Source organism: Anas platyrhynchos, chromosome 14 (genome assembly GCF_047663525.1).
Source record: "Anas platyrhynchos isolate ZD024472 breed Pekin duck chromosome 14, IASCAAS_PekinDuck_T2T, whole genome shotgun sequence".
Lineage (NCBI taxonomy): Eukaryota > Metazoa > Chordata > Aves > Anseriformes > Anatidae > Anas > Anas platyrhynchos.
The window spans coordinates 1,014,919-1,087,007 of record NC_092600.1 but is presented as its reverse complement, the minus strand read 5'-3'; the positions used below and the strand labels follow the sequence as shown (position 1 = coordinate 1,087,007).

At 45.4% G+C, this 72,089-nt stretch overlaps 2 long non-coding RNA genes across 4 annotated transcripts; both read right to left on the bottom strand.

The window, feature by feature from the left end:
- Positions 1-26,403: 26,403 nt before the first annotated feature.
- LOC110353236 (uncharacterized) lies at positions 26,404-51,869 on the bottom strand. Of its 2 annotated transcripts, none has more exons than XR_002403492.4 (4): positions 51,772-51,869; positions 51,145-51,285; positions 34,464-34,645; positions 26,404-30,560 (listed from the first exon to the last, which is right to left on the bottom strand). It is a non-coding gene; the product is annotated as an uncharacterized lncRNA (long non-coding RNA). The 2 variants fall into 2 exon arrangements; XR_002403491.4 differs by having other exon boundaries at positions 51,145-51,207; positions 51,772-51,866.
- A 937-nt stretch (positions 51,870-52,806) lies between these two features.
- Positions 52,807-71,153, bottom strand: LOC106017995 (uncharacterized). 2 transcript variants are annotated; one of them, XR_011803415.1, is made up of 6 exons: positions 70,934-71,153; positions 68,269-70,017; positions 67,962-68,099; positions 67,016-67,109; positions 62,401-62,585; positions 52,807-53,837 (listed from the first exon to the last, which is right to left on the bottom strand). It is a non-coding gene; the product is annotated as an uncharacterized lncRNA (long non-coding RNA). The 2 variants fall into 2 exon arrangements; XR_005269444.2 differs by having other exon boundaries at positions 62,401-62,564.
- Between the last annotated feature and the right edge of the window lie 936 nt (positions 71,154-72,089).

The following is a 72,089-nucleotide window of genomic DNA, read 5'->3' as shown; positions in this document are numbered from 1 at the left end:
ATTAATCTTTGGCACATTAGGAAGTCACTGAACGGAACTGGGTTAGAGAGAAATAATTGCCTTCCCATCAAAATGAATACAGATGTATGATTAAGAAGACATGGTATTTATATAATATTCTCGTATCATATAAATAGAGTTGCTGTGTAGAGACAGAGCCTGTGAATCACTCATTTGGTTTATGAGACTGAATAAGCTTTGGCTCTATCAGTATCATCATCACTAAAGAAACGGCTGACACTGAGAGAAACTATTCATCATGAATTCATTTAACAGCATTATTCTTTTCAATTTAGACATAAACCAAATTGTGTTTTTTCAAATTAAATCCAAAAATAACTAGTTCTAGGTTAAGCGTGAGATAACAACAGATGCCCTCCTAACACTGGTGTTCTGAGCAATGTCTTACATTCCTTATAAGACTTCATCTGTGTCTGAAGTCAGCAGGACTCTGAATCAGGCACAATTAGTAGTTTGAACAACCATGTTATTTCTAAAGCGTTCCGCTTTTCACATAAGCCCATCTCCAGGGCGATACTACACAAAACGCCACCTTTCAGGATCCAAACGTTTTACCAGCCACTGTGCAGGCAGATCTCACGCTGTAAGAAACAGGAAAAAAAAAAAAGGCAAAAGCTGCACACACTCGCCTAGAGGTGTATTTACTTCTTGGCTTTATAAATAACCACACTGGGATTTGAGTCCAAATAACTCTCCCCCAGAATTATCTTCCATAAATTCTCAGATGTGAAAGCCCACAGGAGGGTAAGATCTGAAATACATTTCATTTACTCATTCAGCATAAAGGCAGGAGCTGCAGATGTGGGAGAAGTTCTGCTCAGCTCTCAGCTTGCCTGCCCTGAGCCCCCCACCCAGGGCTGGTCCCCAGGGACCACCCCAGAGCCTTGGCTCTCTGCACCTGCAGACCATGAAGGGGAACAGAACACAACCAAAGGCCATTCCATAGATGTACCACAGCTAGTGTCACCCAAACCAGCCCCACCAGAGTGAAAACAGCCTTTTCTGAATGAAACAGGATCCCTCCCCCTCACGTTAGCCCCTGCTGATGCCATGGGAGCTGGGGGCCAAGGGCCAGCTGTGGCCGCGGAGCACAGCCCGCCTTGCATCGAGCACTGGAAGCTGCTGAGCGTGCTGGGGATGGCTGTGAGGAGGCTCCCCCAGATTCGTGCTGTGGCTCTGGCTCCTAACCCAGGTGCTCTCGTGGCTCCCCCGCCCAGGCTGCAGGAGCCTCCTGCTGCGGGTGCTGCCGCTCCCTGGACGGCGTCCTCGTATCGAGTGGAAAGTGAATGGGGTCCTAAATATCAACCAATTTGCCTACAGCCAGCGATTATTGTACGAACTGCCCGCCGTGTTGAGCTCTGTATTGCTAATGGTCTGCAGCATTAGCTCCTATTGCAGCATCCTCTGCTTTCAGCCTAAAACATTTTGAGCTTTGGCTGCTGTCCTGCAGCTTGCTGCACGGCGAGGATGCAACACGCCTTACTAAATGGTCACAGGTTTGTTGCAATAGTTTACTGGTAGTTTGAGAAAAGATCAAGTATGCTAAAATATTTGAATGGGAAACTTTCATCATAACAGGAAACACAACTGCAAACTGACCTCTGAATTTCTCTAATTTAGACTTCCTTGAGTGATCTGTTGTTTCCACTTTGACCACTGTCCTATTTTGGCTACAAAGTTTGACAAGCCTGCACAGCGATGTTGTCATTGCAGCGGTTGCTGCGTGGAGCACTGCTTCATGGCTGGAACCGCACAGGGCGAGGGACGCGACGCTTCCCAGTCACGTCCAATTACTGTGCAGGGCCACCCGGCAGCCAAAGGGCTTCGTATTCCCTCTCCGCTTTCGTGCTGGCAGGAAAATCCATTTTACTCAATTAGCATCGACCAGAGCTGTTTCACCACTGCCCTCGCTCCTGTTCTCCCCGCGAGGAGCCAGGGGAGGGTCAGGCGCCAGGGGCTGCAGGAAGGTGCCCGCCTGATTCGGCTCCGGGCAGGGAAAGCCCTGGGCATACAGCTAAATCTCAGGGTGTTCTCGAATGATTTTCTTAATTAGGCCTTGGAATTTTGTTGAACTGATTTCTGGCTGCCTGGGATTGTTATTCATTACAAAAAATATATCTCTAAATCTCCAGTGACTTACAGTACAGTTTTATTGACTTAATATTTTTGTATACATTGCCTGACTCCAATAAGGCTGCAGAGGGAATTACAAGTCAGGCCAGAACATATTTCCAGTTAAGACAAGCATAAGGACTTTTAAAAATATATAAATTCAATATTAAATGCATCATTTAAAAAGGGACTGCAATAATTAGCTGAGAGGGGCGAAGCTGCAGAACAATAGCGGGTAAAGAATTCCATATCCCACTATTGTTGGAAAGGCCTAAAGAAATGAATGCTTGTGTTCCGCTAGAACCCGAGTTATTATTTTAAAGAACATCCAGAAATAATTAAACAAACATTCACATACAAGCAGACTTAAATACGATTACGCATACCTATGCGGTCGCTGGAGATTACCAGCTGGTGCTGGCACGGCTCTGCACGAGCCCCCTCTCGACGTGAGGGGCTCGGCTGGGGGCACCGCTCAGCCCCAGGGGCTGTGACCCCCCAGGGCTGTGCCCCCCCCCCAGGGCTGTGCCGATCGAGAGCTCCCAGTCCCGCACAGCCCAGGGCGGCGGTGCTGAGGCTGGAGGGCTTCCCTTGCTGCGAGAGCCCAGCGCTTAGAAGTCATCCCGACATCACTTTCAACAACTGGAAAGATGAGCTTGAAAATAACAACCAGTTTTAGACTACCAAAAATAAGCCTGAGCATACTGAAAATAAGGTTACAAAAAGGTGAAGCAAAGCAAAGCGCGTTATCAACAGCTGCCTGAAACTTCTGCCCTACCCTTGGCATCTGCTCAGCAGCCCAGGGGACATGGGCTGAGGGAAAATGCTGGCAGCACTTCCCTGCCAGAGCCTTGCTGCAGGGAAAACACTGAATCTGCGGGCCTGACTCACACAGCACTGTCAGATCTGCAGGATGGTGCCTGAGGGCACAAACCACAAACACCCACCTCGGCTGGGGGCTTTGTGCTCCCGGAGGGCCCCTAGCCCCCTGCCCCAGCCGCTCACAGACACGGCCTCCAAGCTCTTCACGAGTTACTTGAGGTGCACGAGCAGCACAGGGGAAGCAGAGGTGCTCTTCTCATCACGTTACCTTCAGTACTTGCAATACTCCTGAAGGAGCTATGGGCATGCCACACGAATCACACAACGATATATTCACCAAATACAGACGTGAAAGGCCCCTGTTGTGCACAGCAGCCATTTCATGTGAGGACATTCACTTATTTTTAAGTAATTGAGGGGTTTCTCCAAATTAACACTGACAATTGATAGGGGATAGCTATCAGAAGCAGGAGGCACCTGACCCCACAAGCCTTTTCCAAGCCAGAAGCCTGTACTGGCAGCAGAGGGGCATCCAGCCCGTGCTGCCCAGCACACTGTGGGGCTGCTTTTAGCTGCCACGGACCCTGCAGGCCCCAGTGCCTGCCGGCAGGTCCATTTGCTGAGTACCAGTACCAGGCAGACACAGCTCAGGTGTTCCTGTCCCTGGGAGCACCCCGCAGATCTCACCGCTTTCCGGCCGATGCTCTGAGGCATTCTTTTAACATGGATTTTACTTGTTCCTAAATTAATCTTTGTGTTGCCTTACACTGAGAAAATGTCAGTCAGCTGGAGGAACTGCTTGCTCGAATTGGGGAAGACAGCTTTGTAAGGCAGAACTTAAGAGAACGAGAACGCTACCCCGAGCCCAGAGGACGTTGCAGTATCTAGGTGCAAAATCTCGGTTCAGAGCCTTTAGTAGCAGAGAAGGGGAAAAGTCCTCCTGAGTTCAGAAAGAATCCACCTAATTAGTGAACATGTTTTTGTCCAGACAAAACCAGAAATTCATTTCTTGATGACTAGATTGGAAGACCCCAAAACACAAAAAGTACTTTTTCAATAAGAAAAACAACCACAGTATTTTTTTCCTCACTTTAAAAGAAGTTGATAGAAATGTATCGACTGGCCTCATTTCTAAAGCTCGCAACCAGCCAACACGGAATAAATGCGCTATCATCCAAAGTTTCTCACACATGGCACGTCACGTCCTATTTTTCCTCCACGGAGGCTTGAACAGATCAGTACCAGCGAACACTTCCCCAGCGCAGGCACCCGAAGAGCGAGTGAAGGAGTTAAGCCGTGGGGCAGGCAGCTTGCGCAATGGTTTCTGACAGCGCAGGGAAGCCGAGCGCGTTGAGCAATGCCCGCTCTGCCCACTGGCCGACTGCGGGGGCTACATCCACCCAGGCAGCCGAGGAAACGAATGTCAGCTTGCTCCCAGAGGAGCGAGCATCGCCAGGACTGGGCAGAAGCAACAGGGCAGGGGTTTAGGGTGCCGAGTGCCACCCCGCCTCCGCGAGCACGGGGAGCTCGCAGCACCCAGGGTCCTTCATGGCACAGTGCCGAGGGGGACTCGTGGCTTCGGGTTGGCACCAAGCATCAGCTCCCTCACAGCTTCACCAGGGCAAACTTGTCTCTTCAGGCAGCTTTTTGGAACAAATGTAAGTCAGCACAGCTGGTTAGTGCTTGGTACTTGTTTCGGGGTCTCTGCCAAGCAGCTGTAGCATTCATCACTTGCTGCTCTAGGAGCAGCTTTACCAGACCGCAAAAATTATAGCTTGACTTGAGCAGTTTGCAAAGCCCTGCCTAACTAGCTGTCCTCAGCGCTCGCTCGCATTGCTGCTTATTCACGAGACCTGGGAATTTTCTGGATGAATCTCTGCCCCCCTTGGCACCAGCTCTGCGGAGAGCACCCGCAGTGTGCTGTTACCAAATCTGCCACTTGCATTTTTTCCTGTTTTATTTGGTCATTGGAAAAGGCAAGAGAGACATCAGCATGGTTATCTGAGCAGTAGGAACAAACCCCATGCAGCTGAGGAGACTTATCCCCTTTACATCTATTTTTGTTTCTGCCTCCCAGCAGTGAAATGAGTCAGCTTCTCTCCCTTTTAGCATATAAGTTTTAATATATATGTGCACCTATACGTAAAGGAAAGCTCACTAAACACACGTACCTGTGACTGACCCTACCAGGCTTAAAAAGAGAGGGGGGAGGGAACCCATGCAACATCCAGAGGAAGGACACAAGCCGTGGTTTCTGGGATGAGCCCTGGGAGCACGAGGCCCTTGTTGAGGTCTCCTCTGTGGGTGCGTGCAGACGGGCTCGTTGGAGCCCCAGGCTGGCGGCCCCGCCGCGCTCCTTCACGGATGGGTGCAAGCCGCTGGGCAGCCTCAGGTCTCCCTCGGGCTGGGTTCCAGCATTAGACACACAGATCAGCATTAAAAACACAGCATCTTCACTTCACCCCCCTCCGGGAGCGCAGAAGGCAGCTTTTGTTGGCAGGACGGGGCCGTACGGAACAATATAACCTCTGTCTCCACAAGGATTGTCTTCACCTCCTTGGCTGAGCCCCGGGTTCTTTTTTTGAGGGGAGCTGCGCTCGGGCCAGAGCTCAGACACGCACGTTGCACAGCTGCCTCCCTCCCTGCTCGGCAGCTCTGCCGCACACCTCTGGGCCAGGCCATCCCAAATTCTGCCTCTAGGCCTGGATGTGGCCACTGGCAACCAGGGGAACACCAGCAGGCGCTGCCCCGCTGCTCGCAGAGCCCCCTCCTGCACGCTCCTCCTGGCTATCAGGTAGCCACCCTCACTTACATAGCACAAACTCTTCTGGCAAATAACTCTGAGCACAGCATGGCACTTGGGGTGCCCAAATGTTCCTGCAGACAGAGCTACAGCAGCTTACTAGGGGTTGGCCTCCTTCCAGCACTGCCTCTTCGCCCCTCAGCACCACAAGCTCAAGGGCAAGCCCGCAACCCCGAGCTCAGGCTCAGGACCCCCTCCAGCACCAGCTCCGAGCCCAGCTTCAGCAGGGGAAAGGGGACAGGAACTGCCTCTGCCCAGCGGGCAGCATTTTGTCCTCCCCAAGTCCAGCAAAGAAACGGACTGCCATGCTGTCGGTGCTTTCCTGACACTCTGGTATTTGGGATGTGCATGCACATTCATAACTTACAGTTTTCATCCTCCCCCCTCACCCCTCCAGCACTCAGTTGTGTCCAACACACATTAAGACTTTGAAATTTATTTTAGAAGTTTTCCAGAAAATGACATTCTTGTGTTCCAGCCAGGCCTACTCAAATCTAGCAAATACAGTATTTTGATAACATGGTGAGGGCTTAGCGTGGTTGGATGAGTAATAAATTGGCCAAGAAATGAAACTGATTCTGAAACTACCCTTTCAGGAGAAGAGCCTTTTGAAGAAACTCTTCGTGTTCTAAAACTTGAAAGAACGACGTGAATTCCTTACCACTTTTATAGCTTTATACAAGCAGAGAGAAAACTAGTCTTTTAGGGAGGCGAGGATGATCTTCTCCATGGAAGCATGTGCAGAAGAGCACATTCACTGACCTTCCCAAAGAGGGGAGCAGAGGCTTTGCAGCCTGTCAGATGGGGGTGTCTGAGTGCTATCTTGGAAAAAAAAATACTGACGATAATCAGGGAAAAAAAATAAGTTGACAGAAGTAGTTTGTATTTTGCTCAGCAGAGCCTCCACAGTTTCAGCCTGCTGATCCCAGTACCAGATATTTCCCATCAGAGCCCACACCACTCCTGTCCCAGAGCTGCACAGCGAGCCAGCAAACCAGGAGGGTGCAGCAGGAGGTAAGGGGGCCACAGGGAAGATTAGGCTAAAAGCCTTCAGAACTACAAAAACCCATTTAAGCAGCAGAAGAGGGTTACTGAGTAACATTTATTTATTCTTCACTGTGTGAGGAGAAGCATTCTGCAAGAGGTTATCTACCTCAAACTTGGAGGGGGAAATAGCTTCCATTTCTCTGCCCCCTTCAGCGTACACTAAGATCATCAATGGTGCAGATGAACGAGGGGCTCTGAGGCAGGTGTTTGCCCTGAAGGAGGGCTCTGAAGAACTGACAGAGAACTCCCTACAGAGCAGGAATAGCTCCACACAGTGCCCTAAGAACCTGCACCAGGCACTGGCTTCAAGCCCTCTTCCTACCTCAGCTATCTGAGGATATCTGTGACTGGTTAGAAGTTAAATCCCATCGCCTCACAGCCCACAGAAGCCAGGGATGCTCAGCCCCGATGCCTCCGTCTGACTGTGGTGCTGAGCACAGAGGGGAGTGGGACTGAGGCTGGGCGAGAAGGGCTGGGCTGAGCCCTGCTGACCTGGTGCCCACCACACTGCCCGGCCATGGGGTCTGCGAGCCTGCAAAGCCCCACAGTGCTCCGGGCTCCACAGCGCTGAGCACAGAGCAGATGAATTTTTCTGGAAGATGTACAGTATACATGCTTGCGTTTGCCAAAGGATGAGGTCATTTTGGAAGGAATTTTATTTATTCAGGAAATATTTCTGGGAATATTTACATGTCAAGATTACATGTTTAAGTTCTTTGACAAAGCAAACTCTGGGCCACATGCTTATTTTCTAAAGAGATTTGCAAGTATTTCTTCAGGTTTTCCAGCACAAAAAAGGCTTTTACTGTATCACGGTTCTGGTGGCAGACACTGTCTCCTCATTTCAGAGGCAGGATCTCAGCCCTGCATTAAAGGCTCCAGCCCTCAGCTGACCTGGAGGCAGCAATTTCTTTCCAGTGCAAAGAAGAGGAAGTTGCTTCAGGCACTCAGGCTCAGAAAAATGTATGCAACCAGACCCTCTGCATCAGCATGGAGATGTAAATTCAGCCACGCTCCTCCATGGGAGGGGACTCCCAGACCCACCGGGGTCAGCACCTCAGGTCAGAGCCCTGGGAAGCTTTTGTTTTGTGCACGAAACACAGCGAGACTGAAAGACAGCCACAGGAGACAACACAAGCTCACCTTTGCTCAAGGATCATGGACAAGTTTTTGGAAGAAAAAGAAAAATAGTCCATCTAGAGTTATGAAGCATAGGAATGCCACCCTGGCTTAGGGGAACCTGGAGCTATTGCTCAGCAGGCGGCACACAAGGGAAGCATCACCTCGCATCCACCCTGCCCTTCCCAGGCGCCCACTGCTGGCAGCATCCTACAGGGGCATCCCCTTATTTGTGCTAAATAATAAGCAAAAAGTTATTTTAAGCTAAAAATGAAGACAGTGTGAACTGATGATAGTATGAGTCGACTGTCATTTCCCAACAAGCTGTGATACCTACTCCACTCTTTCTCAATTATTAAGAAATTTGAGAGGCTGATGTCTAATTCCCAGAAGTGCAGAGGAACTGTGGCACAGCGCAGTCTTTTAACAGATTCAGTAGTGTTATTCCTGGAGTTCTGTATAATACTTCTGAAGTTATATCCAGATCTAAGTCTCCACACTCCGCCCAAAGGGAAAAAAATTAGGCTAATTAAATACCAGAACAGAATATGACTGCGCAGTATGAGCGAGAGTATTCAGAGAGCTTAGGGCAACACCATCTTATCTGGTTAATCATAAATCACACACATTGGCATGAGAAAAACACACAAACAGATCTTCAGGCTCGGAAGCTTTGGATTCAACCTCCATTCATGGCTCAGCTTCACCAAGTGCAACTCTACCTTTTTATATATATATTTATACAAATCTGCTCAAGGTATTCATGGAAATCTCTCTGTTCTTCTTTGAATAAATAAATAAAAACAATCAAACCAGAAGACAACCCACCAGAAGACTGCCATGTTTTATAAAAACACAAGTTTTTGCTTTGCCAGAATATTGTTACTGAAGTAAGAAATCATTTCCCCTTGAGGAGCTGCAGTTCAGGGAGAACCTTCCACACAAGCTACACACTTGGAGACTGCAATGAGCCTCCTTTCCTTTCCACGAGGCCCTGAGAAGTGAATTTCTCTCTGAACCCTTTTATTCCTCTGCTTCAACCCTGGGCGTCCTGCAGGGTGTAAGAATACCTGTAAGAAGCCCTGCCGAAGGCACGAGGACCATCAGCTCACGAGAACACAAACAGCATCTCCACTGCTTTATTTGACCTAAGCAATGGCCTGAGCAGAAACCTCGGTGCTCCCAGGCCATTTCTGTGCAAGCATCTCACACACAAATACTTCTGGTAGTGCCTCCTATCTGTTAGCTGGGATGCTGCTCCAGGCCTGTGTGCTTCAATGTGAAGAGGTGCAGCTGTCCACTAAGAAACTCAGCTGGCACAGGTGACAGTTGTATTTCCTTCATGTCTTGCAAGCCTGAGAGAGAGAGAGACATTTGGAAAACATACTGTAAAGGCATTTACTCCTAGTATATAGATTTTGTGCATTTTACAGTGAAAACACCAGTTTGTTCTCAACACTCTTGAAATTTTGTTCAGATTAAGCAGCCCGAGGAAAGTTTTCCAAAAGAAGAGACACCTAAACAGGACCCACTGGGTGCTGCCCCCCGTTCCAGCAGTCAGCCAGGGAGCATCAGGCAGCAGGGGAGGAGGAGCAGAGAGATCCTGCCCACACACCCCCAGTGCCCCCCAGCTCTTTCCCTTTATTTAATCAAGTACTGGTCAGGCTCATGGAGCTCTAAGGCTTGAAGGTGATTTTCCCAAACTGGTCAAGACCAAACCAAGTGTACAGCACCTGTTTAGATCCTGCAAAAGCAGGGATGCCTGTCTTAAAATTGTCTTACAAAAACATTTCAGTGTGTTTACTTGGGTGGCTGGTTCTGCTACCCAAGCTGGTAAGTACACAGACATTTACCTCATTTTCCCAACCAGCTGTTTCCTCCAGCTCTTCAAGTCCCTGCCTGCAAGTCCTCCTGCACTTGAACTCTTCCCAGCACCCTTTCCCCCAGTCTCCTCCCTTGCCCCCTGCAGCAGAGCACTACCACACACCGAGCCACCCTGCGCCCACAATCCCTTACTGCCTGAGCTTAATGCCTTATTTTTATCAGCTGACCTTCCAGGCCTTGATTGCCCTCACCTTGATAACCTTCACCTCTACCTTCACAGCTGCATTTCACTTCACTAGGGCTGGCATTGCTCACAGGAGGTCCCGGTGTCTGCCGTGGAGGTGGAGCTTCTGCATGCACTGTCATAGGGAAAAACACTTTCTTACAAGCAAAGCATGTACTTATAATCAGAATTTACTGTCAATGTTCATTAAAACAGCAAAAATGAAATAAAGGAAGTCTATGTGAATATTTCTCTTGAAATAGCCCAGTTGATATGGCTGCAGGATGTCGACACGTGTTGTGGTTCTTCACGCCTCCCTCACGACTTATTGACCAAGAAATAAAACGAGACTACGGAAATAGAATAAGCCAGAATGTTTAAAACCAGTTTGAGATTCTAACTATTGCCTGCGTGCTCATCAGCATTATTTATGGGATACATATGAAGATAAATACAACAATATATTCTTGGAAGAATATAATTCTGATGCTATTGGGGATGCTAAAATATAGGAGCCCTGGGATTAACAGCCTGAACTAATATCACAATTGTCATCACATTAAGAGGATCTCAGGAGACTGGAATATTGATATAACTATGGTGTGAAATCAAAATATTGTCATTTATAAAGGGAAAAAAAATGTTCTTGGCATGCAAACAGCTAGTTATGCATGAGTGTAGCACATACAAACCACAATGTTAGAAAAGCCCCAAGAGATGTGATAATTCTGCAAATATAACTATTCAGTATATTCAAATGAAGAAAAATCCATCTTTATCACACTCCTCAATCAGTTATTTAAATAATTGTAGAGGCCTTTTATCCCATCTATTTTTCCTTTGATGTTCCTTATTTCCTATCACACGTTTGTGGTAATTGAGCCACATGGAAGACCTTAATGTTAGCGAAAATACATCATCTACTTGACTGTGAGGGACAGTAAATGGTGGTCATTTGCTACCACAAACAACTTCATTATAATTGTCCTTCAGCATAGAGTTGAATTGTGAATGTTTAATGTTTAGTTTCTCTTAAAAAAGGAACATTAAGTTTTGCCCACACAATCAAATCCTAAGAAGTCCACAAAACAACATTAGCCAAACTACTTCACCCAAAAGCTCATTTTCACATCATTTCACCACTTCATAATTTGTAGAGAAAAGAACCAACTATGGAAACGAGCGGCTTGTTTTTCTCGGTTTATTCGAAAGCAGACATCTGTCTGTGCTCTTATCAAGCTCTTATCAAACAAGGGCCAAAGCTACTCTACTGCAGCTCACGCCTGTTACTTGGATGGCTCATGCCCCAGGAATCAGGAGGGTAGTGGCAGATTGTCATGCCTTATGTGCACGTTTTAAATACAATTAGCAAGGCATCTGCATCCCAACCAAGATGCTCAGCACAGAGGGCAGTGACCTCTGGTCCCCTGCATATTTAGTGGCCAAAGTCACGTATGTGCACAGGTAGTGCACAGAGGTGCACGTTCAGATGTGATGCTCTCTTTTGTTTATTTTGGAAGATGTGAATCTATAATGAATAGAGCTGACAAATAAGTGAAGAAAGAAAAGTAAGTGCTCATTTCTTCATGACTTGAAGGTAAAAGGAGCTAAGAGGTATTTTATCTGCTAATACTTAATGCAAACTAAAAGCCTAATTATTACAGTCATCAACATCCTGGATGAAATCAGGATTATATCAACTATTTTATCTGTATCGCCTCATCTTGGAAAGGAAAACTGATTTTCAAACTCTGATTTTTCCATAAAGAAAGGTCCAGTGGAACCGGGAAATGCCGAGGTCTATGGATTGCATAAAGTACTCCAGCTATTCCAGCGCTCGCTCTCAGAAACACATCGTTGTAAGTGGAAATGCAAATACCGTATGCTCTTATTGAGGTTGCAATTAATGTATTTGGGAAGGGAACCAATGTAAATTATTTTTTATAACAGTGAGCCTTTATATAAAGTTGGACTATTTAAACGCATGCATGCCATATAAAGGCAGAGAGGGAAGTGTCAAGCCATATTTATGAACAGTCAGGCTTGAGTAGACTTTCATAAAAACCCTCAGTAATGGTTTCTAATTCTGAGGCTCAGCTTAAGGGCCTGGAGCTCGTGTCTTCTGAATGGCCAATGAGGCATCTTTGAGACTTGTTGCACTCCTGCTGCGTTCTGCAGCCTGAGCTGGCACCGTGTGCTGATGGTGCAGGGGGCTGCAGGGTGGCTCAGGGGCTGCGGGATGGCTCATGGGCTCAGGAAGGCTCAGGGGCTGCAGGAAGGCTCAGGGGCTGCGGGAGGCTCAGCGCCTGGGCAGGCAGCACCGTGTGGGTGCCTGCAGGGCACGTGAGCTGCCGGCAGGGCCAGTGGGCAGCAGCCCAGGCAGGGTGTACCTGCTGCAGGGTGGCTCACATTGCCTGCGCCCAGGCCTGGAGGCACTGGGCAGGTCGGGGAAGGTTTTAGTGAAACCAGTGTTTTACCTGGCTTTAGCTAGAGCTGCTGTACTGCATCTGTGTCGGATAGAGTTAAGAAGCCACACAGCTCAGGTCCCGGAATCTGTGTCTGCACCTGCAGAGGCTACCTGGTAAAAGCATCAAAGCTTCTCGTGGTACAGGGAGCTCCTCTCCTCCTGAGGCTGCTGCAGACTTTGCTGCCGTCTCCAGGCTTTTGTTCCAGAAGCAGGATGCAGCTCGTGGCGGTGGTGCCGAGGCACTCACCTGCACCCCATTTCCCAGGATTTCCCGGTGGCCTGGCCGTTCCCACACAGTGCCGAGGCTGGGAGCCCTGCTGCCCCGTTCCCAGCACACAGCTGTGGTCCTGCAGCACGGGGACCTGCTGGCCTTGTCCCCTGGGGCAGGTCACCCTCCAGCCTGGCAGAGAGCATCTGCTCTCCTCCTGCAGCGCACCCTCTGGTTTGGCTTTGTTTTAAAGGAATCCAGTGTGTGCGCCAGGACGGGACAGCTCCACGATGGGCACCAGAGCACAAGAAATGAGCGAGGGGGGAGATTCATGGCCAGAGGCACCCGGTGTCCTCAGCACCACTGCCTGTGCCCGTCCCCTGTGCAGCTGCCCCTGCGCTCCCACGTCCTCGCTGCCGGCGTCCGAGCCCCCGGCGGGACACGGGGACCAGCGGCCGTGGGGTGGGAGAGGCCACCCAGAAATGCAAATCAAAGCAGCAGATGATGCGTGGTGGTACTCTTCATGTTGAAATATGTTATTAATATTAATAGAGTTACATTTTGATGAAATGTGTTTTGTGTAAGAAGGATTAACTGTACTCGGATTCTATTGGCTCATTGCAACACAGCGAGGTTTTAAATTATTGACTTTGCAGGCAAAGGACAATTCCCATGCCTCTGCCCCTGCAGGAAGGGACGGCACAGGCTGGGGCAGCCCGAGCTGGTGGACGTTCCTCACCGTGCATCGTGTATATGGGGACAGGCAGCCGTGGCTCTCCAAAACACCGGCATTGACTTGCCAGGAGATGAGGAATTGGTATTAAAAATTTCATGCATCAGAAGATGATTAATTTTCTTCCAACTAATTAATGAAATGAAATACTTTTCCACCCACCGAGCTGGAGTCCAGCAAGATCAGCAAAAAGGCTCTTATTGACTTCAGTGGACTTTGCACCAGTGTCGTTTCGTGGTTCGCTTCAGCAGAATGATACATTTATATTGGGAAGGGGAGGTTGTAGGATTTCCTAGGAACAAGATCATTTTTCAGAAAGAAGGATGTTTACCTACATTTTCTCTGCTGCTAAGGCAACTGAAAGAGAGCATTGTTGTTTTGTTTTTAATTAAAGTTTTTAGCATTCACCTCAGCCACCGTATTGACTTTTTAATATATGAATAAATATTGGAACGCACGTATGTTTTATACTGCCTGCTCTGCATTTATTCAGTACACCTTACAGGGCTCTCTCCAGTGATCTGAGTTACACATTTCCAGCAGCATCCTGCCACATAATAAAACATAAGAAAGTAGGGCAGAACCCCCACCGCATTAACCCACTGCCTCCTGACATGAGTGTGCACGGTTCAGAGCACACCTCATCATTAATACTCACTGTGCTTATGTAGAACGAGGAGCCTGCAGCATTTCTGAAACATCCCATAAATGTTAATCCCCTGAGTACCCCCTAGCGCAGCCAAATATCGCTCGCTTTCTTTCTCTCTCTCTCTCTCTCTCTCTCTCTCTCTTTCTTTCTTTCAGAACATGCCCATGCCCAGACTCGGTATGGCTCGGGCACCGCAGAGACGGGCTCCGCATCAGAACTGTTGGGAGCGGCGCTTGGGACTCCCACATTTCATGGGCCAGGGGTCTTCGGAGAAAAGGAGTTTTTGGGTCAGAAATGCCAGTTGTTCGAACCCCAAACAGTCTGGAGACACTTTCTGGCTGTGAGCAGGGCTGGCAGCGTTCCAGCATCGCCCCCCTCCTGCCCACTGACCTTTCCCAGGAGGGCCCCAAACCTGCCGCAGCCCCCGGGGTGCTGAGCGGCACCCGGGCACCTGCAGCCCTCGTCTTCAGCCCAAGCTGGCTGAATATTGGCAGCGATGACCCCAATGCCTACGAATAACAAGTCGTGCATGAACAAAGGGCGCGAGAGTTTCAGTTTCCCAAGAAATGGGTTTTCCCTTCATGGGGCAGACCTGGTGCTGGCAGGGCTGGGGCCGTGCTGCTTGGTGCTGGGGTGCACAGAGGACGGGCAGGCTGCACCGGGCTGCTGCTAACCAGGGGATGAGCTGCCACAGAGAGCCAGACGGTGCTCGTGTTTAAAGGTTAATTAAAACAGCAAGGCTGGCAACGCACGGCACACAACAGCATTCACGCGGCTCTTTTCCCTTTAAATACTTTGCATACTAAATTTAAACTAAGTTCCCTCCTTGCACACACACAAATAAATAAATAAACTTCATGAATTAAGTCAACCATAATTCCAATTAGTCCCAGCTGTTATTTCACCATCCTTTACGGCCCTGTCTGCAGCACTCAGAAATAGGTTACACATGGCCTCATGCAAGGAGACATGAAATAATTGCTTCAATGTGAATGAAGAGTAACTAATTTTGTTCATGTATTATTCAGAATGACAGGGACATTACTGTAATAATTCCTGACTTATTCAATATTCTGGAGAATGGTGGAGAAAAAAATGCATTTGCAGCCACAGGAAATGGAATGAACTACGCTGGGCTGAACCTCTTCCTCTCCTTCCTATTTATTTTTAACAACATTTCCAAATCACGCTTTGAATATACTGCTGTCATAGCTAAGATTCATTTTGACTGCAGGTATAAGGAGAACACTTCTTGAGGCAATGTGACCTACTACTGATGCAGCGAAAATAGATGATGTCACTGAAAGATAAATGACTTTTTCATATTTCTTCTTGCACTGTTTATCTCGTAAAGAAAAAAAGGATTCCTTTGATACTTCAGTTAGCAATAAATTTGGTAAATGACTCTAAAGAAATCTGTTTGGAGAAGACACCTTCATATGTTATTGAACAGATTTAGTTGTTAGCTATCTATGCCCATGGACATTGTTATTTCACACAGCCTAACTTTAAAAAATCTTCATTATGATGAGTTAAAAAGAAACCATTCTGTGACTAGTCATTATTTAATAAAGAGGAGAGAGAATTAAAAAAAAAAAAAAAAGAAATGACAAAACAGGGAGAAAAATAAAATGAAATTCAAAAGGGGACAAGATGTGAAAGATTATAGTGTGTGGGCTTAGACCAACATCCGTATGTCACCTTTTAATAAGAAAAATGATAGAAATCTTAAATAAGTTTCTTTGTATAACCCTCAAAAGACTGATCAAATGATGACTTTTTCTTTTTCTTTCACTCCCCTTCCCCCCATGTATAAACTAAAAAGAAAGAGGAGCAAAGAATGAATGGAGACTCAAGATACAGTTTTGATTATGAAAGGTAACGTCAAAAGAAGTATCTAGAAATAGTGTATTTGTGATGAAAAATTCTGATTTCCATGCATGCGTCAGTGTATTTACACACGAAATCCCACATCAAACCCCACAGCTGCAGCGGCCATAGCACTGTTTCTTTTTCCTGCCTTGATTTCAGAAGTCAAGTGGTTGGGCTGGGAGCAGATCAGGAAGTGCAGAAGGACACGAAGATAAAACATACAGAGTCTATTTACAAGTACTTCCCTTTCCTCGCATCCTTATCTACTTTCAACAACCGTTATCGGCGCGGAACTCCCGCTGCCAACAGAGGCGGCGGGCGAAGACCGGCGGGGCTGGGAGCAGGGCGCTGCCGAGCAGGGAGGCTGAGGATGCTCGGGCAGAGGGATCGGGAAGAAAAAGGAGAGCGGCAGGTGCCAGAATGTGAGCAACTGTACAGGAAAAGCAGAGAATTCCAGCAAATGAGTAATTAGCTAATGAATCAAAGGATGCACAATTCAGTTATGTCATACGTGGAGGCTGGGAAAAGGTAGATCTGAGGCAACACCTCAGTGCTCCGTCGTGAATGTTCACATGAGAACCCGAGCCCACCTCAGGCCCAGCTCCTGGCTGCTGGCTCCCAGCTGACCTTGATCAAGGCATTCAGCGACAGCACCGTGTGCAGGAGGAGCACGCGGGAGCTGATGGCAAAAGAGCCCAACAGGAAGAGTCTCCAGCTGCGCAGCTTGAGTGTTTAGCAGGAGTTGGTGCACAAGGGCCCTTAAAATCCTCGGTGCGTGGCAGGTTGTCTGGCCAAAACTAGCCAACAGAAAACAGCCAAAAAGCTGAGAAAAAACAGAAAACAAAGTCCCTTCCCTAAATCTCAGTGTTGGAGAACAGTTTAAAAGGCATCAGAACTCAGTCTGAAAAGCACCACTTTGTTTTAAGAGTAGATCCACGTAGCTGACAGGTGCATGCCAGCACCTGCACCCATGTAACGTCAGGTGCCAGACTCCAGCAGTTCCCGGTGACTAATTACAGCCTTTGCAATTACCACAGTACTGGTATGATTCTTGAACACAATAACATTCTGTTCACTGAATGCTGAAAAATTACTTTGCTTATCGCACTGCTTTCCACAGCCAAACAATAAGGAGATTGAGGGTGGCCCATATTTTTTCCCCAAACACTCAGATGGCCCTTCAATTGGGAAAGGTCAAGAAACTCTGCTGTAAGAGAATCCGTGGCTTGTAAGATCTCATTCCCATCAACAGGGCTTGCTCACACAAATTCACTATTAGCTCAGTGCTTGGAGTTCACCAGAAGTTTTCTGTGTAAAACGAGCAAGCTGCAGGCAGGCTGAGCCTGCAGGACTGAACGGTGTCCCACGGACAGACCACCCAGCTGTGAAAACTTTCTGAAATTTCTTTTCTGATGCATTTCCCAGTCACAAGCTTTTTACTACAATTTAGGGACTGAAGTAATATGTTAAAACAACATTTTGTCTTAAAACCGAAATAAATTTATATATTGTATGAGTCTTGGAAACAGAGCTAAGGAAAGCGCTACCATGATAAAAATCTCACACATCGGCCATCCTGAGGCTAAACGTAGGTAAATATCAAGTTACGAAACAGGGATACAAGTTGTTGACAGACTATTTTCTGCTAGATGCATTGTCAGTATTCTCATTCACATTTCTAATGCTGCATTGTACCTCACCATAAACCTGGTTTCAGCAAATACTGAGATTTCTCTTTCTTTTGTTGAATGACTTACTGGATACTGTAGAAAATGAAACCATTTTTAAAAGTCAAGTTCTACTTACACAATTTCTATCCCCTCTATTTCAGAAATAACCAGTGATTTTAAAGGTTTCTGGTTTGGAGTATTCTGTGCTGGGCCCCTCACTGAGACACGGGAGCATCAGCCCTAACTTATCCTGGGCTCAAGTGTCGCTTCGTTGGGGCTCCCCAGCCTGAGCTCACTCCCAGCCTACTCCTGCCCCAGTCCCTCTGCTCCTCCACACACTGTGCTCAGCAGCAGCAGGGAAGGAGAGCCTGCCCATCCCCATCCTATCCCATCAGCATCCCATCCCACCTGTGTCCCATCCCACCCCAACGCGCCCAGCCTTGGATGCTCGCCGGCTCCCAGACCCCCAACCTGTCCCACCGTTGCCTGGCACCCAAAAAAACCCCATGCACACCCCATCAGTCCTAGGCTACACGTGTGTCAGTTACCGACCCCAAATATCGCTCCAGCCTTGTGCCACCTCCCGAGGTTCTGCGGGTGCTAACTGAGGGCTTCCACAAGCCTCCAAAGCAACCACCAGCACCAGCCCTCGGCTGGTGACTCCTAAAATCTGACCATAGCACAGACAGAGCTCAGCTCAAACTACATTTTTCTACAGCTTGTACCTCCTGGAGCCAATCCATACTGCCTGTAATGTGGGACGATGGCTCGGTCCCAAATCTAACCCTTATGTAAGCTAGCATATACCAGTTGGCTCCAACCTCAAACACGAGCGTGTGTTGGGTAAGGAGTTAGCTATGCAGGACAGCCTGTAAAACGCTCCGAGTACAATAGGCAGTTTTGCTGTAGCACTCACTGAAAACAAGCCAGAAATTCTTCAGAAATGTATATGCAGTTGTTCTCAGTTCCCTGGCCTTGTCTGAACCTCTGGTGTCCGTGGAGGGATGAGCCCCCAGTGCCTGGGACAGCCCCGGCTGCGCCGTGGCCCCGCCGGCTGTGCCGTACCCATGCGGATGAAGGGGAGCGGTGGGCTGGGGCAGGGATTGAGGCTTCTTTCTTCTGAAGTACAACAGAAACTTCTTCATGAATGGCATCAACAGGGCTGCATTTGGGATGGCTCCGTTGTGGCACTGCTCAAATGCACGTCACGGTAAAGCTCCAAGCTATCGCCCTGTCTGTGACTGCACCCTCCAGCCCTCCGCACGTGGGCTTTGAGAACTTTGTCACTGTCCTGATCCGGGCAATATCAGTGCTCATCTAACCTTGTTTCCTCACTTGGCTGCTGAGAACATTTTATAGATTTGTCAGGTAAGGCTTTATTCCTTTAAAAAACAGATTAGAAAAGCCATCTGGAATATTTTTTCAAAATCAACTCAAACTCCTCCAGCTGTTGTGTGACCTCATCCTTTATTAATTTCTGCAGACTCGTATTTACCATTGAGATCAACCCTACAAGTGTATAATTTCCTGATTTCTTTCCAGCTACTTTATTAAAGATTGGGGTTAGATATTTGCTCCCCTCAAGTCCCCTGATAACCCTCCTTCTCCTGCAGGAGTTGTTAAGGAGTAGATGATGTATCACACATTCCTTTATAGCAACAATAATTGTTCTGCTTCGGCAGCGACTGTGGCTTACATACTGCAGTTTTTCTGAAATTGTTTTCTTCTTTCTCTTATTGCTAAGGAAGATATTGGCACCAAAATGTGATTTGAGAGCTCATGTTCTCTTATTTTTCTCCCCTTACCTGGAGCCAGTGCAGATGCTACGTTTGTGATGGCAGCGCTGACATCTGTGTAGCCGAATCCAATGTCATAAACAGGAAGCAGAAGTGACAGCGGCAATTTCAATAGGGGCTTTTCTTCTGCTGAAGCCATTATTTCCCACAGGGTATATAAATCACGCCATGTCTAGAGCGTTCAGCTCCAAGTCTATGGCAATCCTCAGATACACGGATGTGCCCCAACCCCTGCTCTCCCTGGCAGTCTGGCTGTTTTCCCTGGGGCGTGTTTGGAGCTAGCAGTTCTTTGTTTCTGAGGAGGAAAACGGGGTGGTCACAGTCATTAAAAAAACCCATAAGATGAGTTTTGCGCCTGTCATGGGACATCTGTTTCTACAGAAGAAGCTATTCATAAACACTTCAAGCACGGGTACGGTTTCGGTACCCAAATGCCAGGCCTGGTTTCCTGCCCCAGATGTCTCATTGCATGCTCCGGGGGTGTGGGAGCCCCCTGCAAGCCTCCCAGCCCCTGGGCATCCTTCCAGGAGGCACCTTCACGCCTGCTCCCTCTGCCAAACCGCGGCTGCCCACCTCCTGTCGCTGACCTCAGCCATCAGCTTTTCAGCTCGAGATCTCAGGCTTTAGCACTGAAAAGCCTCGAGCAAAACCTCTCCTCCACCCACTCTGCTACATCCGACATCACCCTTTGAAGCAAGGGTAAAATTTGAGCACAACTGTAGTTCCCCTCCTTTTCTGCTGCAGCAGCACTGCTCTGGCACAAGCAGAGCTGAAGTGACGCTGCGGCTGGGCGATGCACAGGCTCAGTGGCATGGGCCACCGCAGCAGGAAGCCCGTAGCTAAAAAATGCAGAAATGGACCCAAATAAAGAAAAAACCTTGCATGAAATACACAAAATCTAAATCTGGATGAGAAATCCTAATGGTCACGATGTTTAGAATTTACAGACCATTTATGTTCAAACGTCTTATCTCAATGTATAATTCCTCATCTTTTCTACAGTAGCAACAGTTTGGCAGGATACCACACGCTAGCCCAGGGCAGATCTTAAAATGGCAGCATAATGCCATGACTAGCTGTGTAACCTGTATTTATGACATCTACCTTTATATAATTGCAGCTTTCATCCACAGAGGTCCTCAAGCAACTGCAGAGATGGTCACCAACCAGAACTGCTCCTGCTCTGACACCTCTGGCTGGCACAAGAAGGAAGAGCAAAGCCAGGCCTCGTCCAGGCCAGCACCTGGGGGCAGCAGGGCTGTGTAAGGCTGGGGGGAAGGCAGGTGCTGATGCAGCTGGAGGCTGGTAAATGATTTTGTTGTCATTGCATTTCAACACCTGGAACTCCTGAAGTTTTTTTGTTTGTTTGTTTGTTTGCTTGTTGTTTTTTTTTTTTTCATTCTTTTTTCCCCCCTGTAGTTCAAATTCCACAGTGCATCACTGAAAGCTCCAGGAAGAGGACGTCCTCCTCCTCCTGCAGGGCAGGGAACCCCAGCTCACACCTCCAGCAGGGAACGATGGAGTCGGTGTGAGGGACAGGGGCTGCAGGAAAGCATCACTTGTGCCAGATGAGCTGATGAGTGAGGTCTGTGAGGCGTGCCAAGCCAGAGCTCCATGATGTCCAGAGGCAAACGTCCTCTGTTTCTGGTTCTGCAGAGCCCTGCCCTGCACGGCCGCATCCCCGGCAGCCGTGGCCAGCACGGGCAGACAATGGGCACCCTTGGTTCAGGCTGCACTGGAAACATGGAGGTGGGGTTTAACGCATCAACCGGCATAAAATAAATGGGTGGTTTACAAATATTTGCATCCTGTAATTGTCTTTAGGAAAGATCAGCTGGGTTAAATCTCACTGGGGCCATTTTTCTGTGAGGAACAGCAGAATTGTTAACAAGTTTCATTTCCACCACTCAAGCAGCTAATGTGCAATCTCTTAGTCTGATCACACTTCTGCTTCCAAATGGCACTTCACAAGGGAGCACCTCTAATCTGACATGTTCTTTCAATATTTTCTATGGGAAATGACTTTCCAGACTATCTGAAGGTTGTTGGGATGAGTCTCGCCGTTATGAGATGGTCCTCCCGAGCGACGGGAAGCAAAGCATACGGCTCGTAGTGGCGAGATGGGGAAGAGAAAGCAAAGAGCTGGAAATTAATGTGGATTTGGCTCCTAATCTGAGAACTTCCTGAGAACAGGGAAGGTGGCTGAACAGGCTTGGGTCAGAACGTTTAAGGTCTTAATGTTTTTCAGTAAGTTTCTATTACATGATAAAGCTACCTCTTGACTTTCATTTGAGGGTTAATTCTGATTTTAACGAATCAATTGCAAACAGTTCCTGAGGCTGGTCTCAGGTGGGGAGCAGTGAAAGTAACGCAGCATTACCCGACACTTCTGGCTGGAGAACACGAGCCTGTGAGACTTCCTTGAAAGATAGTGACTTAGGGACATGATCAAATATTTAAATCTTCTTCTCTATCTGTTCTCTGTCTGCTAGGAGGTACTTTTTCAACATTTCAACCACGTTATAAAGGGCTGCAAATGAAGAAGAGAAGCAAAAGACTGGGAAAAGGGTGAGGACAATATTTCCCAATAGGTGACATTGACTTGTCAACATTTTTGCATTTAGATTCCAAAGTCAGAGGAACATCAACCTAAACTTCTGACTTCGGGAGAACTTGGTTGCAAATACTGCAGCTTGAGCTCAGCATAATTTCAAAACTCCTATTTTACATTGAATTAACAACCTTCAGATTTTTTTCAGTTCTGATTTTTTTTTTCTTTCCAGTAAGCAATAGGAAAAAAAGATAATTGTCCTAATAGATACTAAACACCCTCACTTCTCCCGCAGGCTGATGATCACCATTTTAAATAACTTTGTATATTATGGGCATATTTAACTGATACAGAACTTCACAGCTATGGGATAAAGCCTGGTCCCAGTGATCTCCAACACAGACAGGGCTTTCAGCTAAATGCTCTAACTCTGTACATCTTTGGCTCGGGCAGGGACGTGTGTTGTTGATGTGGCTGTGAAAACACAATGTGAGGTAGGGGATGAAATACCAGGGGAAGATTGGAGGATTTTAATAATACCTATTTTTATATCTGCTAGATGCCAACCATCTCAGTTAACAGAATATAATTGGAAGAATAGATTTAGTAGTTTTCTTTATTATTAGGTCTTGATGTACTTCTGTCAACTCCAAAATACTCATTACATGTAATTAGGGAGAAGATTAGAGTGCTGTTAAGATGCAGAAAAATGATGCAGCTCAACAAGGGCCAGTGGACAAAACAACCCACTTAGGAAAATGTCTCAAAAGTGCTGAGCAGAAGAGAGCGTTTAAAAAAAATGATGAAGATGAGAGCTGGTGCCTAATAATGAAGATGAGACTTTGAAGTGGGAAAGAGTTGATATGCAGAATCAAAGCGTTTGATGACTATCCCACTGTCTAAAATGAATCCCTTGTGTTTATTTAGATGGTTGAAGTAACATTAGTGAGCTAATTCCCAAAGAACCACCCTCTGTCTTTTTCATAAACTCCCACCCCAAATGGCATAATTAATTTCACAGTTGTATGGAATAATAATAATAAAAAAATCCATCCTTTGGGAAGTAGGTGGTAATTTCTATCTGATAGAAATTGTGATTAGACACAGCATATAAAACTTTCGGATAATTTATTCACCAGAAATTGCCATATTATAACTATCAGGGGGCTGGTGATATGAAACTTAACAAGCTGATATTTCACTCTGATTTCCTTGAGCATGGTCCAATTTATTAAATCAAAATTGTAGATTAGCTTTAATATGAAATAAGATTTTTGTATTTTGGAGTAATGTATGTCAGAACTCATGGAACAGATAATGGCATAGCTAATAGAAATTAAGTTGTATCTAGAGCTGAAAGGCAGATAAAGAAGCAAGAGGAGAAAATTTCTGAAAATTTCTGTGAGACTAGAGGATAAAAGACTAGAAAAGAGACCAAGCCTGTGCCTGCACCACCGTATAAAGCAGCACACTCTAGGGCATCACCAGTGTGGCGATCTATTTCTGGTTCTATCAACTCCCCCTATGACATTAGATGAATTATGTCAGAACAGAATCCCTTTTCCAACTGATAAAAATTAAATAGCAGAAGAGCTGCTAAAAGGCGGCCACAGTTGTGCTGCCACAGGTGGGGCCACGCTGTTATACAGGCACCTCGATGCTGTGCGCGATGGCCGCTTTGGGCGGGCTGCTGCCCCCAGGTCCTAGCAGAGCCTGCGCAAGTTTGCATTCAATTTTTCAACGTGCTTCTTTTTGTTTTGTTGCTCAGATTGGGCTATTTTGGGAGACCCCTGGGTTTGCTTGTTCTCTCACCAGAGCGCGGCCGGGTGCCCGCGTCGACAGCAGGGAGCCAGGGCCGGCACTGCCTCTGCCTGCGCTGCTCCTGGCCCAGCTGAGCACCAGAATGGGCAGAGCTGGGGGCAAAGGGAACGCACATCATGGCACATCACGGCACGGCTGCCTGGGGACCCTGAGTGTCCTTTGCTATCCTTCCTCAAATTTGCAGCACAGCAGGCACCATCTGGCTCGCCTGCCTGCAGCTGGAGAGGGAAAAGCACGCGGGCTCTGCAGCGGCAGCACAGGGGGAAGCAGAGTGTGATGGTATCAACGCCGATCACCACACCAGGGAAGCAGGGCTGGGAATGAACCAAAACGCAGGCGATTAACCCCAGGACAGGTCCAGCGGGGCAGCGGTCGCCTTGAGGCGGTGCCAATGCCTCCGAGCCTGGCGCTGACCTCTGGCCCCATGGCCCTGCGGGTGGATCCTGCTGCAGCCCAATCAATCCCCGCTTGTTTATAAGTATCTGTGACTCACAGGCGTTTTTCCTACTCCTTAATTGCCAGTTTCCTGAGAAACCATTTCAGTCAGCCAATAAGATGCAGAATTATGACTTAGTGACTAGATACAATGGGGAAAAATAAATACGGCATTATCGGTAAATTGAACAGTGCTTTTCTAAGTACATCACGTATTTATAAACAACACATAGGTTTGCAGAAACTGAGGAACCCCTGCTCTTGTGGAAGGAGGTCTTGAAGACCTTGTCCCAGGGAGCAGCACCTCTCACCTCTGCTGGCTGTGCCCACGGGTGCAGGTGGTGGCAGTGCCTGGGGACAGCGCTGCCTGCCCACCGGGGCAGGGTGCTGGCACTGCACCCCTTGCAGCCCCCATGGGAGCCAGCCCAGCACCGAGGTGGCATCGAGCTGCCCAGGGCCTCTCTTAATCCTGGTTTGAGTCCTGTGCATGCTGGCTCCCTGAGAGCCCTTACGGACTGGTCCTGTGATTTCAATAAACAAATTTAAATCCTTGAAGAAGCCCAGTACGGTGGTGTTATTTTTATTTGGTATTGTTGTAAAAGGGAGGCACAAGATCTAAATGACAGAGATAAGACAATTTCATCTTCAGTATTAGTCATTGCTCAATTACAGCTTCATTCAAAGCCATTAATTGGGAGAAAGAAATAAGCCTGTGAAGTCACAAAGAAACAGCATGCTGTTTCCTTTATTCTCTTAATAAATGATTGTGTTTGGGAAGCTTGAAAGTCGTTTTTAGCAATCATTTGGTAAAGCCACTCTAATAGCTGTTAAAAGGCTGGGAAACACAATGCCAGTTAATTTTGGGTGATATCACAGGGAACTAGGGGAAGGAAGATAAAAAACATAATGGCACACGAGAAAATGGGAAGCTGGAGGAGTGCAGCACCAGCGCGTTAGGTGACGCAGAGAGGCAGGCAGCTGGAGGGCTGCGTCCTGGTAAGATTTCCCCCAAGAGCTCTGGCAGCTGATGGGCCATGTCCAGCTCCCCGCGGCTGGGCGCCGCCTGCCCGCACACCCCAGGGTTCGAGCACCTTCAGAGCCTCAGTGTCTGAACACAACAGCGGGCAGCGAGAAGCCTCAGCTCCCTGCTCCTGCACTGGAACCAGGCAAAGATTCCTCTCCTCCTCCCCCAAACCAAATGCATCATTTTTCTGCAGCACGACACTCAGCCTTTGTTTTTGCCCTCAGACCTGGAGCCCAGGCTGTGGTTCTGATGAAGACCAAAATAATCTCAGCTGGCCAACATTCACTGTTTGACATTCCACCTGTTTGAAGCAAAATTGAAAATGGTATTTATGATGAAGATTAGCTCATGGCCATTAAGTGGTCTGGGCTGAAGATGGATGTTTGCTGTCAACGTAGCTGTGGTGATTTATCTCAGCTGAATGTTTCCCCAGCTATATGAAGTTACTGCCACAGAGCTCTGCTGGCAGATGAAATCTATGGATGTTCCTGAGCTGCATATTTGCAGCTTAAGAACTGACCCCGAAATGCTTCTGCAGAGACAAGAGGGGAGAACTTGCACTTTCACTTGTTATTTGGTACTGCAGCAGTATCAAGCAGCTGGGAAAAAGGAAAGGAAAAAAGCAAAGCAAAAAAAAGGAAATTGTTTCCAAAATCCCCATTGGTTCAAAGAGTAAGGGGCTTAAAACAAACCTGTCAGAAGCAGGCACTGTGAGAGGCCTGAAGCATGGAAACGACCCTGAGATGAGGGCTGGAGAGGGACATGTCCTGCTACAGACCTGCCGATGGTGCTGGGGAGTCAGAGATGAGAACGACCACCGAGGTGAAGGGTCCCATCTGCCCCTCTCTGGGTTGCTGTTTCTCGTGATATTCCCCTCGCCTGTCAGGTGAAGTCACTGCATTGGAATGGAAGGATCTCTTCCCGCTTCTCTTAAAACCCCTTTCTGTTTAAGTGTCTGGTTTCTGGTGCCTGACCATTGGCAGTGCTACTGTGAATTACCATGGGAGAAGGAAATCAAGGGAAGAGGTTTTGGTCACATCGTTTGGATCATTTTGTATGAGAATTCTGAAAAAGAGATGTTTCCCTTCTTATCCACTGCAGATTTTTGGATTTTTTTGAAAATCTCCTACCACATTTTTCTTTCAGAGTAAACCAGATCAATCTGTCTCAAGAGGGTTTTGCATCTTTACATTTACTCCAGCATAAAAATCTCTTATCCCCTGCAGAAGAAAAAATATTGGAGTGAAATGCTCAGTGCTGAGCAGACAGGCACAAACCTAAAGATGGATATACAAGTTCAAACCTTTCAAACCCAGAAAGTAAATCAAGATGACAACAGTCCCAAAACATCAGAAAACCTCAAACTTATGGAAAACAGAAAATCATAAGTTAAGACATTTCTAGCTCAAATCTCTGGAAACTATGAAATGTGTTTCACATTGCAGGCAGGCGAGCGGCAGCAGCTCCTTTCCTTCCTTCGGCCTAAATCTCAAAGACGGAGGTGGGACATGAAGAGCAGGGAGAAGCCACGGGGCAGTGCTCAGGGAACGTGCTGTGCCCTTGTCTCATCCTGCAGGAAGGCTGGGAAGTTCATGCTGAAAGCTGGGCAGCTTCAGGGGCTGGCACGGACATCTCAATGAGTGGAGAGGACAGCGTGGTGCTCCCAGGACAACTCCTGGAGCCTCCATCCTTTCGTTAACTTACAAACACAAACAACACATGCATGTGGAGTCCACATCGTGCCTGTTGGATTTTCCCATACCAGCCAGGAGGTTTCTGCAGCAGTTACGTGCCGAGCCAGAGCTGGCCCCAAGTCACTGCCATGCTGCCAGGGTGCATTATCTGCACAATATCCCTCATCAGCCTGCAGCACCCCCGGGCAGCCCCAGCACTGGCACTGCCAGGTCTGCCTGGCCCCACAGCAGGGCACCTTGGCTCAGGGAGGGCTTCCCGCACCCCTGCCCGCTCAGGCAGGACAGCGCTAGGGTTTGATGCTAAGCTATGGAGAGCTGCACGCCGTATCTAAATAAACACCTCTGTTCCTGGAAAATGTTGTCGAAGGGGATATTAAAACTGTCTCTTCCAATTCTGCTCAGGGAATCTTTAACCAGTATGTCAATAAGGCCACATAATAATAATCAGATGTTTCAGCCTGGCCCAGATAAATTAGCTACGGGAGAGCAGCCAGTCTGCTTTCATTCATGGAAGTTAGATGCCAGCCGGTAATGAAGAATGATGATAAAAACCAAATCTCTTCAGTTTTATCTAAACCTTAAAATTAGGAACCAAACCAAAATGCATGTTCTTGGGCAAAGTCTTATTTAGTTAGTTTAGGTTTGGTTACAGAGGTTGGAATAAAATGCACGCACGTATTTACTTAACATAAAATCGTGTTCAGCAATGTTGAGGAAGAAACCCCCGCTGTCACAGCTTCCCAACACCTTTCCCGAGTGCTCAGCTCTGCGCCACAAACCTCAGCAAGACCAAGCACGAGGGCCACCTGCTTCCATGTGACTTGACTTGCCTGCACGATGGGTTTGGCCTTCCCAGTCCTAATGCCCCCCCGTTACAGATGTTCTACAGCGAGATGGAGACAAAGCTCAGTCCAGAGCAGACCGGTGTATTCCCTGAAATCGCAGGTTGTGAAGCTTCAGTTTCAGACCTGAGTATGTCTGAAATAAATCTTCCTCATTTCACTCCCACTACTACAGGTCACGCACAGACTGGAAGAATGCACACCTGCAGGGAGGGTCGTCCTTCCTGGGGCATCATTTCTCATGCAGCGTATCTCCTATCACTAAGGGAACTTTTATTAGCACCTAGACACGAGTAGTTAAAGGCTCACTAGGCAACAAAGCCTCGCTGTAGAACTGAGAGGAAATTGAGAAGAATGGGCTCTGGAAACAATACCCTATAAGATCTTGAAAAGAAAATCCATTAAAGCAATCATAGTATTTTACATGGATATCTAAGCCTGTAGCCAAATAATAATTATAATGACATATACTGGCAATCATTTATTCAGTACAAATACACCAGAATTTGTATTAATCTCATTATTTGATTACATTCTCTCTTTAGACCTAGATTAAATACAAACAAGCAAACAGAAAGGGATCATTGTGAAATTCTAAGCTTAGTATAAACTCACGATCAATCACTGAGGTAATTCGAGCAATTCAGGTGCACCAGCCACTTAGAATTGTTTTACATTTTCTGCAGATGGGAAGAGTGAAGGGTTATATTTGGAATAAATGTTTAATGAACATGGCAATTTCCATAACCATGCCTCTGTTACATTATTACCCTAACTGCTCCCCGTTGCTCAATAGCATTTCCTCAGGCCTTTAAGAGGTTACTGTATTTAAATTAACTTTAAAAATCTAATTCTTTTCACACTTCTCACATCATTTTGTCTCAGCTTGCCTTGTGCAGATGGAGAATGAAGCCATTTAACACTGCCATCAGAGGACGGGCAGTAGCTGTCACTGCTGACACCCCAGGAGAGTATTATGGGCTTTGCTCATGGAAAGGGTTGTGAGCGGTGTGTGCAGCAGTACTCTGCTGGACTCTGCTCGGACCTGAGGCTCGCCACTTGACACGGCTTGGGTAGCTGCACTGACCAGCTCTGCAGGGACAGGCCAGGTACTAGCCAACTGCTCGTCCCTCTCTCCTGAAGCATCCTTTGGACACGCTGATATGTACTCGGAGCCCTATGTAGCTCTTGTCAGCTGACTTCTACCCATCCTCGAGCCCAGTGCTGGACACACGGACAGCTTTTGCAGAAAGTTATATTAATAGAGAAGATTTAAAATCGCCATAAAGATTCTGGTAGTGCCTCAGTTTGATTACTTTAGCAAACATAATTATTTAGTAGATGTACATTAATATTATTTGTTACTGTTTAACTGAACCCTGAAGGACCTGATCCTGTTCTTCTGTTACTTCTGCATGGGGTGGCCTCCAAGATTTCATCCCATGTACAAACACTGACATGAAGTGAATGCAGAATCTGGCTCTACGTTTAAATTATAGCTTGCAACAAAAACTGTCTTTTTGGCATTTTGAGGACTGGAGAGAGCAGCAGTTTTAAATAATCATCCATCACACAGGAAAACATTCAACTGTAAATCTGAAGTAGAAACCTTAAGGCATGAAGCTGCACAAACATTTTGGCTGAAATCCACCATTAGGATTGTCAGAGTAAATATTAAAAAGAGTTCTGTATGAAGCTAAAATATCTGTTTACAGATTTCTTTTGCTGAAGCCGCATATTGTACAATGAAATGAGATCTCCAAAAACATTTTTGTTCTAATAACTTTATAAACTCTGCTATATATTTTATGGAATTTAAATGTATGACTAGTTGGCCCAGAACTACTTCTGCAGGAGATTATTGGGAGAAAACATTACCATATGTCAGTAGAATGGCAACATCCCATAGATACTCAGGAGGATCTCAGGTTTAACCCAGCTCTTATGTTTATAATGTGGCAATATTTCCATACTTCGTATATGGGTACCTCTGCTTATATAAACAATATTATGGCAGCGATTGTCAAAGACACTTATAGGATTCCAATGAAAATAAAAGTAATTTTCTTCGTACATATTTTCTAAAAAGCATGCTTCTGCTAGCACAGCTCTGCTGGTGAGAGATCACAGGCCACCATCCCTATGCCCAACACGGCTCTACTGGAAAAAGTCGGTAATGTAGACCTGGCCTAAATGATTTCGGCGTGTTTGCCTGGGTGGTCTCTCCATGCGGCGCCATTTAATCCCGCAGAGCGAGCCTTCCTGCAGCTTGCGTGTTTTCCGTGGAGAACTTCGGTGACCAGGATTTCAAACCATTTGGCCATCACAAAGCATGCTCAAGGGGTTTACAAAATCTGTTGGACATTTGGTGTTCATTGATAGAGTTCTCAGAATAAAATTATTTTCCTCCCATGAACATCTGTGCTTTCCTCTTCACTGCTAAGTTCAACGCTGCCCCTGATCTAGCACAAAGAGCCACAGATCTGTGTGGCTATTGGGTTTACTGGTTCTCCCATTGCCCAGAAGCTACCAGCCCCCAGGCTTGGGCAGCATTACAGACCTACACCTCAGGAGTGACCTTCCAGTCTTACTGTTTAGGATTTTACCTAATCTTTTCATATTTAGAAATAAAATTGTGCCTGTTAATGAGGCAAAAGCAGTCTTCTGTTACAATTATGGTGCTGAGTCCAGCAGTACCCTAGAGAAAGGAGATGCTCTTCCTGCGAGTGAAATCCATAGGGTCACTGCATTATTGTGAGGATGCACGGAGGAGGAAGGCTCACAGTCTCCATGTGGAGTTATGGTCCTCAGGTACTTCCTTGCACAACTGTGTCCAGCACAAGCAAACTGGGGGGGGGGCAAAGAGAGCGATCAAATGGGAACAGAGTTGAGCTGCTGCTCCTCATGAGACCAGCTGTGCAGCTGATAACTGAAGGCCCTTAAAGAGTCTTTGACTGCAAATTCATAAAGCAATATGTAAAAAGAAGAATGAATTTTACTAACATGTGATTTTAGGATTATCCTGGGACATGGGATTTGCTTTTTCAAATGTGCTATTTAAATATGAGAAAACAGCTTGAAAATGAGACCTCAGAAGTCCAAAAAGCTCAGAGGCGTTTTGAAAACTATTGAGTTTCCAAATCAATTTCATGACTAAGAATGCAGAGAGGAAAGACCTCGTTTCTGAGTATGGCTGTCAGTGCAGGAAGACTACTAACCTTAAACTTACGGAGCAATATTGGGGTTGAACCTGAGAAGCACTCTCACTTGGGGCAGAGTTTGCCCTAGCCACAACCACGTAGCCTCAGGAAAACCCTTCTGCTCCTGAGTGCCTGGAGGCAGCAGTGCAGGAGCCGGTGCAGCTGTGGGCAAGCAGGGCCACGGGGCACGGCGCAGAGCAGCTTTGCACAACATGCAGACCAGCTGCATAGGGCCCTGGTTTGGATGTACCACTGCTGTAGGCACCTGGTGCTAGGAGCAGAAGACAAAACAAGCCACATGCCCTCTGCATTTTTTTCTACTATTTTTTGAACAGTTTTCACACACCCGCATATAATTCCAAATGTTCTTACTATTATAGATGCTCACATTGTATAAGTGTGATAAAAATGACGACAAACTGCTTAACTGAGCCTTTGTCTCCTGAAGGAATAAATGAATTATTTTTTTCCTGCTGCTCCAGAGCACACCTCAGCACAAGTGTGGCCATTTATGTTCAAACACACAACGCACGGACAGCCGTCTTGTAGCTTGCTTTCACTATCAGAAAAGAGGCTTGTAATGACTAAAGAATAATAATCATACAAACATCACCTCAGGAAAGCACTTTAGGAAAGGCTTTGTCATGGAAGCACTGTAATTGCACAGCTCGCATGCTATGCTACACAGGCACAGAGCTAAGCATGTATTTGAGAATACTGAACAGCCTGGACAATTGGAATGACTTTGCCTATAAAATAATAATTGCACAATGTCAAAATGACAAAGTAGTAATTTGTTAATACAGTTTCCAGCAAAGATATGAAAAATGTATTTGCTAATAAAATAGGCATGGGAAAGGATTACAGGTGGACAAGGGCCTGGCGAGACATAGGGAAATTGGAGATCCATCATTCTCCGCTTGGACACTGGGGGTATTTCCAAAGCAAGCTGCACGTCGCACAACATCCCTTACCAGGCTGAGCACTCCAGGACAGTCAACGGTGGGCCCACCGTCTGTAATCTCACTGGCCAAAGAAAGCTGGGCTACTGCAGAAAATACCTGCAAGAACTCACCACAGAGGGCTGCCCAGAAGGGCCACTCCAAACTCTTGAGAAAACAACACCCAAAGGTGAGCAGCAACGCCTCTGGGGATTTACAAACGGTTCCTACTCCCAGTAAATGCGGATGGCAAATCTGAGGAGCCACTTCATTTTGTAAGGAAAAGAATTAATTAATTAATATCACTAATTTGTATTTGTTCCTTTTTAATCAAGTAAGGTTAGAGACTGGAAGATGTTTATGCTATTTATTTGACCTTTCTGTGCAAATTCCAGCACTTCCCTGAAGACAGATTGTTGATGACTGAGGTTGCAGACTGCTTCATTTTGTTTCCCTGGATAAATAGCTCTTGCAAATGGCCAATGAACAGGAAAGAAGAACTGCATTACTGTCATCTTCGAGTCCTATATGGAGGCTGGACTTGAACAGTCCAGGCAATTCTTGCTAAAAGCCTGTCTTTTAGCATTTCCATACAAAGTGATTCCACTTCTTAATTGCGGTGAGACCTAGTACAATAAATTAATCTGTGTTTCTAGAAATAATTGTTGCTAAGAGCTGAAAGAAGAGACAAACAAAAGTCACGTTTCTTGTTTTCTGTGTAGATTACCCATGTTTAAAATACAGCTTGTTTTCCTACTAAGATTAATTAAAATTCTTCACTTAAAGATTAGGATGGCCATGTAAACTGTCCATGGCTTCTCAACAAAGCAGAAATTAGAAGCACATATTGTCACATGTAGCTTTCAGGCAGGGATCTGTTCCAACCTCAATACCACCACTCTGGTGCAACTATAAATAAGCATTGGCAAAGTCATGTAACCAAAACCAACCCGAATTTACTCTCCCTTCCAGCTGTTGGGGTGGGGGGGCAGCTCCCCAGTCCCAGCCATGCTGGCCCTTTATGAGTGTTTTTACAGCACTGCATGGTGCTTGTTGAGTTTTGGCACAAGTTGACCATGTAAGTTGTAGATTTAAAGGAAATGACAAAACTGAAAGCATTACATTTCTACTTCCTCTGAAATGTCAGGAACGCTCCTTGGGAAAAAATAATTCTTCTGCCTGGCATCACTCTTCTGTGACATAAAGCCCAGAGCGGGCTCTAACCACTGTAAGCAAGGGTTGAAACGTGAACATAAACCTTATGCACGGTCTTAGAGCCCAGCGATGCCCCCACCTAGCATCAAGCTAAAACATTTACAACACTAGAGGTGAGCAGCTTTGGGAACACGGTTTATGACACCGAATTTTAGATCAAAGTATTTGTTGTCCAGCCTCACAACACACTGGAAGAAGCTAATTAAAAGGGTTCATGCAGCGCTGGGATTTATGGAGAGCAGCAGGGGCGGGCGGCTGGGAGGGGAGCCCAGGCAGACCCCGAACACCTCAGGCAGCTCCTGTCACCACAGCGGGACGGAGCGGCCTGCTGTGCTCATTAAGCACGGGGGCACCGACCTGAGCTACTACCGGGGCAATCCCATCGATTTCCTGCAACACCGGGCTGGTGTAAACCACCTGAAGTGGTGGTCCTGTGCCTCGGGGCTCTGGCAGAGGGGCAGCCCCTGTGGGTGTTCGGCACCCACTGCCAGGGCCCTGCATGAGGGCTGGACTGAGACCTGCCCGGTGTTCCCTGTGACTGTGGGGTAAGGAATTGTTCCTCTGGCCTGAAGTGTTTCGTGCTACAGCTCTGGTTGTGGGTAACCATAGGGAACACGCAGCGCGCGTTTCCCACTGGGAGCTGTTTCTAATAACAGATGTGCTCGCCTTGTTGCACAAGCCTTGGGTGCATGTTACACAGAAGGGCTGGGAAAGACCAGAGCGAGTAATGTCAGTTTTCTTTCATTTTGGTGTTTCTATTTGACCAGATTGATTTAGAGTAAATTAGAAAACTGGAGAACCGTGCTTCTGCGTGCATGTATCTACATGAGAGAGAGAGAGAGAGAAATAAAAGGACTCAGAGGAAAAAGCAAACCCAGGCCCTGCTATCTGCCCGAGAATCATTTCATCCACCTTTCTCCGGGTCCACCCAGGGGGGTTGGTGCCCAGGATGCAAACCTTGCTCACTGGGGTTGCTCCACACCCCCAGACTTCCCATTTGTCCAACACACTGAATTTTGGAAGGAGCAGAGTGGTGCTGACCCTTCCAGCAGCCTTTTAGTTTGGAAAGAATGACCTCATGAAGAGAATCGTACTTTATCAGTGCTCTCTACTCCCAACTGCAGCTGGGTACAGAAATCCACACATTATTCAACACCTCCTCCTTTCCCTCCCCAGACAGCAGCAGTGCTCTCTCCTATGCCTCCTCATCCCAGTATGGTTTTGAATGAAGTGTCACTTCCTAAGGGAAGATAAAACACCTCTCGGTGTGCTTTTCCATGCTGTTGCTAATGATTCTACCAAGAAGCAGCACGAGGTGCCAAAGCTCTCAAACAATTACTGCAGCAGCACGGTGCCCTTTCCGTGCAGCCATACCCGAGGACACGTCTCGCCCTGGTGCCAAGGCCTGGAGGGGAGGGAGCAGAGCAAAGCAAAGGAGCCCGCAGAAGCCCCATGGTTGGCAGGTGGGCAGCAGAAATGGCTCTGAAGAGGTCCTTCAGGCGGCCATCAGTGGAGGTGGAGGACAAGGCTGCTCTTTTCGGTGCTCGGCAGAGGGCCTGGAGCAGACGAGGAGGGGGAGTTTTGCTGAGGGCATCGGGGCAGCAGGAGGTAGCAGGGCAGGTACAGGGGCTGCCCCGTGCTCCCTTCCCACCCCCATGGGGCCGCCGGCCCAGAGGGACCAAGGGCATCACTTGGGGCATCAGAGGTACCGAGCCACAGGTGAGGCTGCACTCCTCAGAGCACAGGGCAAGAGCTCCTGCAAACTTCTTATGGCTTCTCAACCCTCTGAAAGAGCTGGCTTTAACCAAGAAAAAAAAAAGGAAACCCAACAAAAAACTGTTGACTAAACACTGCAGCCTTTCTTCCACATGTATGAGCGTGTACTATAGAAGAGCAAATGGCTTAATTTGTACCAGACCAAACAGCATTCGCCTGTGCCTCGGCTGTCAGTCTCCTCATTAGAGCTACTTCATCAGTACCAACACGCAAGCACCCGGTGTTTTAACGCCACCCCAGTGGCGTGACCCTATGTTCTTTACCTTGTTTCAGCTTGTTATTTACCTTGGCCCCAAATCCAGATCTCAACTGCTGCTGCTTCCACCTCGGCAGCACTTCTGCCCTCTAAAGCCCCCCAGATGCCCCCCGAGGATCCCCTCAGAGCCAGTCCCTGTGGCCAGCAGCTGCAGTGTGCACGCTGCACCAACCCGTGCAGCCTGGCAAGGGCAGCCGCGGGTGCACTTCTGTATTTTTATTTTCATTTTTACACAAATCTGCAAACAGGTCAGGACTTCGGGGCAGTTGCTGTTGAGCAGCACACTGGTGAGCTGGCAATGCTGCAGCGAGGTTTGTATTTTCTGATGTAAGAGGCCCCTCCAGCTCCTAGCAATGGGAGCATCTCCATGCCTCATGAGCAGCCCAGCTCTCCCCAGTACACGTGTGGGGAGCGAGTCTGCAGGCAGGCTGGAGAAGGCCCTGGCCATGAGCTTCGGCCCCTCTGAAGTCACCGCTTACTTTCTGTCACTCTTCCATCACAAGGAGCTCGCAATATATGCCTCTGCTTTGTGTGTTTTCAATTAAGCACAGTCAAATCTTCCATCAGTTATTTCCGTTGGCAGCCCCTGCGACTGTCCCAGATTTCTCCCTGCACACTCCAATACTGGCACAGATGACAACTCATTTTTCACTTGAGCAAAGATCCTAAATACACTTTACATGGTGCAAAGTCCACAGTTTATCCTCAGCTAAACATAAAATAAAAGAATGACCAGAGAAAATGATGAGAAGACGGTAGTGTGCTCATTCGGCTTCCAAGCAGACACAAGAACCATTCAAAACTTGGTTTCTTTTTAGCATTGCCTTTCACCTCGGATGAAAGAAAACCACCTTTACCAAGAAGGTGCACACTACTTTCCACACAGTAGTACAGAAGTGGATTTTTGGTTAGATGTCTTTCAATTGCCCAAATGAAGACATTAAACAAGTTAAGGATTTCTGTTCCTTGGAGCTGTCACCAAGAGAAATGTAATGGCTCTGAAAATAAGGAACAAGTGAATCGTTCCCTTTCTTGCAGTAGATTAAATATACGCTATCCAAAAATAGCTAATGTACATACTTTTCTCTGGAAAATGGAGGCAACTTCCAAAATCAAAGGTGTCAGCCAGGGATAGAATTGATGCTGCAGAGGCAGCAGAGCCAGTCAATGGAGCTGTGAGCAATTTTCATAGCAAAGCCCTGGCAAATGATCTCCAGTTTTGGATATGATCACAAACCCAAACCTTGCTCAGGCTCACGAAGCCTTCAGCCAAGCTAAGCCATATAAAAGCAAGCTTCAGTGGGATGCTGCATAGCTGTGGAGCTCAGTCCCTAGCAGGTGAGGAAGAATTAAGCGGCTCAGCACTTTTCCAAGGCTTTCATTTGCTCCCCTGCAAGCACCTGGCCAGCGGAGCAGGTCGCTGCGTCCCTGCACACAGGGAAAGGCAAACACATGTTTTGCTAACCTTTACCACAGGGCTTATGGAAAGAAAGTCACACATTTGCTAAGCATGGCAGAAATTGACAGATATCTCCAGTATATGAGAAAATTTAGTCATTCATGAAATATCTTTACAGCTGGAGGGGATGGTAACTATTTCCAGACAGGTTGGTGATTAAAAACTTCCATTTTGCAGAGGCATCTTCAGACTGCAAAGAAAGACTGTGGCTGTCTCAAAGAGCTCCCAGCTCCCAGACACTGCAGGTTTTGGGCTTTGGGCAAGTCCCTGAGCAAGGAAACCCAGCAGGGCAGGAGGATGGACTGGAAACTTCTGAGGTCCTGTCCAACCTAAGTTATCTCAGGGTCTGTAGGGTTTCATCCCTTTCCTCAGCACTAATAAGGCACAGTTCTTTGTTCTCATATACTTTCTTTGTTCTTATTGCCCATTTCTCACCCAAGGCTACAGCTTTTAATGGCCACATGATCATTTCCACAGCTGCTCGCTGAGATGTCACATAAAGAGCATAATGAATTCCAGGGGGAAAGATATACAGCAATGAAATACCATGACCGAGAAATACATTAAAAGTCTGAATCAGATGAAGTGGTTTCAATCAACCTTACATCTGGTTTCATCATTTCTTTCACCATATCTGACTGCCTTTTTCTGTTCCGTGATGCCAAAGTCCTAGCACATCCATGTCACGAGACGCAACGTCCCGACACGTCATCAGCTGCAGGTCACTTCTTGCCCTTTCCTTGTAAGCCTTTTACCTTGAGGCATGGGGAAAAGGAGACATTCTGGAGAGGAGTCTCAGGAAAAATAAGGGGCAATAAAGTTTTTTTTTTTTTTTTTTTTTTTTTTTTTTTTTTAGCTGGAAAGATTGAAATTAGCTGAAGCTAAATTCTGAGAAACATTTCATGCATGGCTTTACAGAGCAGCACCTCCCGTCCTTTCCCACAAGAGCCAAACGCTACCTTAGTGACCCAGCAGCAGACATCTTCTACTTGTGTTTCCAGTTCAAAGGCCAACAGGCATTCAGAAGAAACACGGCCACTTCTTTCCGGTGTCTTTAAAAGCCATTTATAGCAAGCAAGCAAGCCATAGAGAAGAGTGGCTGGGCAACGTGCCCAGTGCCTTCTGCGTGAAACCTCAGCTCTCCGAGCACCACTGCTGCCTGTGCAAGGATGCAGATGTTCACAGAGCAGGTGGTGGTGCGAGTCACTTGCACATAAATAATGAGTAGAGAATATTGGGAGATGCTGATTCTTTAGCTTTCTCAGGAGTTGGATCACCAGGAACATGGCTGTGTTTCTTCCGAATGTCTGTTTGCCTTCACCACGAGGTCTGCAGCCAGGTGGTGAAGCACTGGTGCCTTGCTCCAGTGGATTTGGCCAGAAATACTGCATTAAACATTTGAATTAGAAATGGGGAGCTGTTCTCTTATCCAGAACTTAGGTTCTTCTCTGCAAAGACCCCCTATGTGTAACCTATGTTGTTAACTGAACGGAGAAAACCGGGGTCTGAACGTAGCTGGGTAACCACAGAACTCAGCGGAGCCCAGGCTTTTTGAAAGTCTGACTTTGTAGGTACCAGGCATATTTTAAACTGGTCCTCCTGCTTCCTATGGCAATACAGGGGTGGCAATAACTTACTGGACATAGCCAGTCACTAAAAAAAAGTGAGAAGAGTTTTGCACAGGAAGGAAGCATTGCTAACTGCACACTGCTCTGCAGACCTCCGGGACTGCGAGGTTGCTCGTTGGTGGGAAGCGAGCTCTGCTGTGCTCACGGGATCTTGGCTCAAAGTCCACGAGGGTCACAGAAAGAGCTACGCTGGATTCGGTGAACTTACAGAGGACTTGATTTAGATGTTTTTAAAGTTACATGGCTATAACCTTTACGCACTCCTCCCTCATTTCTTGGCCTGGCCGTGGTCAATGGATTTCATTTTCTGAAAAGTATCCTCGCCTGGAAAAGCTGCCGTGAAATAAAACCCAGGGTGGTTTTATTTGGCAAAAGCTCATCAGGCAAGCTTTCTACATCCTAAAGCCAAAATCAGTTGTGTGGTTTGCATAAATATTCTATTTTAATTCCAACCTGCAAAGTCACGGGGATTTGGAAAGTAACTCAAGCTCTGGCCCATCCCTATCAGGAAATATTAACCGGTGCAGCATTGCAGGTTTCACTGGATACTGTCTTAAGACTTGCAAAGCCATCACCGAGCAGGGCTACCTCGTGCCACCCAACGGCCACCTTCTGCCAGCCCCATTTCCACCACAGACAGACCCCTTCTCCACGATACCACAATCTCCTTTAAACAAATCACGTCCAGGTTTTCCCACTTCCACGCATGCACCGAGCCCACCTCAGCTCGCGTCAAACGTTGGCCTCCCACCAGGGATGGGTTCAGCTCTCGGAGCTGGCAGCCATCCGTGACCACCAGCTCCCTCGCCACCGACGAGGCGCTGCTAATGAGCAGCTCTGTGCCAGCCGGGCAGCGCTCCCAGGGAGCTGCCCGGGCTGCTGGACAGCTCAGCCTCCTGCGTCTGCTACGGACAGCGGGCGGGTGACAGGAGGACACCGACAAAAGTGCGGTGGAGGCTTTGTGAGCATTTGTCCCTGCTCTCAGGGGAAACCGATTTGGATTCTGAACAGCAATACCCGAGAAGAGCCCACATAAAACATCTAAAATGAACAATAAATATGTTTAAAATAAGGCTCACAAGGCTTGTTCTAATTGGGGGTTGTTTGATTATTCTGAATATTCACAATGCCTGTGCATATGCGTTTTAGGTGTGAAAAGCAGTTTTTTAAGATTGTCTCTCTGTTGTCCATCACTGCAGCAAGAGAAACAGGGAGCAATCTGAACATTTTACAGTGTCTTTTGGATGCAGCATAACGCACCTTAATGCACAATCCTAAAATGCTGATTCTGATAATTAAAATCTGTATATAGATCTGGTCACTGAGTATGGAGAAGCATATGTAAAGAATGACTAATATTATTTCTTCTTCTTTTTTTTTTTTTTAATTAGAAAATGAGCAAATTGCAAATTTCATAAAGGTTTTAAAGGTCAAAGACACCATCAGTATTCTGCATCAGTTTTGCTGTTAGTCAGTTCACTCATGTATTTAATAAAACAGCCCTCAAGACAACATTTCAAGGCAGTGCATGCTCTTCGCCCGCACAATGAGTCATTTTCTGAATGCTCAGCTCTTCCTTTAAGTTCGGTTGAATAATATTTGCTTAAAACTCTTTCTAATTCTTATTTGTGGAAATAAAAGGCTTGGCTCAGCCTTGATGTGCAAGGTGGCTGCAGCTCTGCTCCTTTCAGTATAATTGCTAGATTTTGGCATCAGTGGAGAAATGGCAACTCAGAGTAGCTGCGAGCTATACAACAAAATTAAGCAACAGGAAAAAGACGGAAAAATATTTAAATATTTAGGGAGGTGGAGCCACATCCTCAAGAGGCTTAGACCTTGACGTGTGATATAAATTACAAAGTGTGCTCAACTATTTGCACATTCAGTTGAAATTTAGTGAAAAATTCCCTTAGAAAGGGGGGAGGGAACATTTGGTAACACTGAACCATTTAAGTTCAACTGAAAAAAAAATTTGGAAAACATACAAAACAAGAAAAGAAGAAATCATCCAGTCCCTTCTCTTGCTCCAAGTCAGGATCAATTATAGCTAAATCATTCCTGATAATATGTGCCAAACTTATTCTTAAAGACTTCCCATGATGGAGTTTCCTTAAGCTCTCCTGGCAGCCCATAGCAGTGCCTCACTATTTTAATCATTAGCTAGGTTTTCCTGATGTCTAGCCTAAATTGCCCTCACCGAAATGGGATGTTTCATCAGATTTGCTTTCTTGAATAGAGAGCTTGATTATATTAAAAGAGGCCTGCATAAAAATATATATACATAATTTGTAAGAAACTGTTCCATTAGAAAAAAAAAAAAGTACAGATGCTCACTGCAAACAAAGGAGTGACATGACTGTTGCCAGTGCTTACGCAAGATATGAGAGAGTCCAATGAGGCAAATTGCTGTTTAAAGCACAATTAGCACATGAAAGAAATAGATTGCACATTCTGGAATATCCTGTAGCTTATTAGGTTACTGTTTGGGCAGATGAGTTTATAACCTGGCTCAAAGAAAGCAGTCTGGGAAAGGAGAGCAAAGGAATTTTGAGACAGTTCTCCAACTCAGTGAGAGCAGAGTCAGCAAGGTCAGCCCCGTATCTGGAGGCAGAGGTTTTGCCCCCGAGCTCCCCCCCTTTCTCCAGAACTCCTCATGCTCTTACCCCTGCCCCTCACTGCCTCCTGGAGCCGCAGCGTCCCAAGCCACTGGGCACATTTCCCCTGCCTGGCTGAGGGCCTGTCAAATGGCTTTTGGGGGTACAATTTTAGGAATTTGCCCTTTCCATCCCTTGTGTGGGGTATAAAGCATCCAAACTGAAAAGGGAATAGTGCCTTGGGCTGGCCTACACTAACACACAGGGTCACAAGAGCAGCCGGACATTTACTGTGTGACTTCAGGACACAGAATGATGACACAGCAACCGCATCCAGTGGTGAGCGCAGGCAGCCCTCCTTGGCATTTCCACCAGCACTTTGGTGGAACCCCTCTTGCAGCTCCCCAAAACAGCCTTGCCATGGTTATTTGCCAGCCAAGAGCTCCAGTAGGGAGGAGATGCTGCCAACCACAAACCTCTCTGTGCCACAGCTAATTTTAGAGGAAGACAAGTGGATGTGCATGCCACCAAGAACGATAATAGATACAGCAGGGGTATAATGAGGATAGCCGTTGGATTAAAAATAAAATAAAATAAAATCAACCCAACAACAAAAAAACACAACTCAGAACTGAACACGGGAATCAAACGATGCTTGATATCTGATGGGGAGAACGGGCACAGCTCCAGGCTGGGGGCTGCGAGGCTGAAGTGGCACCTCCGGACCCCGCAGTCATTCCCCCAAATCTCCACCTGACTTGGCAGGGCTGCGTGGAGAGGGCTTTGCTGCTCTCATTTCTCTCTGATCTGCTCGTCTCAGTCCTAAAATGAGTCCACATTAGCCTGACAGGGTGCAAGCAAGTGCACACAGATGGTGCAGCGTGCAATAGGCTGTGCAAAGTACTGTAAAATAGAAATCAATTTCCTTACAGTTGGTGGAAGCGAGCCAGGGTATAACTACAGCAAATGAGATCAGAATTGGGACCACATTATTTATTTACTAACTACAACAATTAGGCAGTGCAGAGAGAGTTGAAGTGTTGTTTTTTTTTAATATATATATATATATATACATATATATAGTGATCTAGTCCAAATCTTCAAACAGCTGAAATAAAACAGACAAATAGTATTTAAATCAAGGATTTAAACAAATGATAAAATGTAATGATTTAAGTATTATTTAGTGCTTCTCAGACTCTCCCTATTGTTTAGTGCCTTGCAGGAGACAGTTGCTCTCACGCACTCAGACACTGAATACAATCCGCTTTGGTACTTTCAAAGCAGTCTAGGAGAAGAAAATTGCAGGAACATTTTCAGGTTAATGAGCAGAAATCACAAAATTCAAGACGAACATGACACTAATCGCTAAATCAATGCGACTGGGAGCACAATTCCACCCCGCAAGTCTCTTCCTCTCGTTGTGACAGCGCACGGCCAGCAGCGAGAGGCACGTTCGTCGCATAAATTCCATTTTCTAAAAAAGAACGCGGACTTCATCAAACCGTGCAATCATTATTGTTGCCAGTCCCAGCGACAAACACTCGGGGCAAACTGCGAGGGCCTGAGGGACAGCTGGGGGAGCATCCTGCCTCCTTGCCACCGCATGCCTCGGCGCTTTTGTTTATGGCAGACAGCTTCCCGCAGCAAGAGGCCGAAAGGATGAAGAGCACCCGTGGCAGAGGCTCCCTGCTCCCCGCTTAGCAGGGTTTCTCGGCCCTGGGGCCGTCGGTGGGGCTCGGGTCCCCCCCAGCTGCTGAGGCTCCGCTCCGCGGCCCAGGGGTGCCCCCGCCACGGCCCGGCCCGGCCCGGCCCCCCGCCAGCGGCCTCCGAGCGCTCCGCGGCGCCGCCTGCCGGGCCCGGGCCCCCCCTGCCGGGCCCAGGCCCCCCCCGCCGGCCTTCCAAAGCGGGAGCGGACATGGGGGGGTCTGAAGGCGAGGCAGAGCTCTGCCCGGTGCAGGCCGACCCCCAGGAGAGGGGGATTAAGTGCTCGTTGCCCTCAGGATGCAATAGGCTGTACTCAATAGGCTGTACTCAGCCATCTTCCATCCGGGCAGGTTTCGCTGCGATGCCCGCACAGCTCCCCTGCCTTCTGTCGAGCCCCCAAACACTGCCAAGGGCTGCCTGGCTTCTGCCCCTTCCCCAGGCAGGGGAACCAGGAGCAGCCCAGCCCTCGCCCGGCAGCACCCCCAGTGCCCACTGCTCTCCTCAGGGTGCAGGAGGTGGTGTCCCGTGGGGCTCGTGGTACACCACAGCTACACCTTCGTTTGCCCCAAAGCAGTCACAGTTCGAACAATTAAAACACTCCTACAGAGGGTTTTGCTCCCCCAGGCATGGCTTTGTGGCAGGTCCCCTAGGGGCTCCATCTGGGTGCCCTCTCCCACCCTTCAGTCCTGCAGCACTGGGCCTAAAAGCACATCCCTCTGTGCACCAGGGCTCGCGCCCGCCAGCATTCACCCAGTCAGAAACTCTCCCCCAAAGAAAGTAGGACCAAGTCTATATCTGGTGAAACAGATTTCTTCTTGAGGGAAGAGCTGAAAGCAAAAGCAAGTCCTGTCCTGTGTCATCCTCAAATGGAAGGTCAGAGCTTCCAAGTCCAGAAAAGGGAGTTACAGGCAGTCTTTGCACTGAAGGCCACTTTCTGCCACATCCAAACACAAGGCACCTGGCAAAAGCACCAAAGCTCATCTCACCATTACAGGGGTTAGAGACAAAAAGCCAAACCCAGCCAGCACGGAGTGGCCCACAGCAGCCCAGCCGTTACAGCGTTGGGTTAACTGCTCCTTAAAGCCTGAACACAGCAGTTAGAGCAAATAGGAAATTGTTCTAGGGGACGGGACCATAGCATAATATTTTCTAGCTGCTAAGCAGACAGCTGACACTTCCAAGTACTCTATATATTTTGAAAACATTACTGAATAAGAGGTATTTTCCATGAATATTTTTTGCATCCTTCCCTCTAACCAGCAAACATATTTCTCGGGTCCTTTTACTACTAGAGAGGGTCTAGTACTGGAGAAAAGTCAGTACTTGCAAATGCAAATATTAACACAAGCAGTTTGGCTTATATTTCTTCTTTTGGCAACACAACATGAGTTTTTTCACCTACAAGCATAGCTGTTACAGTCTGAACAGCAAGTATTAAATATCAGTGGAAAAATGCTCAGAATGAATCCAGTGAAATAAAAAGGGGAAAAATGAATATCCCAGTATTACAGGAGAAGGAAATTAAAGAAAATTGGTAAAATTAGAACAGCAGAGCTTGAGTTTCATAGGTTAGAGAACAGAAGACACTTTCCAAATTGTTAAATTTCTGTGGGTCCAGCACTGTAGGTTGGAGCAGCTGAAATCTTTCTCCCATTGAGTACATTCTGGTCTGCTTCAATACAAGGTGCATGTTTTTTAGTCTGTTTAGTCTCTTCTTAGTCTTATTCAAATGTGTTTTTGAAGCCAAGCGTGTCTACTTATGTACAAAGAGCCTTTTGCTACTATTATTTTCAGTTTCTAATTACATAGAACCCATAAAAAAATCTTCCAAGGATAAGCTGAAAGATTATTTTCTTTTGGAGATGCATTCTGATTATCTGCTTTTCTCAGAAATCAATCAGTTTCCAGCTGGTGCATTAGGAAGCTTAGTCCCTTAAGTGGTAAGAAATTGTCAGGCAGGCAGGAGGGCTCATCAGGGCGAGCACACAGGCGCTCCTCTGCCAACCTCTGCCACCTCCAAGAGCTGCGGCTGGCCCCAGAGGCACCTTCCCCATCCCGCAGACACGCTGTGCATCAGCCTGGGCTGAGAGCAGGAGCCTGGCACACACAATTTGCCCAAGAACCAGCATTATAAACACAGCTTCCTTTGTTCCTAACTGCACGGGGCTTAACGTCCAACACGGCGCAGCGTGGAGCAAGGAGATCTAGCAGCTCAGCACAGCCTGGTTGGCTCCTGGCTACCTTTCCTAGAAGGAAATTGGCCCAGTGGCAAGTCACACGTTTTCTAAAGCAACACATAAAATCCGTTTTTACCTCATTTGCTTTTGCCAGCTCCAGCTTCCAGCTATTGGTGGGTCTTACGCTTTCATTCCTAAAAAGCCTGTTAAAGTGTGTGCCAGACCTTGCATTATTTTTCTTGCTCATTCCTGTTGTTGCCTCTAGATTTCTAAACATTGTTTTAAATTTGAGGACCTCGGAAGCCTGAGAGGCCCCGGTGCAACCCAAAGGCCTCCCCACACTGTGCTCAGCCACTGGGATCTTCCTCGGCACCACCCCAGGGAGCCTGGAGCACAGGCACATCGCACACAAGAAGGTGGCACCCCCAGCTCCGCATGGATGTGGGCAGGCACCAGGAGCAGCACCCTGCCTGCTTGGCCTCTCTAGGGAACAGGCGACAAGTCATTGCTTGCTTTTTTTTTTGTTGTTTTGTCCTTATTCTGCTCAGTTGCAAACTAAGAGTCAGTATTTTTTCATCTCTATTTAAAGACTTTGCTTGAAGTTTCACAATTCCCACCCTCCTCACCTGCCTCAGTCTCCCAGGTGTGCTGAAGAGTTGCACCCAGAGCATCACCAGCTGGCATCTGCCCTGCACATAGCCCCATTACCTTCTCTCTCCATTTTAACCTCACTTTCACCTCCCTTTTCAGGGCCCAGCCAGAACAGGACAGAGCAGAAATACTTCTCTCACCTTTCAAACAGGAGCACAACCTCATGCAATAGCTGCAAGGTCTCGTGGGCCACCACAGGGAGAACAGTGATGTCAGCTCACTGGGCAGTCACCTGTCCAAAATAGGCTTTTAACAAAGCCTAAAATCTTGCCCCTCATTTGAAATAAATATTGTGCTTTGTTTTTAATATAATTTAACTTAATTTGGAAGAGAGAAAACCTGGGAAGGAATACATTCATAAAGCCCTAAGCCAACAACTAAACTTTTTTTTTTTTTTTTCCCCTCCCTTCTTCCTGCATATCTATTTATGATCAAATAAAGAGCCTGGAGTTTTAAGATGTAATTTGAAGAGTTAGGTTCATGGTCATATAGAAGAAACATGCTTTTCTATTGATTTGCCACTGTTACTCATCTTTTTACTGTTATCAACAAGACAGGAATAGAATGAACAGACAGCTAAACAATAAGGAAAAGTTCTGCAGCTGCTTAAAGCCAATAACATAACTGTATTATTGACGAGGTTATCAAAATGTCAGATGTGCCAGCTCAGCTGGCATTCTTCTCTGCCTTTTTATTAAAATCTCATTACAAAGTAAAACAGGCAAGCTGGGCAAGCAGAGAGTTTAGCATTCTGTTCATTTTCTAAAATAATTGTTTAGAATGTGGTTTTAAAAATTGGTTTTCAATCTGCATCTTCTCATAAATAAAATACATACAAATTAATGGCTTCATCGGTCTCCTCCTGTCCTTCCTCCCTTTGCAAGGGAGGCTTTTCTTCTGCCTTAGAGGCAGAGATACGTGTGCTGTCTCTCTCCCCTGTGGTCTTAACAGAATCAGCAGGCTTGTGAAAGAATATTTGATTTCTGGGCTAAGTTTAAAATGTGTATTTCTGCTCTATACAGACTCTCAAGACAAACACAGGCAAGATGCAAGATTGATGCACACATTGCTCCTGTCCACTCCAGAGGTTTCTGGCATAGATATGAAGCCCTGCGTCATTCTGCATCTCTGGCAGATTTTTTTTTTTCTTTTTTTTAGCAATGCCTCATCTTACAACATGAAAGACCAGCTCTTCTGACAGCTGCTTTTGCTTCTCAGCCAAAAAAGATGAGTGAAGCCAAGTTCACCAGCTTTATCTAAAGAAAACCAACTTTAACTGCTCTTCTGCTGTTCTACTAACCCTATTTAAATGAGTAAAAAAAAAAAAAAAAAAAAAAGAGAGAGAGAGAGAGAGAGAATCAGCTGAGTATAAAATGAAGACAGCAGTGACAACAAAAACACATTACACCTCTGCTGCCTACTGTGAAAGTCCTAAAATTTGCGGTTCCCAGCACAGGTTTGTCTGCTGTGATCTGTGGCTCCAAATGTGGCATCACCTTGGCAACATTTTTTATACTTTGATTAAGGAGCAACTGATGCAATATTTCAGGAGACGGGGAAAAAAAGGTTTGATACTGAGAAAAACATTCTGGCTGTTCTGTATTGTCCTTGAGGACTTCACTGTGTGCCGTCACTAACTGCTTAGCAACAGATTGATAGTGGCTTGCAAATCAATCTTTTCAGAGCAGAAAGCGCAGTATACAATGCTGCGTGTTCCAATTCAGGAGATGCTATTGGGAAGCTATATAAGCATCAATTATGGTTTTTTAGATGTAGTTAATTATAGAAGGGAGAACTCTGATCACAAATCAGCTTTCCTTACTCCCCCTTCTGCCTTTTAAAAATCACAAGAAAATTACTATAGATTAGCAAATTAGAAATTGCAAAAATGTAATTATCCAAAATTAAGATGAGTTGGCAAGCACTGTTTCTGAGTGGATATGTGCCAGAGAAATGAAGGAAAATAAAACCAGCATCCTTTAAAAAGTTTAAGTTTAATTTTAGTTATTTTGCTGGGCCCTTTTTTGTTGTTGCTTATATATAAACTTGTTGTTGTTGTTGTTTTAAGAGAGTTCTATTTGCAAGAGTTGCCCAGGAGCTCCCAAAAATGTACACACACATCAAAACAAACAAGAAGGGGACAATTAAAGTAATAAGGAAAGGAGAGAAACGACAGAGAGCAAAGCTGTGAAAATAACACATGTCCACTGGGAGTTTTCCAACAGGAAGGAGCAGCGCACACATCGTGACATTTGGTTTATGAAAGGATGAAGATTTGAAGCACACAAACTCTATCTCAAGAAAACCACGTGCCCCTCCCTGATTGCGGGGGCCTCGGCCCATGGAGTGACGGATGGGAACATCCCACCGGCACAACAGGCTTTCACCCGACTGCTGCTAATGCCACCCAAGCTGGGATCCAGACGGATGCCGAGACTGCAGGCAGGCAGAGAGCTATTTGCACATTCCAGCACAGATGTCTCTGAACAATTCCTTGATCTACACCAAAACTTATCTCAAATGTTAATAAAGTCACACAAGAGGAGCACGTAAGTGACATGAATCTGTATACCCAAGTTTACATGATGAGCTCCTTTGTACCGTTTCAGTAGTCAGGCAGATCAATATTTTGGGTGCTGCACACTGGCTCCTTTAAGGAAACATCTCTGTTTTTCAGCTGCAAACCCACTAGAAGCATAGAGAGAAAGCATCCTGCTTCCTTCCTCAAGGAAACCACAGCATTACCCAAACCAAACCAGCGAACAGCAGCTCTGACATACTTCTGCCTTTGGTTGCGTGCTTCTGAGAGTAACGAGCAAGTGTGATAAAAGTGTTAAAAAAATAATAATGATGCAAATGAAAGGAAGAGAAGCCAGGGCACGTCCAGTGCTCATGGGGTGGATGCGGTGATCTCTGTTGCCCACCAGTGCCTGCAGATCTGCATACTGGGAAGCCAGAGAGGGAATTCAATGCCTTGAGCACATTTCCAGAACTCTAAATGATCAGAATTGACCTTCTGAGAAGAGGATAACAGGGATAACCACCCAAAAGATCGCAATTAAAAAAATTAAAAAAATAAAAAAAAAGCTAAATCCCAACTGAATTCCACAGCCAGATAAGCCCCTAAAGATTTTGAGAGTCTTAGAAAATCCGACAGAAGTCAGACCCATGCTGCACAAAGTCTCTTTAAGGAGCTGCTGCACAGGAGCAATGCGGCTCTTCACATGGCTTCCAGAACAAGCTTTTGCCACCAGTACACCCCAGAGTACTGACTTACACACGTCCTTTCAGGGAAAGCACTACACCTTCAGTACGTGATCTCTTCGTAAGTGATGCATTTGTCATTTAGCACATAATAGCCCTCTCCCTACATTGCTTCAGTGACTTTGTTAGAAGTCTAGCACACAATTCAAAATCTGAAAGAGGGCTAGTTCATCTGCTTCTCTACCAATGCTAACAGCTTTATAAAATAAACATCACTCAGAAAAGAAGTCTATATTTATTTTGCAATGGTAGAATGAGTATCTAACTGCTATTATCATTGCTGCTATCAAGGCAGGCATGCTAGGAGCAGAGGGAGGTTCATGGTGGTACTGATGAAGGTTTTCTCAAGCAAGATCAGCCTGAGCCAAATCTCACTTTGCAAATCTATGCTCCACCTCCATAAACCTCTCAGCAGTTTAAAATAAAAGCGGCTGTATTTGTGTGTAGTAAAACGAACAGTCAGTCTCTGAGCTGAGCGCTTGCCTAAATTTATTGCAGTTGCAAAATTCATCTGAAAATCAGGCCAGCTAGCAAGATTTCTCACTGGTCTTGTTTGTGGTTGAGTGAAAATGATGGAAGTGGCATTGAGGCACTTTGGATTCTTCAGGTACTGGCTAAGACTTCAATGTGTGAACCCATAGATACCCCCCATGACCTTTAATCCCTGAGGTTTTTATTGATTGATCCTAATTCTAATTAATAGTTTGTTTGAAATACATTAAGAAATCACAGTGCATTACCATAAAGGAATCTCATTTGTGTATGTGCATTCAAAGGGAACCTCATTTCTCTGTAGGAGTTTTTCCTGGTTCAACACCTTGAAATCGAGATTAAAAGCTTCCCTTTCCTGGCTGCATCTTATCAAGCACAATTTCATATCTCTGTAGCCTTCTACAATCCCTCAACCATATTCCTTTAAATTCTGTGCTAATTGAATTTAAAATTAGTCCCCAGTGGGGACTAAGTAGAAGCCAAGTAATTTAATGGTCAGACAATTAACAGCTCCGTATTAACTAGATCTTCTGAACAACAAATGTTTTTACCAGAGCAGGCAGACTGTCATACTGGGCATGTTTTTTCTTTTCTGAAGAAGCAGCGAGAATCACAGTTCAGTGCTATCAGCGAAAAATGCCAGTTTCATGGTTGGGGAACGATTAGATGTTGAGGTTTTCGTTATTATTATTTTTATTTTTAAACCCCAGACAGAAGCAGCTTTGTGGGCTCCCTCAGCTGGATTTTCTCTTAGTAACTTCTTGCTCAATTTTAGTGTCCAATAACTGCATCTGTGCCCTTTTTGAAGTATGTTCCTAGCAGCCTGGGTAAAACATTACGCCTTCTGTAGCAGGCAAATGTTTGGCCATATCACAGCATTAATTCACATCAGCTTTTGAAACTGAGTTTCCATCTACGCTGAACATTTTGGAGCCATGGAAATGTCAGCATTTTTAAGAACAGAAGACATCCCACATGGATGCAAATATAACTCCATAGCAGCACCTCACACGGGTATGTAAAACCACTTCTAAAACATAAAATAAATCCTCCTGGAGAGGCTATTACTAATAGCTGCTTCTACAACAGAGGCTCACTTACATCTCTAAGGGTCTGTAACTTATGGTACCCTTCGTTAATTTACCTACACTAGTGGAAATCTAGTATGGTCTTCATTTTGGAAAACATCTCCACAAGAATAGAAGGATTTGTCTAACTTTTTCCCCAAACAGTTCTCCATTTTAGGCATCACTTAACTGTATTAACTTGCAGAAAAATACCTTATTTTACTTGTATTTAGATATGTTTAAACAAAATATTATTTCCTAGACTGTTACAGCTCTGTATTTGCAGTGCACAGGATCGATGCCCTGCTACCCACACCGCTCAGGTGGGCCCGGCCCAGCTGCGGTGCGATGGCTGCGGTGTGTCGGACCAACAGTAAGCCTTCGATTTCCAGATGGTCCCAAGCATTTTATTTTTGGTATTATTATCTTGCTTTCATTATTAGCTTTGTTTACAGGAAGTAATAAAGTTAAGACTTACATGGAAGATGCTGTGGGGTGAAGGTCTTACAGCTTATAGTTATCCGAAGCACATTACACAGCCTTTTCCCCACCTACTCCTACAGAAACATCACATTCCCTTCCTCTACTCCCAGAGCATCAAAAATGCCTTCAGAAATTCTTTTCCAGAGCAAGGATGCAACAATAAGGTGAGAAAAAAATAAATAAAAACCAGCTGACAAACCTTCAGTACCACCTTCTGTGATAAAATACACTTGACCACCATTGTAATTATTTTGTTGAGAAACATACAGAAAAGGTTAAAAAAAAAGTAAATACTGAGCACTTTCATTAAATGTGTAGGTACTTTAAGAGCCATTCACTGCATTAGGGCTTAACCAAGGGTTTAAATCAAACCACAGGTGACAATGTAGTGAAGGCTGGGAGGCTGTGGGGGGTACCATGGGGCAGGGAGCTACAGAGGTTTTTTGTAACCTAGAACAGGAAGCCCCCTTTCTTGGTTACAAATCACAACCTTTTTCTTACCTGTGGTGCTAGACCAGGATGAAGGATGGTGCAGCAGACTGGCGCGGGCTGACGGGCTCCTGCCTGCAAAAGGAAGAGCAACGCAAGCCCCAGGCCCTTCTCAGCCCGCAGCCACGACGTCTGCATTTGTAATCCACCACACTACAGAAGGCACAAAATACATTTCAATTGCTAAGGCAGATCAGGCATTTAACTGCAATCACTCCTTAATTAGCTCAACATCTTGGTTCATAATTAAGTAGCATGTTAAGGAACGGACTGTAAGCTCCTAATTGCCTGTGTTCACGTGAGGGAAAATCATCAAAGCACAACTGCAACAAGCTTTCTCTTTAAAGTATGTGTATATATGTATATATATATATATATATATTTGATAACACGAATCTTTCAGATGCAGAACATGATTTTTCTACACACATTTCTAAAAGAAATCTTCAGCACTAGCTCTTGAAGAGTTCTTATTTCAACACTCTCCTTTCATCCCAGGAAAGGCAGTTCTCCTTTCTCTAAATTTAATAAGGACATCACTTAGACACTGCCAGCAGCTACCAAGTCCCTGTAAGTCGCTCCTGGCAGACTCCTGCACGGCAGCAGAAGGCTTGGTCCTCCTGCCCAGGGAGCACTTACCATCAGCCCCAGACATCCAGGTGCCACAGCACCAGCTTTCAGGAAACAGGACCACTACCAGCTACACACATACACCCCCTGGCCGCCCCCCACCTGCCCTTCAGCCTGAGCCCAGCCCAGGACCACCTCCCTAAATCTGCCCCCGGCTCTCAGCTGCGCCCATGATGGCCAAGGCTGCCTGGCTCCAGCTGCATGATTCTTTCCTCCAGATCCAGCCCTGGTTTTGCTCAAATAGGTTTCTGTATTGCAGATTGTTTAGAACAGGTTACACTCATGGATTCTTGGAAATACAGCTTTTATTTTTTCTTTCCCCAAAGAAAATCCTGCCCTGATGCAGCAGTGTGGTGCTTCTTACCCAAGTGCCTTCTTGAGCCTGAACCAAAAACATCTTCACACTGCTAAAGTCAGCACTTTCAAAAACAAACATCCAGCGTGGTTTCTCTATTTATTCTCTTTCCTCTTTCTCAGATTTATAACCTGCCACATGTAATACTCTTAAAATTTTAAATTAAGTACCTCCATCAAACACTCTATACAAAGCATAAAAGCATTTCTTAGATGCCTCGCAGGTCTGCAGCTAATTGGGAAGAGACAGTGTTGTTAGAAATCTCCCTGGTGTTTTGCCTATGAATAAACACCATCAAACACAAGCCCAAAATATTATTTCTCTATGGAACGTGTATAAAAGAGGAGGATCTTAAATTTAGTAATGGGAAGTCTGCGCTGACTTCATATTGCAAGAGTAATACAATTACCAGAATTTGCTGGCGAAAACCCAGCGGCAGCTTTGGGCAGCGCCGGGCGAGACGGAGCGGGAGTGCCAGGAGTGCTGCTGGCAGGGGCTGTGCCTGGACAACCCGGGGGGCTCCCAGCAGGTGCAACAAGGGTGGGAAGGGGACTGTGCCCTAAAGCTGCTGGGGTTTTAGGAAAAAGGTAAGCAGTGGATTATTATTCTGTAAATACTTCACAGGTCTTTTTAAAATTATTATTATTTTTTATTATTTTATTTTTTTGTGATAGAGCCATCACATCCCCTGCTCCCCAGTCCCCTTTCTTCCAGCTCCCGATGGTAGGAGCTTTGCTCCTCATGATTTTGATTCTGCTGGCAGCAAGTGCCATTTATAACTCAGACAGACTGTTTCCATTTTTACATAGACCAAATTCCATTGGCTTCGGCAGAGAAATCCCTGAACTACTTGGGCAAGAGGAAAACTCAGCATCTCCAGCTAGATATATGTCAACTTACGTAACCTGCACATTTGACCATGGTTTTCCTTCTATTTTATCCCATGTGTTTGAGGATGTGAGTTAAACTCTTGGAATTTACTGAGATATTTATTCGTTCTTTCCAACGTGCTGTCGTTTTTCATGGTGTAAAATGCACATCCGAAGAAAAAGAAAAGGCAAATGGAATGAGTTTAGTGTGAATGTAGGAGGTGATAAATGGGTATATAATCAATTTTGCAGAAGGCAGAAAACTGATCTAATGCAATGCTACATACAGACCCATGTAATGCAGCTTCCTCATTAAAACCACACAAAATCATTCCATCTATCATTATGCCTCATGCACGCCTCAGCCCCGTATTGCAGTGGGATGAGGAGCATCCAGAGCCAGAGGAAGCAAAAGTCACCTTCTGGGTCTAGAACTGTGACACAGAATTCATTCAGATCTGGCCTAAATTTGTAACTTCCTCCAGCACTTCTGCTGCAGAGATTGCCAAAATCCCAGAGCATCGGCACTGTAGTTAACACTTGTTACATCTGCACTTCATTTTCACTGAATCCTATGTGGGGGACTCTAATTCCTAAAATTTCCCTTGAAGCCATAGCCTCACAATTTATACAAGCATCAGGAGAAAAAAAAAGATTCACTCACCTGAATCTTACTAAGGTTTAGAATTACATGCTAAAGCTCGGAACCACACTTAACTGGTGTGTTCCCACCACATTTGGGGGCTGCTCTAAGTGAGCATTTTGGTCCAGGCTCTTCCGATGGCCACGCACTGACACAGGGTGAGGCTGCAGCATGCTTGGCGTGCTCGCCAGGAGGGCTGAGGCAGCTCCTAACAGCAAGGAAGGAAGGAATGAGGGAGAATGAACCTCAGGGCTTTCCATACACCTCCAGAATTGTTCAGCATCTTTAAAAGGCCAAGCGCAATGAGCTTGGAAATGTGATGTCTGGCAAAAATCTAATGAGAATGAGTTACCCATGAACCAGATTTCATGAATGCATTTTTTATTCCAGGACTTTGGAGCTCCCTGTTCAAGGATCCACAAGTTAATTGATTCTTGAAAAAAGGTTATATTTATGTTTCAATGTTTATGCGTTAAGAAATAACAATTTTAAATCAAGTTATTTGTTGGCGTAGCTGCTGGTCCAGACAAAATGGCACAGTCATTTACTGCAAACGACATCTGCACGGAACTGGAGAAGAGTGTAAGAAAATAAAAAACACAAACTTTGCAGGTCTTATTTTTAACTCAGAGTCAGCAAGAAGTCCCGGTGCCGACTGCTGCGGGCGGTGGCTTTACATTTCAACACATGTTCAGGATGGAGCAGAGCTACCGTCCCCGTGGGGGCTCGGGAAGGGCCGCCAGCAGCCCCCTGCCCCCGTGCCCACCTCCACGGCCGCTGCAGCCGCCCTGGCCATGCCGTGGGCTGAGCTCCTGGTGGCTGCCGTGTCCCTGTGGCAGCAGGAAAGGTGCCCAGCCATGGAGAACCCCTGGGAAACTGGGGCCTGGCGGCTGTGCACAGCCAGCGGCAGGCACAGACGGAGCAGGCTGGGCCTTTGGGGGATTTTCAGTTCTGAGTTTTTGTTTTCACGTCCGGCCTGGCTTTGGTCTCGATCTAAGCTTTCCAACTGGAAGGAAGGCTTTGAATTCCGGTGTTGCCTGATGTGGTTTTAATAAGCTCAGTCCCTCCTCATCTGCTGCATGGCAGGAACAGCTCAGAGCCAGCCCCGCGAGCTGGGCGTGTGCAAATTTTTAAATAAAACTCAGGCTTCTCTTCCCAGAGCATTTGCTGTCTTACAAAGAACAGCAATGGAAGCGCAGCTCTCCGCAGTTCTTACGGGTTGATGGTAAATGACTACAAGTCTTGGTTGGAAATAAGGTGGTAGTGCATGAAAAATAAGTGAAAATATTTTATTTAAGATGCAGATTTAGGTGAAGTCATTTACTTCAGCGCAGTATTAATTTTTGAATCTCTGCTGCTGCTCTCCTTCCACTTCCCTCTAGACAACAGCTATTTAAAGCTTCAGTTTATGGTTAAAATCCATACACAGAATTTTAAATAAGTATTATTGCATCATAAAATATCAATTAGTAAATGCTTTCCACGTGTCATTGTTATTAACTTCCACTTGAAGTTTAGCTCTTATCATATCTGCATGTAGCAAGTTTTTGCTCCATTTCTGGTAGGAATGGCCATTATAAATGTTATAAATTAAAAAAAAAAAAAAAAAAAAAGCTCTAGCACTGGAAGACTCCCAGTAATTATCCTCACTCACTCAGTATTTCAGTCCAGAATATTCCTTGAAGAAACAAACAGTATCTACATACTTATGTCTGAACAGAAATAAAAAAATCTCCTTTGAACAGCATCATAGTGAAACACTCAGATATTTCCACATTCTGGTGATAATGAGCTACAGAGAAAAATACATAATTTTCAGTCAGTCTATGAATTTCTCCTTAATTGAAAGAGAAATGAACTTATCGTATGCAACTTGTGACATTTTCATCTCACCAGGAGATACAATTTTAGCCCTCAGCAAATCTGAGGAACCAGCTCTGCTGAATCTGGTGACACCATCACTTGCTCTGTGTAGATGACTGCAAAGATTTAATGCCACACATTCCTTGCTTCTACAGCAGAAAACTTTTGTGATTACTGACTAGCTACAAAAACTGTTTGAAGAATTTATTCTTAGAAACTATGCTTCTAAGGTTTATGTTAAAATAACTGCTCTGTTTGCATGCTGCCTTGCAGCTGACAATCTATCAAGGGCAACTAAGAAAATTGTGCATAAACTAAAACAAACCTTATGACAACAATAATTGCTATCTTTACTAATACACACAAAATAAATGTTCCCATTTACCCTAAGAAATACATGCTTTCCACTTCTTTTTTAGAGATGTGCCTTGGAGAAGATTTTTTTTTTTTCCATTATACCACGTCTTTATTTGAGTTAGCAGTGCAATAAGATACATTTGCAGTGAGTGCATTATTCGTATTCTGGGTGTATAATGCTGTCTCAAGAAAACATACAGATTTTTTTCTTCAGATTTTGGGTTAATTTTTCTTAGAAGATTAGGGGGGGTCTTCAGGCTGAATTCTGCGTAAAATAATGCTTATACAAACAGCCACATTTCTTAATGTTGGTTCTGTAAAGTATTTTTACTGGTTTTTTTTTTTTAATTAGCTTTCCATTAACCCTCCACATAGTGGAGAAAATAAAGGATGTCCTTTAGGATAAATTATGGATGGTTGCCTTTCCTGTTCCAAACACACAATTTGCTGAGCAGTCAGTGACTAACGCTTTAGTTTCACTGTTGACAACTATTAGATTGACACTACTGCAGAAATTTATTCTGGGCATATGATAATGACTTGCAGGGTGTGCTTCCTCTTTTAACATCTAGTACTTAAGCAACTGTTTTCATTTCTAATTAATTACACCCATTTAAAAGGGAACTCAAACACCGTATTTGTCACTTTTAGTTTTTTGACCTTCTAGGAATATTAAATGTGGAGCTGGTTGTCTTTGCCTTCCTGCAGCTCTTCTCACATGTTGCAAGTGGTAATCCAAAGTCTTGGATTTTAAAAGAATTAACCCACTGGGAATAATTCCAGACTGAGGACTGACAGCCATTTGTTATTTTGAAATGATATGAGACTGTATCTATATTTGTTTTCTTGCCCTTGGTATTCAATATTTTATAATACCATTCTGTATCAAGTTGGGGAAAGTTTACATGCACACAGCTTTTTCAGACTGTGTTTGCTAAAGGGATATTTTCAGCCTTGACTGGGAAAGCCCATTCCTGCAGTGACCCAAAGGCAATTCAGTGCGATATGCAGACAGTGGAGCCTTGTAGAGGCTTTCCCTGGTGAGGGGTTATTGAGACCAAAGCATACTTCAACCTCAGCAGCAGCTCAGTGCAGCCTTCCTGGGGCCTCTGGCACGTGTACTGTTAATGTGCAAGTGACCGGACCTTAGTCTTCCACTGGTGTAGCTCTAGCATTTATTTCCAGTACATATAATTTAGCATCTGTGAACTGGAAAAATGCAGAGAAGCATGTGATGAAGACCAAATGAAAACAGCAGTCTCCTCTGAAGCAGAGTGGTAGCATAAAAAAGCTTCTGATTTGTTGGAAAAAAAGCAGTAGGAAATTGGTCTTCATACCTGTATGTTCTATAAAGCAAACAACCCAGTGCACGCATGTGTTTGGTAGAGGGGTCATTTAATAGAGCTAAATGTTTTAATAAATCCTTTTAGCGAAACTGAGTTACAGTTGAAACAATATTGAGTGCCAGTGCTATTCATACCTTTCACACAAAGCTCACTTCTGTTTAGCTTATATGCAAGGGAGGGAGTACCAGAGGTTGCTCCAGTACGGGTTTGTCCTTCAGAAGGATAAAAAAATATGTCCTTGTCCCTAGAGAGGGATGAAGAATAGAAATAAGCAAAATCTGGCTGTGGGAAACCTTGTGTGCCCCTTCTGACCAGAGAGAGTGAAGCAAACAAACCCTGAAGTCACCAAACAGCCTGTAAGTTATGGAAAAGAAGTGGCAAAATCCAACAGTGTTTTGTCTATCTGGTATCTCTGTTTACCTGAACTAAGAGATTATTTTCTGAAAAGACTACTTCAGATAAAGGAAGGAGACCCAGAAGTGCATTTTGAAAGTTTAGGTTAATTGTAAATGATTTCAGGGGATTGTAATTTACCCTGCAGTGGTTAAGAGTGCACTTAGAACACATGTTCCCCATTGGAAACAGGCACAAGGCACGCATCTGTATAACCTGACAAAGGAATGGACACATTAAGTTGAACTAAAATTGGAGTGATTTCGCTTAGTTTTAAGTCATTTAAAGGTAAGCTATGAAAATTGGCATGTGCCTCATCCTACCAAGGGCCATGCACCACGGCTGTGGGGAGCAGAGCGAGATGCGCCCCAAGGAGCACCGCATGCCTCTTGTCAACTGGTCTTTAGGGGCTTTAATGAAGAGTGTTTAAATATTTTACAGATGCAGTCACTTAACCATGAGGGATAAATGTTTGCTTGAGATCTCACAAAAAAGTCAACAGGTCAGGACAAAACTTCAGGCCTTACAGATCGCACTGTCGTCAGCCTTGTGGATGAAAGAAAACCCAACCTCATCTTCACGCAAGTGAGGCTGGAAAAGTGCCAGTGTCTGATGCTAATAGCTAACGAGGTAATCTCAATTAAAACCCCAGAATGTTTCAGAACTGTGCTGTGTTTATTTCAGGGGTCAGGAAGCAGGGACACAGCATACGATTTCTCTTTGAGAGCTTGATGAAATGACATCTATGCTTTACTGGTTGCTGGATGCTGACCACCACTGTTTAATGGACCTTACTGTTAAAAGTTAAATTAGAACTTAATATTGTTTGACCTGAAGCCCTTTTTTTTTAATTTCAGTTGCTGTTTGATATCTAAATCCATATAAAGTCCCTAAGAAAAACATTATATATATTTTTGCATATGTAAAAACAAAATCAAACTCGAGAGCTAAAATCCTCTCTAAAACAAATACAAGTTGCCCTGAGGCTTTCTGAAAATTGTATCCTACTTTCCCAACCAAAATATTTGCTAACTTAAGTCCCAAATACTTCTAGTCATTTCAACAGGAACTACATACCTGGACATGAATTTATATATTTCCTTCATATACATGTACTATAGAATAAATCAGTTACAAAACTGAATTCAGGAGAGTCCATGTGGACTTGAAGGTGATATGTAAAGATTTTAACAGTAAGGAAGGAGTTTTCTCTCGTAAGCTTTATAGATCTTTTGTTTTTAAAGAGAAAATAGACACTTTCTCTGAAATTTTGTCAGCCTGGGCACTTCATTTATATATATATATATATACACACATATATATATATATGAATTTTAACACAAATTTTTGTTGTCAAGCACCTGTCACAAATTCTATACAGGTAATTATGAATACATAACTGTCTTAAATAATTGTGTTAATAGCCACTTTTCATGAGTTTGAGGTATGTACATCATACATGGAGGAAACACAGAACATAATCCAGAACATCAGAGAAACAGGAACAACTTGCAACACGCAACTAAGCTTCTTTTGGTTATGTAAGCTATTGTTCCCCTATTCCTGGAGCCTTAGCCAAGAAACTGTATAGCCCACAACACTTTAAACTGGAAGTCAATATATTTTAAGTAACCTGAAGATATTTTAATGCCAAACTACGTAAGGGAGAGAACTTGGCAGCTAGTATTTTCGAAGGACTTGGCATCCAAGCTGGTTATCATGGCATTTTTGCTGATCAGTAAACACAGTGTAATTTGTGTCATAGAGATAATTTGCAATTAAAAACTTATTAACAAAGTGCAATGATAACAAGAGGGATAAAATGCCAAGATGTGGAATTGCTTAATTATGTGAAATAGTTCTACCAAACCCAGGGCTCCATGGAACATTTTTTTCTCTCTCTAATGAACAATCAGTTCTCGCTGAATTCTAATTAGCCTCAATAATGTTGATCCCACTAAAGTATTAGTGGCAGAAAATGCAAACTGAATGTTTCCATTAAACAACTGCCTTCAGGTACAACTGTGCTGTGCAAATGGTACAGCAACTGCAGAACATTTGTGTCCCAGGCACTCTCCAGACATGACGGGGAATATCTCCAGAGGACAGGAGCGCTACCTGCGATACACAGAATGATCTATTGTCACGTCTAGCATGTTACCCAATCATTCTACCTTTCAAGTAGATTAAGCTTGTGAGCTTATCCAGACCTGTTTTAAAGCCCATTTGATCTTGAAATAGGACTGAAGAATCTAACAAGAAGAGGCTTGTAGGAGATTTTCTTGTTTAATCAACATTGGAAATATAAGAATTGGAAACTCAAGAACAGACCCCCTTCAGCACCTTGCTTTTGCCAAGATTACAAAGTACTGAAGTATATGAAAATGAGAAGATGACAAGTCTTCTGCTCTGCCAAGCCCGAACTGCTCCCCGTCCCCAGCAGCGAGCAAGCAAACAAAACCACGGCTCTTGAGAAAGTTCTGGTAATTTTCGTATTACAGACGCCAGATCCCTCAGCCTCCTCTGTGTCAAGTTTCTTCTCCGCTCAGGAAGCCGGGCGCTAGCCTTGCTATTTCTGCCGATTCCCCCTGCCACAGCCCCTGCAGCAGCTGCATCCCCTCCTTGGTGCTGCTGGCGCTGGGGCTGGTGGCCCCGTGCCCGAGGAGCCTCGGCTCTTGTGTTGCCTCCGGCTCTGTGCCGGTCACCCCCACGTGCACACACACGCACAGCCTGGCACACAGACGTTTGGGACAGCCTGGGCAACACCAGCTCCTGCAGTGGAGTTACCTTCCATTAAAGCTCTTGGTGTATTTCAGAGTTCCCCAGTTATTTCAGGCCTTTCCTAGAAAGAGAAAACCTCACTCCCCTTCTTCCCAAGTCTTCCTACTGTCTCCCTACAAGGAAACAAAATGTGATGCTGCATTAAATCGGACTGGAGATCTACAAAGTAGGCTGCAGGTGTAAGAGAAGCAAGAAATAACTCTCCTGCTCTAGTGTAGTTTCAGAGCTGCTGCATTCTTGAGAGGAGAAGGGAATTTGATCAATATCACAACCAAGAAAGTTTGATATATCTATCAGCAAAAGGCAAAAGTGATTGGTTGTGAATGATGTCCACAGTAAGGAGCACTGAGATTTTAGTGATTTGAGTGTTGCATATCTTCAGTATTTCAAGAAAGTTTTAATTTTGCAGTACAGATTTCCTATCACATCCGTCTGAAATAGTGCGTGGCAGGAGATGAAGTGCCTGTGCATGAGAATATTTGTGGAAAGGGTCTTCCCTGCATTATTGGGTTGGTTGGCAGAGATACTAAATTTTAAGCTGAAATAAAATCAGATCCCATCCCTTTAACAAAATTCTTTCAGCCTCCAATAACAGCGTGAGTCGCTCTCTCATACTTCAAGCCCTTGAACTGGAACAAAGCACTCTCTCTTGATCTACTTTCTCCCACTCCTCCTTGCCAGCCTCTGCTTTTTTTAGTGTACTGAGGCATTAACCCCATGCAGATTTGCTGCTTTACATGTCCCAGCAGTGAAGAGAAATGAAATGCACGCTAACAGAGAAATAAGATCCAGTTAAAGCAAAAGTCTGCAAGAGGATTGGGCTTTTTTGTATTCAAAGAGAGAGACGGACCCTCCCCCACCCCCCTATAATAACTTAGTATGGGTCAGACCACATTAATAGATTGGTAAGTGCTGGAAGTCCCCAGAATATGCTAAGCTTTTACGCTGAGATGGAAAATAGCTGTTTGTGTTTAATGTCAAACAGTTGGACATGCCTGCTGCAGAATACAGGCTTTGTTCCCTCTGATGCCAGACTGGCTAGTTCAAACTCTGAAATATTTTGCCATAGAATATTTTTAGTTATGTAACCATACTAATGAGAACTAAACTAAAATAATTCTTTTCAAGGCCATTCTGGTATTCAGACAGAAGCACAAAATGAAGTCATACCATTTCAAAGCCACGTTATGGTTCAAAAAAGTTATTGGAAAAGTGCTCCTAGAGCATTTGTCTTGTCTCTGAGGCTGCAGAGAACACCATCTCCAGCTGTGGAGCCATTAGCACCATGCCACAAGCTATGCACGAGAGCCATAAGGAGCTTGTTCAGGTTCTTTCCTGAGCAAAACAGTAAAGGCAGAGCAACAGCCAGATCTTCCCCTGCTCGGGTGGCAGCTATGACCAGGATTGGGATCCCTTGCTGCAGGGACTGGCCATGATCTCAGCTTCCTCTCACATCAAGGATGACTTATTTAGAAGGGTAAGTGTTCATTTCTCTGCAGATTATTCATGGAAGCTTCCCAGCTCCACATATAAACTCCTTCCCATTGCTTTGGCATTTCAATCCCATGTGCAATTTTCTTTCTTTCTGGGTTTTGCTCAAAACTGATGAGTTAACATGCTTTAGCACCTAATCAGTGTACATCTTCTACAGCCAATTCCCTCTCCTGATTAGCTCACCTTGCAGCTAACATACAGCTCATCACCCTTTCCAAAACATCTTAACTCAGTCACTTTCCATGAGGCAATCACTTATTATTTTTCTTGTTTTAAGTGTCAAGACTCCATCCTCTATTTTGCTTTTGACAGCAAACCATACAAGGAATAGAAGATGCCAATATTTTTCAGAGGACCCCACATTTCTTTCACACCTGGAAACAAGCCATTAGCTCCGTTCCTCTCCCATAAATATATATTCATGGTCCTGTAAGTGAATACATGCTAATTTCTCAAGCCTTGGGCATATCCACCTACGTGATAGAAGGCATGACACGGTAGCACTAAGCTCAATACCCAGTTCAGGTACTCACGCACCTCTGGTGCTTGCAGCTGCAGTGGTGGGGTGCTGAGGGCTGGCTCCCGGGGCTCTGGCCACACTGCCTGGCTCTCCTGGGGACACCCCAGCACCACGTCCCCATGCCCAGCTCCCTCCACTGAACATCCTCCAGGGACAAGGCTGGGTGAGGCGACTTGAAAACCTGTGTTGAAGTCCATGAGACCTGCGATTAGTTTCAAGAAAACAAGAGTTCAATGGCAAAATGCATGTCCTTTTGCTTCGTGTTTTAAAACACAAAGTTTATACAGTGTCAGATACGCATTCTGCAGCACAAGAAGTGAGCATGCATAACACCTTTTTTGGAACATTAAAATGAAAAAAGAAACAGGAAGCTCAATAAACTCCAGTTAAAGTGAAAGAAAGGTAAATGGGAAGGAAGAACACCAGTTTGGCAAGTTTGTGTGAATTTCCAAGTCACTTTGACTCCTGTGAACTTATCCATCAATAGTGAAACAAACAGCAACTGCCCACTTGCCCAGCAAAGAAGTCCTTGAGCCAATTAATCCAAAAGTCAGCAGTTTTTCATTTTTCATATTCAAATCATAAAAAAAGCATGCAGACTAACTGTTTGAATTAATTATTCAGATCTACTGACGCGCAAAGTCAATATATATTATACAGCAGCAATTTCTGACATAGAAACAACAGTGCAATTCTCTGCTGTTGATATTGGCTCTGGCTGAAAACTACCAAGTACAAAACAGTCATGAGCATTTGTTTGAATACATGCTATAAATTTCCTCCACTGCCGTGGGTGACACCCTATACTTGCTCTCAGCGAGTACTCCTATTAGCACATTTCTCTTTGGAAAAGTATGCAGAGCAGAAACTTTGCTCGGTGGCTCTGTTTGCGCAAACACTGTGCCAGTTCGCCTTGTCATCTCGAAAGCCCCTTCCAGCCCCTGGCCGCCAGCAGGCAGCTGTAATGCCACGCGAGGGGTGGCCCCTGCCTGGCACCAAGGGGACAAAGCCCTTCCTGGTGCCTGCATTACCCACCCCAGTGAGTACCCACATCTGCTTCTGGGCAAGCAGCTCCCTAGAGGCATCAGGCTCCTTCAGTAATTTATAATTTCATTTTAACAAAGCATAATATTTCTCAGTCTTCACAATGTGCCTTTTTTTTTTTTTTTTTTTCCTATTTCTTTGAGGTCTCCTCCCTTGCAAAGCCCCCAGCAGAGCTCTCCAGGAGAAAGCCACACGGAGGAAAGCCGATAAGGGATGCAGCAGCACCGTGGCTTGCAGTCACCTTCCCAGCTTTGCCTTGTGCTATCTAACAAAGCACAACAACTCACATCACCGACGATTTTCTCTCTGCCTGGACCAAAGACCTTCCTGGCTCCTCCTCGCCTAACCTAGCAGTTTTCCATTGATGCCTGGTTTATCCAGTTTAACCTTCTCTCACCTTTCCCCTCAGTGCCCATACACCATAACGGGGGTGTTGCCACCCCGCACAGAACACCGGGGAGACCCACATCCAGCCTGAGCCAGAGCCGCAGGGATTTACAGGAACATTACAAGGTTTGGATCCCCTGGATTTATTTTAGGCCATTAAAATAAATTTGGCTGGCGTTGCAGCCAGCCGTGTGGCTGCCAGCTGTGACCCCCCAGCTCTGCACCCCCCAGCTCTGCCAGTGCTGTCCCAGCTCCCAGTGGGATGTCGCATGCCACTGCACTGCTACGAGCACCTTGCCTCTGTGTTGAGTTGTGCATTTCAAACTCTCAAAAGCATGTGGCAAAAATAAGGTGAACAAACTCGTGTATATGTCCTTTCCCCAAGGATTCGTGGCTTAATTGCTTACAAGCATTTGCTTATCCAGTGAGTGAAGTAATTAACTACCAAGCGAATCATGTCAGGCAATGCATGGTCAATTACCCACCAGTTTAGAAGAAAAGTAGTTACGTACCGAAGTAAGCTAATTAAAATTCTTGCTGTTTTGCTTCTCAGATACTTAGATCACAGTTAAACAGCATCATTAGCTAATTAAAATCAGAACCAAATGAAATCAAAGTCTGACATGTCTTAAATACATACTGCTTCCTTGGTAAAGTTAGATGAGTAGCCCAACAAAACGTTGCTTTGGAAATTATTTACATTTCTCTAAAATGAAAGTACATCACACAGTAAGGGTTTTCTGGCACAGACACGTTTCATAACTTCAGTATTATGAGCACTCACGGGAAATCTGGAGGGGCTGGCTGTTACAGCTCAGGGTAGCTGACAGATTTACCTTGTGTGCTTCTAGTTATGTATTTCACAGCAAAGACAAGGAACTACGAAGCATTCAAAATCTATAGCACTCAGCAATGACATTTTACACATTCCAGTAGGTTCTCAGCAGCCACTTTCCCTGTGAAACCTGACCGTACAAAGCCAGTGCTGCAAAATGCTGAGCGGGTCTCCCCTGTAACATGTGCAGAGCCTCACCTCCAGAATGTGAATAGTGGCTTTGTTTTCATCAGGTTTTAAGCAAGAAGCAAGGAGAAGTTGACAGCAGGCTGTTAATGCATGCCTTGCCAAAAGGTCATATTCAGTGTGATAGCACAAGTTTTGCAGACACTTGTCGTCTTTAGCGTCGCCCACAGAAAAAATCCTAAATTTAAATGCTAAGCAGTACTTACAAGGAAGTTATAAATTCAGACTCCCACTCTGACACAGTTTAAGGCTGGCTAATGCTCAGTTTCCTATGATTTCAAGCTAAAACTTTGCCTGATTTCTCCTGCTCGTATATCACTTCTCTCCTTAAGTGCACGAGAGTGGCTTTGCTGCACAGAAAACAAGCGATTCTCCACAACAACTATCATGCAACAAATATTTGCAGTTTGAAAGCTGTCTCTGCTTTCACATGCCCATCAGATTACTATAAATCATTAGGAAGTTCATTGATCGCTAACAGCAGGGTGCACACGAGAACCAGGGAGCTCGCTGTGCTGTGGGACCCGTGGTCCCCTGTGGGGTGGGGGCACGGAGCGGCCGGGGGCTTGCTGCGAGGCTCCTGGCAAGGCCCGAGATGCTGCTCAGGGTTTTGCACTGGGGCTTTGGCACATTTGGCGGGCTAGAGATGGGTTGGTGGCTCCAGGCACTACCAAAGTGCAGTAATAAGTCACCGTCCTCATGACCGCATGGTGAACTCTGCAGAGATGATTTAATCGGGCTCAGCTATCTGCACAGCCTCCTCTCTCCTGCTCCGCGAGGTTTGCTCTTGTTCTTGGAGGGTTGTTTTTTTTCACTTGTTCAGGCAAAGCCAACAAGTTTGCAGAGTTGCTGCAGAGACGCTGTGAGAGTTGCAGAAGTGGAAATGCAGCGAGAGCCACTGGACACGGGGCTCCAGCTCTGGTCACCCTGCGTGCTCGGTGCAGAGCTGCCTCACTCCGGCTGTTTCTGAGCCTGGTGCCTCTGGACCGCTTCCAATAATGAGCTCAACTCTTTGTACGAATGACCTGCGCCTTATTAGTAAGCAGCGCCGTGTCGCCAGGGGATGCAGGCTGCATAAGGTGTCACCTCGGAGTGGTGCCTCAAAGTGGCAGAGGCACCGTGTGCATGGGGTATGGCTACCCCTCTCCTGATGCCTCAAGGCACAGAAGGATTTTTAAAGTCTATTTCTAAAGAAAAAAAATGCCTGTGCTTACAAACAGTCCGTTCAGCAGGAGCACAGAGAGCACAGTGTTTAGTGCTGGTATCAGAATTTTCTCAGAGTTCTTTGGGTATTTCCTCTCCAGCCGGCACAGACCAGTTGGCTAATGCGAACACATGCTAAAAATCGGACTGGGCTGGGAAATTCCAGGCAAAGTGCTTTCACACACTTGCCATAATCTTACACATCCCCTTGGCAAACAGACAGACATTTTTCAGCACATCTTTCACATATCTGTTTACTTTAATTAGTGACTATATGTATTCCTGGCCATATCTGAAAGCAGGAATTAAGACGTAATCCCTCAATAAAGAGAAGTCAGTAACTCTGCGACTCGCAGGTTCTCCACCTCTCGCACCACTCTGCATCTGCTCCTGCACCGCACACGGAGCCTGCTGTTGGGGCAGACGTGGTGCAGAGCTGAGCCCGAGCAGGGTTTGCGGCAGCCCAAGAGCTGGATCCAGCAGCAATTTGTTTCAGTTTGCCCTTACTCCACTTGGCTGCTCTTCCCAGCGCAACACGGCATGCACTGCCCTCCACTGTAATCTCTAACGTAAATGTGCTGATTTGCAATAGGTATAAAATGACCGTCTGCTTTCAAAGCCTTCAAGAACTATTTGTTTTTCAGGAAAAAGTAAATACTTGAAAGCTGATAATGTTAAAGTCTACACTGCAGGACTGCTTCAGAAGTCTAATCATTTATTTGTTTCATTTTAGCAGCCACTAAAATAAAATCTAGCCACTAAAACTTTGAAATGACCTTAACCAATCTTCTCAAAATCTTATAATTCCTTAATCTGATGAAGCATTTTGGCCTCTGAACACTGGAGGGATCAGTGCATGAACTGCATTTGTGATAATTACACCTCAAACTCTCACAGAAAGCAAAAAATCTGAAAATGGCATTTTTAGTCTAAACTTTTTTGTGTGTAGTAAAAAAAATAATAAAAAAATACCCTACCTTTATTTCTGAGGTAACAACCAGTTTTCCTGGATTTTCTTTTCAGCTTGTTGTGCATTAGGCATTACTGCCTGCTGTGCCACTTCCCACATTGCTTGAAATGCAAAAATAACAAGGACATTGTTTTAAATTCTTCATTAAATATTACTTTTAGAAATGCTGCACATATTCATGACTTATCTCTTTTCATTGATGGCAGGGAGCCAACATTTTTATTTCCTGGTAAACACTACCGCCCATTACTGGCGTTTAAATCATCCTTTCTTAATAGAGAGCTTGATTTTGTGAACAGCTGGTAAGACATCAATAACAGAATGTCTTTTCAAGGCTTCTGTAGATTTTTTTAATCAGCTTTGACCAACGACTTTGACACCTGTACCAGAAGCAATACAATGGATTTATAAAAGCCACTGGCCAACCTGCATGAAGAAAAAAGTCCAGTAACGTCTTTGGCAAATTAACTTTACCAGCCTGAGAAACAGAAGCCCACAGCTGGGAAATGGATTTACTTTGTATTTGCTCTTTAAAAGGTCCCAGTGACTGCATCCCCGGAGGGAGAAGCCCCTGGCCCAGCACAGCGCGGCGCTGCCTGGCCCCGTGGGGAGCCGTGACCCCACAGCCGCCTGGGGAGTGCCGAGCTGCGGAGGGCAATGCTGATGATCCCCATCACCGCGTGGTTTTGTTCCTGCAGCGTTCTCCCACCACAAGTGAAGAGTGAATCTGCACATATTTGAGAAAAAAAAATCATTTCTGTAAGTTCTGGTCAGCCAGAACGGACATGGCCAGGCGTGGGAGCACAATGCACCTTCTGCTCACAGCGTGGTTTGCCAGCAGGCCTAAGTGGCTCTTCCATGACAGCAGGGCTACTGTGCAAGCCGCTCAGCCACCAGTGTAAGGCTTGAAAAGATCCCTTGCGGATTCTGCAAAGAAATGATTGTTGCCTCACCTCAAATGCAGTGGATTTCATTCCAGGCTCTGTGATGGATTTGCAGAGCAACTTCAGGCAAGGCGCTCCACTGCACTGTGCCGCGGCAGCTCCCATCACAAACACCATGCCCACATTTATTAGTCACTTTGCCACCTCCTAAGGAAAAACAAAACAAAACAACAACAAACATTATAAAATTCAGGCATTATCAATTCTAAACCCCAGCAAATAATAATTTCCATGGCAGTCCACCTGCAGCACTGCTCTATGAAGGCGCTGACTTGCCAACTCAACTTCTCCCTTGTTTTGCTTCTCGTTATCTCACCGTTCAACAATAATCAGCTGGAAGCTCCAATTTCCATTCTAAATTGAGAGGGTGAGCCGGGGCTCACTAGACCATTTCTGTCAGCAAGCTGCAAAAGTAAGAAAGAGGCTTGTAATCTGTGTCTCCACAATTCACCTATGGTAATTAGAGAAATGCACCAAGTGAAAAGAAGCAAGGTCACTTGGCTAAGACATACACGGTACGAACAACCAGCATAGTTTGACACAGTTCCAACTTCTGCAGTTGTGCTGGTCCTGTTCCTAGCCACAGAACAAGCTCTTACCAGTAGTTTTAATTATTTCTTATTTGTAATATTTTACAACATTTATAACATCTATAGACTGGACCTTGGAGGAAATACTTTTCATTTGCTATCGTCATGTTTGTGATGCCTAGACATGTTTTGAGACCACAGCCATTTTCACAAATTAATTTGCTGCTCCTGCAACTGTAAAGCTTCCTCTTGGGGAATAACGAGAGTGAACTAAAGAAAGAAGATCTGATTGATTACAGCTGCATTTTTATTACACTGCTTGGAGAACTAAATATACAGCTCCAGCAAAATGAAGGTGCACAAAGCCCCAAACTGCCAGATAAAATCTCACAAAGGGGCCTTTATGTTATTTTCACATTATGCTCTTGTTTGGCATACCTGTTTTCTGTTAAAAACTTTTTTTTTTTTTTAATTCCCATCTGATATAACACACACCACATCTGGCAACAACCTGCTTGACCATGCCTGGTCATTCTCAGAGCAATTTTTCCCAGAAGCAGGAACGTTTTTTTCACAGCTACTAAATGAAGCAAGCAAGTTTCTGTGGTCATGGGAGCAGCTTGCCTACAGATTGTGGATCTTGTAATATTGCACCAAAGCTTAGCTCTGTCTGAACAGTGGAGAAATTAAGGAGTTCTTTCAGATTCCCTTTGTGGGAGCCTGAATTTTCCTTGGGTAAGCTGAGCAAAATTGTTCAAGGAACATTTTAAAATTTCATAGCCAGCCAAGAAGTGAATCTTCAGTCTGTTATTTGACGTCGAGGTACGTAACTAAGTCATTCAGCCAGGAAACACAGGGACTGCTGTGTGGCCTGGGTAATGCACACCCAGGCCTGGGGATTTTGGGAGGCTGTTTCCACACGACGTTGGCTGCAGCTAACCCAGCACACGCAGGGAGGTGCGAGGGGCGGCCCGTCAGCAGCTGTGATACAGAAGCAGTTTCTATTCTCATTCCTAAAGCTTTCAGCACATACAGTAGGACTAGTACCAGTCCTACTCAATGTGTTGGATTTCCCTTGATGACACACGTGTCTATTATCCTGAGGAGCAAAAGGCTTGAGAAAAAAAAATCACTGTAAATTCAGTCCTCCTGGGACTCCTCTCTGGTCCTTGCTGGCTCCTCCTAGGGGAGGATGCCTTGGTTTCCAGCTGGGAAGCCCGTCTCAGCTGGGTAGGGCCTGCCATCCTCTGTGGGAAAGCCATCAGACAAAGCCCTCTGCTCTTCCTTCATCGTCCTTCAGGGACCCGCTGGAGAAGCCCTGCTGACAGCAGCCCGCTGCTCACCCCCCCAGCCCAGCCTCAAAGCCTCGGGGCAGCTGGAGCCCTACAGCCAGCCAGCCCCGCATTTAGGGATCTACATAATACATACAGTCACATGCTGAGGGCACACGGACAAGGGCATTTAGGACATGAAAAAAGTGGACCTTGATTTGCTGGCAGAAATGAGTGGTGCAGGTGGCTTTTCCAGATCTCATGCTGTGACAAAAAAAAAAAAAAAAAGAGATAAAATTTTAATATAGCAGTATCCATAACTTTTATTGCTATGTCGAAATCAAAAGCACTTTAATGATAACACATATAGATAAAACGTTTCTAGTGTAGACACTGCATAAGGAACATAAGAGCTTAGAAAACTTTTTTCAGTGATGACTGACTCAATAATGTGTTGCAGGCAAATCTCAGATTATAAAATGAAAATGTGAGCCGTATAATAAAACCTCTCTACGCATGGCAGTTATTGCATTTCAGGTTTTCCTTGTCATTTGGTGCCAAGAAGGACAAGAAATCTTGTTGCTGGTCTCTGAAAACCCAAAGTCCCAAAATTCATTATTGGAGTCAACAATTCTCCTTCCTTTGAGCACTGTACACCATTGTTCATTTCTCCAGTCCCCACCTGGATTTAGTTAATGAAAGTCAAACTTTTTAGGAAATACCTCTTTAAATCAGAGAAACTGTTAAAGATGGTATTTAATTTTATTGCAAGCAGTCTGCTCTATTTGCTAAATTGAAAAGTATTTTCACCTGATACTTTGGAAATGAAATCATGACCTTTAATAACTCCATTTAGTCTAAATGAATAAATAGAGCTAGAAATGAATTGAAAGAGTCTTTCCAAGTGCTAACCAGAGTATATCCCATATATCTTGTAGTCATTAATAGCTGATGAATTCAGCTAATAATGTCAGAGGACATCGTCAAGGTTGATGGACCCCAAACTTGTCCTTGTTTTGACAGTACTTCTATAGTAGAGGGCTCTCACAGGGAAAGCAATTACCCAAAAGAGATTGGTTAATAGTGGACTTCTTCAAGGCAATTTGGATGCATGGGCAATGGTAGATGGATATAATGGGATTTTTTTTCTTTTCTTTTAAGAGCACAAATTATGACTCACCCTAATTTTCAGTTCTGGTTATTTGCCAGTATTCATTGTCAACCAGTATTAGTACAGGCATTTATGACTCCCCACAGGGCCATGAACAATAGAACAGAGAAAACTCCTCCAAAGTTTTGTCATAAGTTGATGTTTGGTCTTCACTTTGTTAATCTTCTATCACCTAGGTCTTTCTGGACTCCTTTCCAAGGACTGTGGACAAGTTTCCCTTCCCACAAATGCAATCCTAAATAAAAAGGAAGTTCACAAAAATAAAATAAAATTAAAAAAAACCAAAACATTGCATGTTGATAGTGTCTTTTTTTTTTCCCCTAGGTACAAAGACCTAGGGATTCCTGAAAGAAGTGTGGCTGGTGACAGCAGTGGCTGTGCAACAGGGGTGTGGTGCAGTCCTTCTCGTTTAATTTTTTTTTGGTTTTACAAATGAACAATGCATATTTGTGTGAAAACAGTAGGCAGAAAGGAACAGGTAATGCTGCAGAAGGAGAGTAAAGCAGGAAAGAAGACAGATTTAGCTAGAGCCAAGCACAAACATCTTGTGAGGCTGCAGGAGGAGTTACTACCATGGTGCACGATTTTTGCCACCTTCTGCAGCGCTGCAGCTGCAGGCGGCACCAGCGTTCACCAGTACAGCCAGACATCCAGCATCAGTGCTGATTTTCCACCGATCGCATTGTTTCGTTTGCAAAGCCACTGCAGCTACATGGGCTTGGCACTCAGATCTCCTGACGGCGCCAGGCAGGGTGAGGAGCAGCAGAGGCAGGAGCCGTGCGAGCAGCATGCACATGCGTGTGCACAGCAGGGCAGAGCAGGAGGCGGCTGCAAGACACCTGCGCCAGTCGGGACAATTGCCTTCGGCTTGCCCTCGCTGTTCACTACATTAATTATTGTCTGAGACAGCCTCAGTATATTCACAGGGATTAAAGTGTTATATCCCTGCAATTTACTGTTGGCATATGCATGTGGTGTGGCTGAAGTTCACAATGACACTGGCAGTCTTTTGTTTTTCTTTACATGGCTTGAACCCATTTATATTGTCCGTGTCTTTCTCCCTCTGACCAATGTTTCAATGCATTGTCACAATAAAGAAATTAAACATTTCTTTAAATGTTTAATACTATGCAAAAATAAATAAGTGGCAGGTACTAAGGAAATC